Below are 72089 nucleotides of genomic sequence, written 5' to 3'. Positions count from 1 at the left end.
GTCGAGATCATAACCCATTAAGGCAAAGGATTTCAGATGTTTGCATTCTTATTGGCACCAGTCAGAGTTTCATGCTGCCTTAGTATTGTACCATGGAGAAAAACAAATCACAGTATTAAGTTTGGGATGAGTATTGTTTACTTGTCGTTTTTAATACTTTGTCAAATTTGCAGTGTTTATCTTTAAATGCTTGTTGTTGAAGCTAGTAACAGATGAAATGCAGGAGGTTGAGGGGTGACATTACAGAAGTATAAAATCATGATAGGCATGGATAGGGTGAATAACAAAGGGCTTTTCCACGGGGTAGGGGAGTACAGCATAGAGGACATAGCTTTTAGGTGGAAGTGGGAAGATATAAAAGGGACAAAGGAATAACCTTTTCACTGAGAGGGTGGATGTGTGTATGGAATCAGCTGACAGGTGGAGAGTTGTAGATCCATGCACAGCTACAACATTTCAAAGACATTTGAACAAACGTATGAATGGGAAATGTTTTGCTGCATATGAACCAAAATGCAAGCAGATGGGACTAGTTTAGTTTGGAAAAACTGTCCAGCATGGGCAAGTTGGATCAAATGGTCTGTTTTTGCGCTATATGACTATATGAATCTAGAAAGCGAGGGAAAATGAATAAAAGATATGATGTAAGCAAATTGGCAAGAAATTTAAAAAAGCATCTCGAGCTTTCCCATGTATATAAAAAAAAGTTCAAGATGAGTCTGTGATCTTAGGTAGAAATCAAGTCAGGAAAGTATATTGAGGTCATTTGGAGGGTGTGATTGGGGAATTGGCTACAGGGAACAGGTCAGATACACTAGCACCTGACATCGTTCCTCACAGGGAAGATACTGTAAGTATTTCAATGACATAATCACAATGGTACTAGGAGGGAAATTCATGAGCTGTTTTTATCAAAAGAAACGAGATTTTTAACAAACAGGTAAGACTAAGGGTAGACAGGTCAGCAGTAATTCATAGTTGGTTTAAAAGAAGTGGTTACAGAGTGACTGGTGGCACTGTCTGAAATATTCCATAACTCTGTGGTTTGCAGGAATGTTCCAACGAAACTGGAAAACCTCCAATGTGGCGCCTGACTTCAAGAAAGGAGCGAGACAGAAAGCAGGAACCATTTAGCCTAATCATTATTGCTGGGAATGTGCTGGAGTCTGTTATTAAGGAAGGAATTGTATGGTATTTAGAAAAGCTTCAGGCAGAGTCAGCGTGGTTTTGTGAAATGGAAACTATATTTTGTCTTGTAAAATCATACAAAGATTTTTTGGAGATCCCTGAGAATGTCACAATTGGACTTGATTAAGGCGAACTGGTAGACACGAGGCTGTCCAGAAATATTCCACAAGGTATTAAAAAATAAAGGTTTTTACACAAAACAGAGGGTCATACGATGACGGATATTGTATTACCATGGAATGACGATTGGTGAACACATAGAAATCAGAGAGTCAGGATTTATCGATCTTTATGATAAAGACGCATCTACTGGAGTACCACAAATATCAGTCAGATAGCTTCAGTTATTTGCGATCTACACTGATAGCCTAATGGCGGGAGCTCAATGCAACATACATCCGAGTTTGAGGATGACACTGAGAACCAAAACGCAGGTTTTTACTTAAAGAAGAGGACTCACAATCTAAAGAGCAGTATAAAGGGATGTTCCTGTGTATGAAACATAACGTCAGCATGCTGATGCAGGAAGTAACTAGGTTGGATCATTAGGCGGGTTCCTGGGTGGAAGGGTTGAATTGTTGAGTGCATCTAAAATGGTGAGGTGATTATTGATTGTGGTTTTGATTAGATTAGATTAGATTTACAGTGTAGAAACAGGCCCTTCGGCCCAACAAGTCCACACCGACCCGCCGAAGCGCAACCCACCCATACCCCTACATTTACCCCTTACCTAACACTACGGGCAATTTAGCTTGGCCAATTCACCTGACCCACACATCTTTGGACTGTGGGAGGAAACCGGAGCACCCGGAGGAAACCCACGCAGACACGGGGAGAACGTGCAAACTCCACACAGTCAGTCGCCTGAGGCGGGAATTGAACCCGGGTCTACAGGCGCTGTGAGGCAGCAGTGCTAACCACTGTGCCACCGTGCCGCCCTTGTGCCACCGTGCCGCCCTTGTGCCACCGTGCCGCCCTTGAAATGAATGAAGGTGACGTTACTGAACCGTACAAGACACAGAGGGGGTTTTACGAGGCAGATGTTGAGAACGTGGCTCCACACCTGGGCAGAGTCTCGAACTCGGGGACATAGAATAAGGGATATCGATTTCAAATTGGGATGTAAAGAAATGTCCACTCTCCGAAAGTAGTGAATATCTGGAATTCCCTAACCCAGAGAGTTGTGGGGGCTAGGTCACTGAATGGATTTACCAAAGGGATGGATTGGGTTTTGACATATCAGCGAGTTGAAGGATACAAGGGGTTAGCAGGAAAGTGGAGTTGAGCCGTGGAATAGATCAGCCATGTTCTTATTGAATAACAGTGCAGGTTTGAGGGGCTCAATGGCCTAATCCTGTTCCAATTTCTTAGGTTCTTATGCTTTTGGAAAGTCACTGGTTAATTTCCTGGAAGTCATGTTGTACAATGTTGTATCTAGGGAGAGCAGAGGACTTGTTTGAGTTAACCCTGGGTGGGGTAGGTGGTTATGTTCACAGCGAATCTGGGTCTGTAACATGACCCACATCTGGAGCAGAAGTTACAAAGAGGGGAAGCCTGGGAAAGAGGGATTGTGGGTGGGAGTCATTTCCCATGACTCAACCTGGATTTTGCATGTGCATTTCCAAAACTACACCCAACCATCACAATGGCCTCGGTCTGCCCCTGTGTAGCAGGTCCAAAAGGCTGAATGGAGCATCAGAACACAGGGCTGAGGGACACGAGATGGCCATTCGACACTTTGTCACTATTCCACCACTAAATAAGGTCGTAGCTCATCTCATTGTGGTCCCAGCTGCACTTTTCTCTCCTTGCACCATTATCCCTTATTCACCTGTCTGTAGGCAATCAGTTGAAGCCAGCCTAGATAAAATATAAAGGTTAAGCCATCTTAAACTTCTGGGAAGGAGATTTCCCACGTGAATAAATTCCCACTTTGTGAATTTCTTCTCACTCCTGTTCTGACTGAGGTTGGAGACTGTCACTGTTTCATTTTCTAGACCCATTCATCCACTGCTCACAAAAAATTTTAAATGCAACCAGGTTGGTGATTTGGCAGATGATAAAGGTCTCAGACAGGGTCAGGTTCAGTGATAGGAACAAATCAGGCAGATTTCTTTATTCAGACGCAAGTAACTAATATAACTAACGGAGGAGAATAGTGGGTTTGTGGTTAGTACTGTTGCCTTACATCACCAAGGAGCTGGGTTCAATTGCAACCTCGGGTGAACCTCTATGTGGAGTTTGAGCACTTTCCCTGTGTCTGTGTGGGTTTCCTCCCAGTGCCCCAGTTCCCTCCCACAGTACAAAGATGTGCAGCTTAGAGTTGATTGGTCATGCTAGATTGCCCATAATACCCAGGGATATACACTTTAGGTAGGATCGTCATGGGAAATGCAGCATTACATGGGGGCAGGTCTGGGTTCGATGCTGATTGGTGAGTTGGTGTGGACTCGATGGGCAAACTGTCCAGCCTCCACACTGTAGAGGTTCTATGACAATGATAACAAGTTTGGACTATACAAACACCCTGTGGGTATCTACCTGATCCACTCTCCTCAAGATCTTGTATGTTTCAATCAGATCGCCTCTCATTCCAAGAGTAACCTGTTAAAGCCTCCATAATATAAGCCCTTCATCCCTGGAATACTTGAAGTGAAACATCTCTGAACTGCTTCTAACATAATTATAATGTTTCTCAGTTAAGGAGACAAAAACAAATCTCACCCACAGATGACTTTTATGTTTGTTTTCTCAGTGTTGTGAGTCTTTGTAACTCTCTTCCGCGCAGAGCATTGGAGGCTGAGATATTGAATATTTCTGAGGCACAGGCAGAAGATTAATAAATAACAACGGAGTCAAGGATTATCAGGGAATGGACAGGAATTTGCAGTGTTGGGAAACGCTGACAGTCGTACAAAACCACACTGCTCCAGAACATCCAGGTATATAATGCAAAACAGGATTATAACATTTAAATGCTGACACTGATAGAATAGAGTTTCGAAAACCATGGGGCTGCTCTGTTATTACTGGGAGACCACGCATGGTAGTTTACAGTGAGGGTCACCACACCTCGGATGATGGAGTGAGGTTGAGAGAACGTCCCCTTCATGATAACCTATGTTAGTGTGTGGAATAGAACTGCGCTGTTGGCCTCCCTCTGCATCACAAACCAGCTGTCCAGCCAACTGACTGGGAGACTGTGTGACTGTTACAGACAGAAACAGGCATAGAGAAAGAACAAGAGAAACTTTCATAACAAGGAAAAAAGATACAATTCCGTTAAAGGTCAAAATAACGGCTGAGGATAAAAAATGTTCTCTGTTAGAAAGTGTATTTTATAACGAGACAAATGTTTCGAAGCTGTCTTTGCCTGATTGTAATAAGGTGAGACAAGTGAAATAACCAGAATTACTAAAATAAGTGTATATATTGATTGTTCTGTGTAAAATATGCTTATCATTACGTTGAAGTATAAAGCAGATGCTATGTATTGTTTGGTGTGTCCGTCCACGTGGAAAATGCCCTCGAACACGCACTTGAAGAAAACCGAAGTAAAAGTGCCTGAGTGTCGTCCGCTCCGTGACAGGAACCCAGTGGGTTGATTGACTGAAAGTTCCTCTAACATGGAACTGAGAAAACCATAAGTTCATCTCGAGCACGTTTGAAGGGCTGAATGGCTTCATGATGGATTTGAACTGTATGTGATTTGAGAAGTGTACATCTCTACTCCTACCAAGTGTATGTTACCCACAGGAGCATCGACATTTTTCTGAAAATGGGAATTATTTGGAACATTATCTGGAGTATTCCATATTTGGCACTCTTTCAACATGTGGCGGTATTGCAAAGGCAACAGAGAGACAGAGGGAGTGAGAGAGAGGGAGAGAGAGAGAGAAGGTGCTGCCTGCAGTATCGAGAGAGGTGAGCATGAGCCTTGTTCGGGGCTAGGTGCTATAACAGATATACCGTGAGTATGAGGGAGCAGCGAGAATACAGTGACCCTTATCCTGACAGAGAGGGGAAGGTTATTGATGCTTGTCCTGTATTGCTGGACATTTTCTCAGACTGCAGATACTGCACTGAGCTGGGTGGTGAGCTTAGACCATGCTCAGTGGGTCTGGGAAGAGAATGGTCCTTCTCTGTGCTCGCCCATCTACCAGGAGCTCTGTACTCCTGTTGAAGAATCACGGTGTAATTGTGCATTTTCTGCCCTGCTCGGGGTAGCTCCGAACTGACAAAGCTTAACTGTGTGTCCATTGGCCTTTTAAAGATGGCACCAGTGCCAGGGGTCATCACGTATCGGTGGCATCAATGCAATGGTGAGTACCTCCAGCCATGATAGGTGGGAGAATCGGGCTGGTATTGAATGAAGGGGATACCATGGGGTGGGGTGGCTAGTTAATGTGGTGTGTTTGATACGATAGCACCAGGAAACTAGCCCAGCCTCGGCCAGACAATCCCTCTGTCACACTCAATGAAAATGTCACTGAGACAAATTATTGTTAGATTTAGCCCAATGAGTAGAAAACTCTGTTGACCCCACTCCCAGTTACAAAGCTGCAGAACAAATGCTCAGCCAATACTTTCCATCATTTGAAAATACACCAGCATCCCCTTCATCCATCATTCCTGGGAATACTGGCTCATGTTGAAAGATATTGTCAAATTATCTTCATTTCATCATTCTGAAACCTGTGATCTTACATGATTTTTTTTCTCAATCTCCCTATCTCTTTTTTTTTATAAAATCCTTTTCGTTGTTGGTATTTAAACTGATTCCCCCGCCATCTCTCTCTGGCAGGGAATAGGGAATATGGACTATGGAATAAGGACTGTGTATCAGATTGATAAGGATGCTGGAGATCTGAAATAAGGTTCTGCAGCGTCTGAAAGTATTGAGAATCTCAACAGGTATGGCAGGCTCTGTTAGGAGAAACACAGATAATGTTTCGAGTCCAGTGACCCTGCTTCACGACGGAAAGCAACTGGAAAATAATATTACTTATCCTGGATGGTTGAGTTGGAGGGAGAGGTCGGAGCAAGGTTTGAATTGATTGGATGGAGAAATGGCCAGAGAGAGGAAATAAAAGTGAGCAAAGGCATTGCTGATGATGAACTGAAAGGAAAATAAAATGGCAAGTTATTCTCACATGTCCCTTTTCACAAATTCCTGAATGTCATGTCCATTTAAATATCTCTCTGTTAGAAGTGATTCATGTTCCCACTGACTCCGTTCTCTGATTGTGATGATCAGCTCCATCGGGAACACTGGTGCTGCCCTTATAGTTGTTGAGATATGGAGAAACGCAATGTTCCATGGTCAACTGCTTGAGACAGAGGAACTGTTACTGTGGGATGGCGCAGAGATGCAACCGCATTCTCAGTCAGGAAGAGAAAATGAGGAGAGAGAGGCATTTTCAACACTGAATGGGTGCACCATGGGTGTGGGGATTTGACTTGCTCCTGTCATTGTAAAGTCAGCAAGGTTTCTGTGGATGGTGTTACCGGGTTTGTTTTGTCAGCTGCAGGGTTCATTCAGGGAGACCCGAGGGTCTGGTGACACCACTCTGGTTACTGCACTTACAGAGTGTCTGGGTCCATGGTAAACAAATGGATCTGAAACTACACAGAAGGGAATCTCTGAAAATAGGGAGGAGGAGGGCACTGCACTATCCTCCTTGACATTTCCAAGAACATTTGTCTAAGCCGGTCTCATTCCAAGTGTTAAGTGTGAAACCAGTTTGTTTAAAATATGAAGTGGTCTCTGTGTCCCCTTCTTCAGTATAACCTGTAGCCTCACATCATGGACAGGACTGTATTGACACTCACCATGAAGTGAACTGGATTGATTCTGGAACTTTTCAGGCAGGCGTGTGTGACATATCCATTACCTCCGGCGTGCAGTCCACTGATATATCACTCGATGATAGAAGTCATCTGCCCAGCTGAGAGGAATATATTGGTTCTGATCCACAGAGGAAGGTACAGAATCAAACCACTAAACAGAGTGGCTCGTATAAAAGGTGAACTACAGGAAATTAGAAGTAATAAACGTATGTCTTTGAAAGTCTCATTGAACTGTCGGTTTGTAAGGTGATTCATCTGATGAGTTACTTCCAAGAGTTTTGAGGAGGTAGCAACAGAGTTAGTAAAAGAAGTATTGATTATTTTTCAAAGCTGTTTGTATTCTGGAAATGATCCTGCAGACTGGAAAGCAGCTATTGTAAAACGAAATATTTAAAACAGATCGGAGAGAAAAAACAGAAAACTAGATACTGGATAGTTTGATGTCAGCTATGACGGAAAAAAAAGCCTGTTATAACAATGTGACTAATTAACACTTGGAGGATAATTATATGATTTGGTAGAGTCGGCCTAGATTCAGGAAATGGAAATGATCTTTGATCAACCTGCTGGTGTTTGCAGAGATTGTCCGTTGTGACATTAACAGTTGAGAACCAATGGGAGTGGAGTATTCGAATTTTCAGCAGACGCTTGACATGGATAAATACAGGTGAGTGTGGAATGTTAGAGTCCATGGGTAGGTAGGGGTGGAATATATGCCAGATGGATTAAAATTAGGTAATGCAAATACGAGAAGAATAGTGTTTTTCTCTGGACTGATGTCTTGTTGGGTATCAGATGGATCACTGTTTGGACAATAGCTGCTCACATTGTATAAAAATGATTCAGAAATGAACAACAAATATCATTGCTCACATTTATATTTATTAATGCTGTTATTGAAAAGGAACTGGATGTCCTTGATCATAAGTCACAAACAGAATTCTTACAGGGCAGGAAGTAGATCATACGTGGTTCTTCATGCAAAATGATTGAAGTACCAGAGTAAGTACATCTTTCCCAAGGGTAGTGTTTTGTTCAGGGAGTATTTGGTGCATTGTGTACATATTTGTTCTGCTTTATAAATAATGATCACTTTGTCACGGAGACAATGCAAAGGAGTTTCACAAGACTAAACCCTGGCATGATAGTACCAACATGAGAGAGTGCAGTAACTGTTTGTTTACTCTGTAGCGCTGTGAGAGAAAAAGAAGTTGAAACTTGATGGTGATGGACGGACACTCATTATGTCTCAAGCAGCTGAATTGAGTGAAAATTCAATATTTTTCTTTGGATGTTTGATTCCCGATAGTTTACATGCATCTGCAGAGCCCCCATGTCCATTGACAGAGAGGTGCAGGCGGAATAACTTCATTCTGAAAAAGTTAGCTATTCCCCACCAGCTTCTGACCTCCATGGAGACCACGGGTCTGCTTTTTTGGCGATGGAAGACAACTTGGAGAATGGCTGAAAATGTCGACTTCATCCCTACTGTCAGAAAACCATGTTAAAGTAACATTTAAGTGCTATGACTAACTAAGCCACGTAGTTCAATTTGGCCAATCTATCTGTGCAGTTCCTGCACTATTTGTTTGTGATGTTGGAGCATCTTTCAGATTTTCCTGTTCCTGTGGCAGTGGCTTGAGAAACTGAATGATCTCTTCCTGTTCCGTTTTAACTGATTCCAATTATGAAATGGTCTCTTTCTCATCCCGTGTAAGTGACGTGTGGCAGTGAGCGTACCCCTTCTCTTCCTGTGTAACGGCAGGAGGGACTGAATGAGCTATCATACGTCTTGCCGTAACTTTGTTGGGCTGAAAGACTTTTCCCTATTCCTGTGAACCCAGACAGAGGTGCTGAATGAGTTCCTCCTTTTATTGTGGGAATGTACAGCGCAATTATATGAATGCTACCCAGACCTTAACAACACAATATTGAATGTCGTCCAGGTTTTGTTGCATATGAACACAGATTGCTTCAGGAGATGAAGGGGCACTATTTGTTCTGAACATTTTGCAAACTTCAGCGACATCCTCACTTCTGCTCAGCTTGGACTCAATGGGTTAAATGACCTCCTTCCACACTGTAGGGATTATTTGATGATAAATTGGAAGTGCCCGGTCTAAAGGAGCTACCCTGAGGATCTCAAGCAGTGATATCCCACGGCTGAGATGATTAATGCCGTCTGATAATGAACATCTTCACATGCGCTGTGAATGACTCCTGATAGTGTAGCGATCACAATCAATTCTCATTAAGTGCGCTTTTAGTCAGACTCTTTGGTGTCTTCCTCAATATAGTACTGAATTTGTGCATCTTGCATTATTATTCACTTCCTGGGTTATGACGCTACATGTTGGATAGGGCCTTTGAGCAGCTTTGACACATGTCTTTGAAAATCAGAAATTGCTGCTGAAACTCAGCAAGTCTGGCTGCATCTGTGGAGACAGAGAAACAGAGATAATGTTTCAAGTCCAGCATGACCACATTTCAGAACAAAAGTGGACAAAGGATGATGGGAAACAGAGCATGTGGAGATGCAATGCCGCAGAAAAGGGCCTTTTGAATGTGGTGAAAGAGAAACTGACGCAAAATGGGTGTAAATTAAAGTGTGAATTTGGGTTGTTTGTATTGTGTGTAAGATAAGCAAGACACAGACAAGATCATTGGGAAGCCAGGAAGATAGGGAAACCAGGAAGCAGAATGCATGAAGATTGGAGAGCAGCCATAATGGGTCAAACTGTGAGGTTATGGAATTGAGTATTAACTACTATAGGTGGAAACGTATCAAAGTGTAAAGTGAGGTGTTACTCAAACTGGGGTTGTGCTTCATTGGAGCATTGCAGCAGCTCAGGGCCGATACGTTTGCATGAGAGCAAGGTAGGTTATTGAAATGGGAAGCAATGAGATCGTCCTGGTTATTCCTATAGACAGAGTGAGAGTGTTCCTCAATGCAGTCTCTGTTTGGTCTCCCCGTGTAAAGGAGAGTGTATTGTGAGCTGCAATGACAGGAGACCGGATTTAAAGGTTACAAGCGAAATGTTGCTTCACCTGAGGAGTGTGATTGGGGCCTTGGACAGTGAGGAGGGAAGAGGTGAATGAGAATGTATTGCAGCTTCTGCGATTGCATAGGAAGGTGCCATGGAGGGAGTGCAGAAGTGTTCGGGATAAAGGAAGGTATCACAGAGCGAACAGTCCCTGTCAAATACTGACAGTGGACGGGAGGGGAAGATGTGTTTGATGGTGCTGTCCTGCTGGAGGTGGTGGAAGTGTCGGAGGATGATTCAGTGAATGTGGAATCTAGTGCAATAGGAAGTGAGGACAAGGGGAGAGCTATCATTTTTCTGGGAAGGAGGGGATGGAGTGAAGGCAGAATTTGGGGACATGGGACAGTGACAGCTGAAGGCCCTGTGTACCGAAGTTTGGGAGTTTCTGGTTTGAAGGAAAAGGAGGTCACGTCACAGGCAGTTCACTGGAATGTGGCATCGTCAACGAGAAACAACAAAGATGAGAAACGAGGAAAATGGAGTCAGCCTCCCTGTTCATGTGTTCAGCCACATGTGGAAGTTCCCCCTGAATGATTGAAAATAACCAGACATCTAAATTGAGGATTTCTGTCTCACACCTGCTCTGAAGCGGGATATGGAAGTAGACCCAGAGAAAAGTCCGTGGGTGTACATGAGCACACATTTAAGCAAATATTCCATATTACTCAGAAATTATTGTTTATTGTTCAAAAAGAAGGACTCTATAAGAAGATGATCCACCCAGGCATGACAAATTCTGTCAAGGATACTATTCAATCACAATTTGATAATTGTTAGTGTAGGGCCGAGTTTAGGATGTTTATTTTAGGGACCAGACGTAAATGCATTTCAGCTGTGCTTCCTGAATTAATCCCCAGAAATCTCTGTCATTGGTGCTCCATCCTCTTCCCTGCTCGTCTCCCCTTCCTGATCCCAGGTTCTCCCTCCCAAATTACAGAGCACATTCTCTCACATTATGGGCCCTACCACTTCACCTGAAACTCTTTGATCAAGTCTACCTTCCCTGCTCTCACATCAAGCTGCGTTTTGTGCTGCCACTTTGAGTCTGGTCTGTGTGGCTCAGCCTCTCCATTCATGCTGTTTTGCACCTCCCACTCACATCTCACTCCAGAAAATTTTTTTCTTGGAATAAACCTAATTGAAAACACCTCTCCCCTTTGCACTGAATTCACAGTTAATCCAAATTTCCAAAAGTATACTCAGCCTTCATTTTACTTTGCTAAAGGCAACTGTATGCTGACCGCCTGGTATAATAATTCCGTTTCTCACAAAGATCTGGCCAGAGAAACATTTTTTTCTCTGCAGAGATCATCATCCCCTTAGAAAAATGAATTCAGGTGTTTGACTTCTTCTTGGCACTAGTAAGCGTTTCATGCTGCCTTAGTATTGTAACAGAGAAAAAAATAAATCACAATGTAATGTTTGTTTACCTGTCGTTTCGGATATTGTTTCAACTTTGCAGCGCTTATCTTTAAATGCTTGTTCTTGAAGTTAGTAACAGATGGAGTGTAGGAGGTTGAGGGGTGACATTCTAGAAGTGCATAAGAGCATGAGTGTGATGGATAGTGCGATTAGCCAAGGTATTTTCCACAGGGCAGGGGAGTTCAACATAGAGAACATAGGTTTAAGGTGAAAGGGGGAAGATTTAAAAATGACAAAGGGGCAATATTTTCACGCAGAGAACGGTGTGTCTGGAATGAGATGCCAGAGGAAATATGGGAAACGCAAGTACAGCTATAACATTTCAAAGACTTTTGGACAAACATATGAATAGGAAATGTTTGGAGGCATATGGGACCTGTGCAAGCAGATGGGACTAGCTTGTTTTGGAAAACCTTGCCAGCATGGACAAGTTAGAACAAAGGGTCTGTTTGGGTGCCATATGACTGTGTGAATCTAGAAAGCGAGAGAAATGGAAGAAAAGACATGATGTAATTAAATTGGCAAGAAATATAAAAGCAAGCATTTCGAGCATTTCCGTGTATATGAAAACATGTTCAAGGTGAGTGTATGACCATTGGTAGAAATAAAGTCGGGAAAGTACATTGAGGACGTTTGAAGGGTGTGACTGGGGAACTGGCTACTGGGAAGTGACAGAGAGCTTACACCAGTATTTTACATTCATTCCTGACAGGGGAAGGCACTGTAAGCATTTCAATGATATAAACAAAATGGTAATAGGAGGGGAGTTCTTGAACTTTCTCTATCCAATAGGAACAAGGTGTTTTTAACAAATAGATGAGACTAACAGTAGGCAGGTCAGCAGTAATTCATAGCTGGCTTTAATATAAGTGGTTACAGAGTGAATAGTGGCACTGTGTGAAATATTCCATAACTCTCTGGATTGCAAGAATGTTCCAGTGAAACTGGAGAACCTTCAATGTGGCGCCTGTCTTCAAGAAAGGAGCGATACAAGAAGCAGGAACCATTTAGCCTTCCCATTATTTCTGGGAATCTGCGAGAGTCTGTTATGCAGAAAGGAATTGCAGGACATTTAGAAAAGCTTCACGCAGGGTCAGCATGATTTTATGGAAGGAGATCGATAGTTTGTAAAATCAAGCAACGTTTTTCTGGAGATACCTGAGAATGTAACAAGTGGACATGGTGAAGGGACACTTGTCGACACGATGCTTTACAGAGATTTTCCACATGTATCACAAAATTAAGGTTCTTACACAAGACAGAAGCTCATAGCATGCTGGATAATGTATTAGCATTGGATGACGGTTGGTTAACATATAAAAATCGGAGAGTCAGGATTAATCTGACAAAGACGTATCTACTGGAGTACCACAAATGGAGATAGGCTGCCTACTTGCGGACTGTTTCAGAGAATACCTCTGGGACACCCGGACCAGACAGGCCCCCTACTTGAGGAACGTTTCAGAGAACACCTCTGGGACACCCGGACCAACCAACTCAAACACCCCGTGGCTCAACACTTCAACTCCCCCTCCCACTCCACCAAGGATATGCAGGTCCTTGGACTCCTCCATCACCAGATCATAGCAACACGACGGCAGGAGGAAGAGCGCCTCATCTTCCACCTAGGAACCCTCCAACCACAAGGGATAAACTCAGATTTCCCCAGTTTCCTCATTTCCCCTCCTCCTACCTTGTCTCAGTAAAATCCCTCGAACTCATCACCGCCTTCCTAACCTGCAATCTTCTTTCTGACCTCTCCGCCCATCCCCACTGCTGCCTATCACCCTCACCTTGTCCTCCTTCCACCTATCGCATTTCGAATGCCCCTCTTCCAAGTCCCTCCTCCCTAACTTTTATCTTAGCCTGCTGGACACACTTTCCTCATGCCTGAAGAAAGGCTCATGCCCGAAACATCAATTATCCTGCTCCTTGGATGCTACCTGACCTGCTGCGCTTTTGCAGCAACAGATTTTCAGTTACCACAGATATCAGTCCAGTAGCTTCAATTATTTACAATCTACACTGATAGCCTGATGGCAGGAGTTGAGTGCAACATAATTCCGAGTTTGGGGATGACAGTGAGAACCAAAACGCAGGGTTTTGCTCAATGAAGAGGACTCCCGAAGTGAACAGCTGTTTCTGTGAAAGAACCATGAAGTCAGCTTGCTGATGCAGCAAGTATCTAGTTTAATTCATTAGGCGGGTTCCTGGGATAAAAGGGTTCAATTATTGAGTACTGAAAATGTGTTGCTGGAAAAGCGCAGCAGGTCACGCAGCATCCAAGGAACAGGAAATTCGACGTTTCGGGCATCAGCCCTTCAGTCAGAACCGCAGTGAAGAGAAACTCACAAAGTGGGGATTCATTTAAATGGGAATTCTCTAACCCAGAAGTTTGGGATGGCTGAATATCCAGAATTCCCTAACTTAGTGAGTTGTGGGGGCTGGATCACTGAATGTATTTACCAATGGGGTGGATTGGTTTTTGACACATCAGCGAGTTGAGAGATACAAGGGTTTAGCAGGAAAGTGAGGTTGAGCCCTGGAGTAGATCAGCCATGTTCTTAATGACTGACAGTGCAGTTTTGAGGGACCAAATGGCCCACGCATGTTCCCATTTGTTATGTTCTAAAGCTATGCTGTTGGAAAATGGTTATTTTTTCCAGAAGTCGTGTTGTACAATGTTGCATACAGGGAGAACAGAGGATTTGTTTGTGTTAACACTGGGTTGGGTTGGGGGCTGTATTCACAGCGAATCTGGGTTTGTAACATGACCCACATTTCGAGCAGAAATTACAGAGAGGGGAAGCCTGGAAAGTGGGATTGGGGGGCGTGAGGGTCACTTCCTGACCCGGCTTGGATTTTGCAAGAGCATTTCTGAAATTACACCAAACCATCGGAGTGGCCACGATCTGCTCCTGTGTCGCAGGCCCAAAGGGCTGAATGGAACATCAGAACACAGGGCTAAGGGATACGAGGGGGGCATTCGGCCTTTGACACTACTCCACCAGTAAATAAGGTTTGACTCATCTCATTGTGGTCCCAGCTGCACTTATCTTTCCATGTACCAATGTCCCTGATTTACCTGTATATGGAAAATCAGACGAAGTCAGCCTTGATATAATATAAAGATTCAGCCATCCCAAACTTCTGGGTTAGAGAATTCCCATTTAAATGAATCCCCACTTTGTGAGTTTCTCTTCACTGCGGTTCTGACTGAGATTGGAGAGTGTCACTCTTTCCTTTTCTAGTCCCACTCCTTCACTGCTCACAACAAATTTTAAATGTAACCGGATTGATGAAATAGATGATGATGATAAAGGTCTCAGACTGGGTCAGATTTAGTGATAGGAAGAAGTCAGGCAGATTTCTTTAGTCAGACACAAGAAACGTATATATCTAACAAAGGAACATGCTGGATCTGTGGTTAGCACGGCTAGTTTCAATTCCAACGTTTAGGTTAGAGTGGTGCTGGAAACGTACAGGGTCAGGCAGCATCAGAGGTGCAGTAGAATCGTCATTTCGGACAAAAGGTCTTCATCTGGAATGGAAGGGTTCAATTGCAACCTCTAGCGAACCTCTATGTGGAGTTTGAATATTCTCCACGTGTCTGTGGGGGTTTCCTCCCAGTGCCCTAGTTTCCTCCCATAGACCAAAGATATGCAGCATAGAGTGGATTGGCCCTGTTAGATTGCCCATAGTGCCCAGGGATGTGTCGGTTAGGTGGGTTAGTCATGAGAAATATAGGGTTACATGCAGGCAGTTCAGTGCTCGATGCTGCTTCGTTAGTTGATGTGGATTCGATGGGCAGACTGTCCTGCACCCACACTGTCGAGATTCTATGACAAATACAGCAAGTTTTGACTATACAAACACCCAGTGGGCATCTACCTGATCCGCTCTCCACAAGGTTTTGTATGTGTCAATAAGATCAGCTCTCATTCCAAGAGTAACCTGTTAAAGCCTCCATAATATAGGCCCTTCATCGTTGGAATATGTGAAGCGAACCATATCTGATCCGCTCCCAATGTCATTATATCATTACTCAGGTAAGGACACAGAAAATAATCTCAGATGATTTTTATGGTTGATTTCTCAGTGTTGTGAGCCTTTGTAACTCTTCCCCGCAGAGCATTGGAGACAGAGATATTGATTTTTTTTTGAAGCACAGACGGAAGATTTATAAATAACAACGGAGTCAATGATTATTAGGCAGGTATAGGCAGTGTGGGGGAAATGCTGACAGTGGTACAAAATGACACAGATTCAAAACATACAGGAATATAATGCAAAACGAAATTATAACATAGAAAACAAAATTAAAATGTAGCAGTGATAGAGTACAGTTCGAAAGGGTCATGTGACTGCTCTATCATTCGAGAGAGACCACTCGAGCAGGTTTCACCTGAGGGTCACCAGACTTCGGGTGATCGGGTGAGGGTGAGAGAGCGTCCTCTTCATGGTAACCTCTGTCACTGTGGGGAATTGAACCAGCGCTGTTGACCTACCTATGCATCACAAACCAGCCGTCCAGCCAACTGAGTGGGAGACTATGTCACTGCTTCAGACAGAAACAGGCACAGAAAAGGGGCAAGAGAAACTTTTGTAACAAGGTAAAAGGTACAATTTAGATAACGGTAAAGATAACAGCTGAGGTTAAAATCGTTCTCTGCAATAAATAGCACTTTCTAACGAGACAAGTGTTTAGAAGCAGTCTTAAGCTGAATAAAATACGGTGAGACAAGTGAAATAATCAGAATTATTTCTTGGAATTTGATATCGATCTCCACAAATAAGTGTATATTTTTGATTGCTCTATGTAAAATGTGCTTGTCATTACATAAAAGTATGAAGCTGATGGAATATATTGTTTGGAGAGTCCATCCACATGGGAAATTCCCTCGAACAGGTGCTTGAAGAAAGCCCGGGTAAAAGTGCCTGAGTGTCGTCTGGTCAGTGACTGGAATCCAGGAGTCTGAATGACTGAAAGTTCTTGTGACATGTAGTTGCGAAAAGCATCAGATCAACCGCAATCTTATTAAATGGTAGAGCACATTTGAAGGGCTGAATGGCCTTATGATGGATTTGCATAATATGTGATTTACAAAAGCTTACATCTCTACTCCTTCCCCTTATAAGTTTCATACTGGGGCACTGGCATTTTCCTGAAAAATGGAATTATTTGGAGCATTATCTGGAACATCCTATAATCAGCATTCTGTTGCCTTGTGGTGGTATTCAAAAGGCGAGAGAGAGGGGGAGAGGTAGAGGGGGAAGCTGCTGCATGAGGCAGTGAGAGTGGTGGAGCATGAGCCTTGTTTGGGGGTAGGTGCTGTAATAGATATACAGTGAGTGTGAGGTAGCAGAGAGAATATGGTGACCCTTATCCTGACAGAACGGGGAAGGTTATCGATGCTTGTTCTGTGTTGCTGGACATTTCTTCAGACCATAGATGCACTGAGGCGAGCTCAGGCCATGTTCGGTGGGTCTGGTGGTGTGGCCCCCTCTGGGAAGAGAATGGTCCCCCTCTGTACTAGCCCATCCACCAGGCCCTCCATGCTCCTGTCGACAAACCGTGGAGTAATTGCCCCTTATCTGCAATGCTATGAGTAATCTATGCAGGGCAGCTCCGAAGTGAAAAAGCTCAACCGCCTGCCATTGGCCTTTTAAAGATGACACTAGTGCCAGGGATCATGGAATATCCAGGGGCATCCGGGCGATGGTGATAACCACCAGCCATGATGGGTGGGAGAGTCGGGCTGGCATTGAATGAGCAGGACACCATGGCATGGGGTGGGTAGTTAATGAGGTGCGTTCGACAAGATAGCACCAAAAAATTAGCTTGGATTCATGCAGACAATCCCTCAGTCACACTCACTGAAAATGGTACTGGGACAAATGTTTATTAGATTGAGCCCAATGAGTCGAAGACCCACTCGCAGTTACAAATCTGAAGAACAAATCCGTTTCAAAACTTTTTCATCTGTACTCACACCAATATCCCGTTCACCCATCATTCCTGGGAATACTGGTTAACGATGCAAATGCCGTTGAAATATCTTCACTTCAGCATTCTGAAACCTGTGATCGTCCATGAAATTGTCTCTCAATCTCCCTTTCTCCTTTTCCCAAAACTCCTTTGGTTTTTGGAATTTAAACTGATTTCCCTGACATCTCTGTCTGGCAGTGAGTGTCACACCCACAGCACCCCTTGCCATGTTTAAACGGAGATATGGAACTGTAAATGGATGGGGGTTGCACATCCTGTCACTTCCAGCACGGGCTGCAAGTTTCCCCAAGCTCGGCCGCAATCTAACACCATGTTACTGAGCAATGTACTGGGGTGGTGTATACAGCTCTACATACTGGGAGGGTAACTACTCCTGGTTTACAGATCAATGCAATGCTATTCACTGTACAGCTCCCCATACTGAACAGATACCTTGTCAACGTTTATAGAGCAAGACACTGGTGTGGGCTGCATATCACCCCACGCTGGACAGACCATTTCGTCCAGGATTCTGAATGAATGCACTGGTGTGGTCTATACTACTCCCCATATTGGACTGATAGCTAATGGATTAGTGAGAGCTGCATAGTATTCCATCCTGGACAGATTGCTGAGTTGTACTGAGCCTGGTCTGCACAGTTCTCCGTGCTGAACAGATAGCTCATCTGGCCTTATACGTGTCTCGGCTGGATCTGTGAGATGGATATTGAGTATCTGATATAATTCCTGACAGAGTTATCACTGGTCCAGTTCGGCGCATTCAGTCAAACCGCGTGTTTCGCAACTTATTGTCCATTAAGTAATTATTCAATTACAACATGAATACCTGTTTCCTCTGTTATGGAGGAGAGCAAACACTCCTCCAAATATATGCAGAAGGTAGTCTCAACCCGAACATTTTCTTATTTTAAAGGTTATTGTCAAGTGCTGTGTTTCAGATGCAATTCGTTTGGACAAAATATTCGAAATTAAGCAAAATGCAATTTATTCAAACATTGTAGACAAAATACAATAAAAAAGAGGAGCTGGGAATAACTTAATTTACTTGAAAACTTAACGGTTATTTAACTACTAAACAGTAACTGCTCCGACATGGTAACATCCTTGAAACACACAGCTGTCACAAAACAAATGCAGGAAAGATATTGTTTCGCAAACAGTTCTCCAGTCCAGGAGGAATGAACATCAGAAGTCAATTCTGAGAGAAATTTCCGAGTGTGTAGCAGCCGGGAGAGATTTACTGCCTTTCAACTCTGCTGATACCCTACAAATACTAGCGAAAGGGAAAGCTGAAAATCCTGGTTCTGGGAGAGTTTGTCCATCACTCCACTGTACCATGCTGCGGCTGAAAGGACTACAAGTAATGGATTGTATCTACACCCACTTATGCCACTGTAGGAGCCTCTCAAAAATGCCTAACCCCAGCTGAGCCGTGCAATGTTGATAGTATAAATGTCAAAGTTAAATATATATAAATAAAGCCAAAGGATGCACAGGCCTGGTAATCAGACACAGATGGTCTTTGAAGCACAGCAATTCTGACCCTGCCAAAACGCAGGAGAATCATCGAGCTTGTGAAGAGAAAGCGTCATCTCTCTGTCTCACCTCTAAATTTACAATTGGAGATGTGCCATTAGCCCAATAGTCAGCGATGTCAACATCTCAGGAATTCCAAGCATTATTGACATATATCAGGGTTGTTGTGAAAGGGGTTAACTGGAGCTGTTTGTATAGTGACTGTGACTGATTTCAGTCTCCATGGACCTTAACTGTGTCACTGGAGGGTTTCCTCTTCTATTAATAAGGGGATTCCTTCAACCTGTTATCTCACAGTATCAGCGGCAGTGTCATCCTGAAGATGATTGGGATCGGCAGCTACAAAGAGAGGGCGAGGAAGAGAGTCTTAGAACAATAGATTGGAATGTTCCAATAATGGATCATAATCTGAGAACATTAGGCTGATACATTCCAATAATGAATCAGAATCCGATAACAATACACTGGAATGTTCCAACAATGGACAGGAGTTTATCCAATGGTCTTCTCTTTCTTTCACTGGATTGGGCATGGTTAGAGTTGCGGATACAAGCGATATTGATGATTATTCAAACAGGTTACTATCCCATTCTCGCTATTATTGGTGTTCCTGGTAAGCCTGCCTTTGTCATTTCTATAAACTGTGGTGGTAGAATTGCTATTTCAGTTATTAATATTTAACAAATGCATAAACTGTTATCTTCAGTTCAGTCACAAGCTCTACTTCATTTCCACCAATCTCAGACTCCTCTCTCATAAATGCTGCCATTGCTGGTGATGCTGACACCCCGTAACACAACAATATTAAAGGTGAAATAAACCAAGGAACTATGGATGTTAGAGATTTCAAATAAAATTTTCCAGCGTCTGAAAATATTGGATAATCTCATCAATTACGGCAGCCTCTGTCAGGAGAAAGGCAGATAAAGTTGCAAGTTTAGTGATCCTACATCAACACTGAAAGCAACTGAGAAGTAATGTTATTTTATCAGGGATAGCTGGATGAGTGAAGGGGAAGTTAGTTGAATGGATGAACAAATGTCCAGCAAGAGAGAGAAAAAGAGAGAGAGAGAGAGAGACAGAGAGAGACAGGGAAAGAAATGAAAAGCAAAAAAAGGGACTGCTGAGATGTAACGGCTTTTTCAGCCAGGAATAGAAGCATTTTCAACACGGAATAGGTGCACCGTGTGTGAGAGAGTTTTTGACTTGCGCCTGTCATTAGACAGTAAGGGGAGGTTCAGTGGGTGCTTTCCTCGGGTTTGTGTTTTATCAGCTGCTGCATGTATTCAGAGAGACCTGAGGGTCTGGTGACCCCACTCTGGACACTGCATTTATAGGGTGTTTGGGAAACAAATAGAGCCGCGATTATACAGACGGGAAGCTCTGAACCGGGGAAGAGCTGGGTACTGTACTATCCTCCCTGGGATTTCCAGGAATATGTTTCTTAGCTGAACCAATTCCAAACGTAAAATGTGAACATTTCTAAAAGGAGGTGGTCACTGAGCTGTGTCCCCTCCATCAGTATAACCTATAAACTCACAACAGAAACAGGACTATGCTGTCCCTCACCATGAAATTAACTGGATTAATTCTGGAACTTTCCAGGCAGGAGTTGTTAACATATTCATCATCTCCGAAGTGCAGTCCTCGGAAATATTCACTGGCTGTCAGAAGCCATCTGCTGGCTGAGAGGAAGACATTGAGTCACTCTCCTTGAGGAAGGTACAGAAGCAAACTTCCAGATATACAAGGGAACAGGAGGACTGGGGAACATGCGGAACTGCGCACAACTAGAATTAATGAAGAGTATGTTTTTGAAAATCCATTCGAATTAAAGGTTGTTAAGGTACTACATCTGATGAGTTCCATCCCTGAGTATTGAGGAGGTGGCAACAGAACCAGTGAAAGAATTACTAATTATTCTTCAGAGCTTGTTTGAGTCTGCAAAGCATCCTGTAGCCTGGAAAACATAAATATTGTAAACATGAATATTTAAAACAGGACAGAGAGTGAAAACAGAAAACTAAATAGCTTGATGTCAGCTGTGAGAAAGAAATATTGCAGTCTTTTATAATAAATGTGACAACAAGACACCTGGGGAACAATGATATAATTTGATGGATTTGGCCGAGATTCAGGAAAGGGAAATGTTCTCTGCTAAACCTGCTGGAGTTTGTGGACTCTGTCCATTGTATCATTGACAACTGAGAACCAGCGGGAGTGACGTATTTGAATTTTCAGAAGAAGTTTGACATTGTTGAATTCATATGGGTGGAGAATGTTAGAGTCCATGGGTAGGTGAGGGTGGAATACACCGAATGGATTAAAAATTGGATAATAGGTAAAATGAACAGAGTAGTTTTTTTTTCTCTCTGGACGGAAGGCTTGTGGGGTCTCAGAAGGATCAGCTCTTGTGCAATAGCTGTGCACAAGATATAAAAATAATTCAGATGTGAACAACAAATACTTTCATTCATATTTAAGTTGATTAAATGGTGAGAGGTTGGGAAGGGCTGCTGTTGAAAAGGACCTGGATGTCCTTGGTTATAAATCACTAACAGAATTCGTATGAGGCAGTATGTAATTCTAACAGTAAAGGATATGTGGTCCATCATGGAAAATTATTGGAGTACCAGAGTAAATATATTTTACTCAATGGTAGTGTTTTATTGAGCCAATATTTAAGGTATTGCGTACAGAGTCTGCTTTATAAATAATGATCTCCATCTCACCGAGACAGTAAAAAGGAGTTTCACCAGACTGAACCCTGGCATGATGTTAACATAAAGAGAGAGTACAGTTACTATGTGTTTACTCTGCAGCGCTGTGAGAGGATAAGAAGTTGAAATTTGATGATTATGGAAGGGGGAACCTCATTATATCTCAAGCAGCCATTGATAAGGTGAGAAATTCCATATTTTCCATAGGATGCTCGTTTCCTGATAGTTTATGTGCCTGTGCCTCTGTCATTCCGATTGACAGAGAGGTGCAAGTTCTGAATGAATTCTGAACCGTTTTATACACACTTACTGTTTGACCCTGCACTCAATGTTAGATTTTACACAGTCCTGTCAGAAGTCATAATACATTCATTCTGAAACAGTTAGCCATTCCCCACGAGCTGCTTACTTCCAGAGAGAACATGGGTCTACTTTCTCAGAGATGGAAGATGCCTTTGAAACTGGTTAAAAATTGGCTTCATTCCTACTCCCAGGATATCATGTTAAATTAACACGCATGTACTGAGTAATCACGCCACGAGGAACAAGGTGGATCGATCTTATCTGTGCAGAACCTGCTCCATTTGTTTGTGATGTTAGAGCATCTTTGACATCTTCCTGTGCCTAGTTAGTGACTTGAGAATCTGAATAATCTCTTTCTGTTCCTTTTTAAAGATTCCATATGTGAAATGGTCTCTGTCTGATCCTGTGTGAGTGACATGTGGTGTTGGACAGACTGCTTGTCTTCCTGTGTGACAGGTAAGAGAGATTGATGATAGTTTTGATGGGTTGAATGACTTTCCCACATTCTGGTAAATCCAGATTGAGGTACAGAATGAACTCCTTCGTTTACTGTGGAAATGTGCAGTGTCTGGCAGTGCTTTTCCATGAATGTTGCTAACACGTTAACTTGAATGCTGTCCAGGTCTTGTTGCGCATGGACACAGACTACTTTAGGACCTGAGGGAAGTTTTCTGCACATTGTGTAACCTACAATGAATATCCCCAAATTCGTTTGGTGAGACCTCAATGGGCTGAATGGCCTGCTTCCACACAGCATGGATTCCCTGCTGATAAACTAGAGCTGCCTGAACTGGGGGAGCTCCACTGAGGATCTCCTGCAGAGATGTCGCACAGCTGAGATTATTAATGCCAACTGATGATAAACGTCTTCCATTGTACTGTGAATGACTCCAAGCACGGGAGAGTTTGCAATGGATTCTTATGAAGTGCGATTTTGCTCAGGCTCCTTGATGTCATCCTCAGTTAAATACTGCCTTGATATCATGACCAGTCACTCTTAGATAAGCCCTTGTATTCACCCCTATCGCTCATATCAATATAACATGGTGTAAGAGAAGACAATGGCTTCTTCAAACAGAGGGTAGTGAATGTCAGGAATTCTCTATTCAGGAGAGTCAGGGGAGCTAGATCACTGAAAAATCTCTGAATGTTCTTCTCTGTTTCTGTGCTCCAGGTGATACAGTAAGTGGCCTCCAACTGCTCCTGTCTAGCAGGTTAGAGGGGCTGAATGGAACAAAGGATCATCACACTCAGGAGCAGGGTTAATGTCGTTCGACATTATGAACATTCTCCACCAGGCACTAAGATTGTGGCTGATCAGGTTGTGGCCTCAGCCCCACTTTCCTGTCTGTATCCCATTAGCCATGACTCAATCTCTGTAAAATATTTAACGAACTCAGTTTGAATAAATGTGAACAAAGAGGCAACACATACCTCTCGGGAAGAGAGTTCCCATTCAAATGGATCTTGTAGAATTACATGTCATCTCTCTTACAGTGTCGTAAAGCAGGGAACCCTGTCCACATATACCAGACATCCCTATCTGATCTCAACTCATTTGCCAACATTAGGCCCATATCCTTCTATCATTCCTATTAGTATGCACATCCAGATACATTTGAAACGTTGTAACTTTAGCAGCTTGCATCACTTTCTCTGACAGCTCAATCCTTACACACACTACAATCTGCATGAAAATGTTATTCCATTAATGTCTTCCTCCTCTCACCTTAAGCTTTTGTCCGATAGTTTCGGTCTTACCAATCCTGGGAAAAAGACGTTGGGTATTCAGCTTATCCATGTTCTTCATGATTTTATAAACCTCTATAATGTTACGCCTCAGCATTTGATGCTCCAGAGTAAATAATCCCCAGTCTGTCCAGCCTCTCCCTGTAGCTCAATCCGTCCATGCCTGACACATTCCTTGTAAATCTTTTCTGCACCCTCTCAGGTTTAACAACATCTTTCCTATAGCAATGATAGCCAAATTAGACACAATATTCTAAATGTTACCTCACCAACATCCTGCCCAGTTGCAATATGATGTCCTAACTCATATACTCAACGTACTGACCAATAAAGGCAACCATACCAAACCCCTTCTTCACCATGCTGTCGACCTGCGACTCCACTTTTAAGGAACAATGATCCTGCACCCTTTTGCTCAACAATACTTCCCAGGACCTCACTATTAATTGTATATGTCCTGCCATATTTTACTTTTTCAAAATGCAGCACTTCACATTTATCTAAATTTAACTCCATTCTGTCACTCCTTGGCCCTTTCCCCCATCTGATCAAGGTCCCATTGTACTCCAAGGTAAATCTTGCTAGCCACTGCACCTCCAATTTTGATTTCATCTGTAAACATAATAAACAGGCAAATATTCACATCCGATTCATTTATATAAATGACAAAAGCAGTGAACTCGGCACCTTGTATTACACCTTGTATCACAGGGTTCCAGTCTGAAAAGCAGTCGTCTACCACCCTCTGCCTCCTACATTCACTCTAATTTTGTAGTGGAGTGGCGAGCTTGTCTTGGATCCATTTATGATCCAAACTGACTAACTTCTCTGTCATGTGGAATCCTGTCGAATGCCTTGCTGAAGATTGTATGGACAGCGTCTACCACACTGCCTTCATTAAACTTGTGAGTCATCTCTTCAAAAAACTCAATCAATTTTGTTCGAAATGATTTCCCTTCCAAAACACCATGTTAACTGTCGCTAATCAGTAGTTGCATCTGCAATTGCATGTTAATCCTATCCCTCACAAGCCTCTCCAACAACGTGCCCACTAATTACATCAGGCTAACCGATCTATAGTTCAGGTCATTATTCCCTTTCCTCGTCCCATGCTTCCACTGCTGACTGCAAATTCCAATACAAACGGGTTGGTGATTTGACCAATAATATAGTTTGCAGACTGGGTCAGGGTTAGGAACAAATTAGGCAGGATTCTTTAATCAGCTAAAATTAACAAATTTATCACCCAAACAAAGTTACTCAAATGACATTGGAAAGATACATGACAAACACTTTGGATATTACAAATCTGGGCACCAACGTTTCTCTTTCTAAAACTACTGACACATGCACACGTTTGATGACCAACAGAAAAACAACATCTCGGCACAGCGTTAATTTGGAAGAACTGCGCCCAAATATTAATTAAAGTCATGATGAAAAGAAACATTCGAGATTGTTCCAAATATCATTCAGCTTATAAAGTTATTTTGTTCTTACATGCTACTGGTAATGGGATCACTTCCTAGAATAGGTGATTTTGCTGAATTCCCTTTACTTCAGGCTGTGGAGCTATTCTAGTGAATCCTCAACAGGAATCCTCCATGAGTGGCAAAGATGACTGAGGATTTTTCAACTCACGCACATTGCTGGGAAGAGGAACACGGAGAGGGAGGGAGCAACAGGCTGTTCCTTCTCAGGAAGCATACATTTCCTGCCTCAGTGAGTTCAAGCACACAATACCATTATCCATTCCCAAACTGGACCAAATGAGGTCTCTTTGGACAGTGTTTGAAATGTACGACTCCATTGCATTCCCTTCCCCATGTAGGTACACCGTTGCGAATGTGCTATGCAGAGCCAATACTCTCGTAACAAATAGCTCCATTAGATTTGAAGAAGTGTTTACATGTTCCGGTATACTTTTAAAATACAACTTTTAATATCTTCATAATATCTGTATTTAAATGAATACACCTTCGTCTTAAAGTACTTCCCCAGTCTATTATACCATACAAGATGAAACATTCATCAGATATGCACCTTATATAGTCTTATATAGTCAATAAGAACATTTCTCATTCTCAGGCCTAAACATCTAATCGTACATAACATAATGCCTTCATCCCAAGAATGAGTAAAGAGAAACGTCTTTGAAAAGTTTCAAAAACACTTTGCTTTTCACTTCAGTGGAATTACAACCACACACACTACATCAGATGCCGTCTCAGCAACGGCCTGTACAAATGCAGTAAAACATCCTTAAGATAAGACCCAATACTCTTTGCAAGAAAAAAAAATTGCATCTATTTTGCAAATCACGTGCTGCATCTCCAGACTAACATGATGTGATTTATATACCAGGACACAGGAATCTCTTTGTAGCACCGAGTTCTGCATTCTTCCTCCAGTTACATAGTTTATTGTTGTTTTATGGGGTGTAGGTTTGCTCGCTGCGCTGTAGGTTTGATATCCAGACGTTTCATTACCTGGCTAGGTAACATCATCAGTGGCGAACTCCAAGTGAAGCAAAGCTGTTGTCTCTTGATTTTATTTTTTATGTTTGTCCTGGATGGGTTTCCTGGGGTTTTTGGTGATGTCATTTCCACTTCGTTTTGTGAGAGGTTAGAGATGGCATGGAGACCTATGTGTTTGTTTATGGCGTTGTGGTTGGAGTTCCTGGCCTCTAGGAGTTCTCTGGCATGTCTTTGCTTAGCCTGTCCCAGGATAGATGTGTTGTCCCAGTCGAAATGGTGTTTTTTTTTCTCTCCATGTGTAGGGTACGAGAGAGAGAGGATCGTGTCTTTTTGTGGTGTTCATGTATCCTGGTGGCTACCTTTCTTCCTGTTTATCCTACGTAGTGTTTCTAGCAGTCCTTGCATGGAATTTTGTAGACGATGTTGGTTTTGCCCATGAGATGTACTGGGTGTATTAAGTTTGTGAGTTTTTGTTTGAGAGTGTTGATGGGTTTATGGTTCCTCCAAAACACAAACTTCCGGTCACCCACTTTGTGCATTTTGTTTTTTGCTGAAGGTTTACTCACGACCCTCCCCTCTCTACATTCCAATGCAGACACCGTGTCACTACTTGACATCTTATTGAATGACTATTCTGGTGTCTGAGCAAATTGAGCTCCAGTCCATTCAGCCCCTTCATCCAAATCAATCATCTAGATTGCAATCTGTTGATGACCCCACACTGATCCCTGAGTAATTCCAATAGTGACAGCTTTCCAACATGAAAATAATAATTATCTCTATTCTGTATTTGCTGGTAGCTGACTAGGGCTCCCCTGTTCCTGTGTACCTTCCCAGAAAGGTTGCATATCCTCCTGCTGTGCTGTGCAGCTGAGTATCGATTTGTTTCTAATCTCAGTGATCCTCCTTCAGGCCATTTGTTTCAAGTTGATCATGTGTAGTTTGTCCCGTCAATGATCCTGATCCCTGAGAGTTTAAAATATGAGCACAGAATATAGACTAAGTTTTGTGGGGACGGCTACCCGGTCAGAAATGTGGTCTTTCAGATGCAGCAATAGAACCATTCTGCAATATCAGTCATGTGCTCAATTTACACCAGACACTGAGGAAGACGCGAGATTTCCTATTTGCCTGATTAACATGCGTCCCCTTAACAACACAACAAATAATCTTAATCATTAATTTCATTTTTGGCTGTTGGTGATGTGTTGAAAAATTGTTGCAATCACTTCACATTAAAAGTATTGTATTTGAGAGGTAACCTTACACATGTTTTCAAAATCATGAGGGAAATGGAAAGGGTAAATAGGGAAGGTATTTGCCCTGGGGTAAGGGAGCGCAGAACTAGCGGGCATAGGTTTAAGGTGAGATGGGAAAGATAACAAAGGGAGCTAACAGGCAACAGAGTATGGTGTGTGTATGGAATGAGCTGTCAGAGAGAGTGATGGAGGATGGCGTGATTCCAATATTTAATGTCATCCAGATGGGTACATGGAAAGGAATGATTCAGAGGGATATGGGCGAAATGCTGGCTAATGATACTAACTTACTGTAAGACATGTGGTTGGCACGGACGAGTTGAACCAAAGAGTTTGTTTCCCTGATGTATATCTCTAATACACAATGACTGAATCCTTCATCCTATTCCTGTGTATCTCCTTAAAGGGGCAGAATGACTCCCCACCTCATTGCAGTGATGCTGACTGGCTGAATGGGGCATTCCTCTCACTCTGTAACCGGCTTAAGGGGTGCAGTAAGAGAACAACATATGAGATAGAAGCTCCAGCCGGCTGCTCAATTTATGAAGATTATGGCTGGTCTGTTTGCGGCTGAAAACTCTTTTCCTGTCTATTCCCAATAAACACGGACTCCCCTGTCCAACAAAGGTTAGTCAAGGTCAGCCTTGAATTTCTTCAATGACCCAGTCTTCACTGTTAGCTGGGGATGAGAATACCACAGAAAGCACACCCTAAGGAGATAAGAACATCCTTACCTCAATCATCAATGGGAGAACCTCTAAATTTAAAAGTGTATGAACTTTACAGCAAGTCACCTCTTGTTTTAGGTATGAGGGCACAACGAATAGGAAAGAAATGGACCATTCAGCCCCTCAAACCTATCCCACATTCCCATTGACTCTGTTCAGTAAAGTATTTATCAAACTCAGCCGCACTGCTCTCTTGGGTAGCCATTTCTGATAGCGTAAACCACAAAGCGTACGAAATTGGCGCAGAACTAGAGTGTTTGGTCCATCAAGTCTGAATAGCTGTTCGATCATGGCTGACATGTTTCACAACAAAATTCTCCCGCCTTCACACTGTAATGCTTGATCCTCGTATCAATCAAAACATATCTATCGCTGCATTAAAGACAGAACAGTGTCTATGTCATCGTACGTCCGTGTGTGTGTGTTTCTGCTGATTGGCAAGTGACAGAGGGTAGTGGAGGAGGGTTGTATTTTGGATTGGAGGCTTGTGACCAGCGGCGATCCACAGGGATTGGTGCTGGATCCACTTTTGATTGTCATTTATATCAATACTTCAGATGTAAATAATAGAAGGTATCGTTAGCACGTTTATGGATGACACCAAGATTAGTTATATCATAGAAGGTGAAGAATGTCGCATAAGATTATAAAGAGATCATAATTAATTGCATCAATGAATCATAGAGTTATACAGCACACCGTTTGGACCAACTCATTCTGGCCAACCAGATGTCATAAATTAACTTTGTGTCAATTTCCAGCAGTCGTTCCATATCCCTGTAAACCCTTCTAATTCATGTCCCTATCCACATGCCTTTTAAATGTTGTAATTGTACCAACCTCCATCACTTCTTCTGGCATCTCATTGCATGCATGCACCACCCTCTGTCCATCTCACCTTAAACCTACGTCCTCTAGTTGTGGAGTTCGCTACCCTGTGATAAAAACCCTGACTATTCACACTATCCACGGTCTTCATGATTTTATAAACATCTAGAATGTGTAAATGTGACTCCAATCAACGCGAATGGCTGGTTTTTTTTCAGTCCCATTCAATACTGACACCTCTTCCTTCTGCATCAAGTCACTGTTCTAAAATTACTTTAATCAACTTGTTCAGCCACATTTTGAAACACCTCTGTGGGAGTAGAATCTAAATTTTTGGGCTCAGAGGTAGGGACACCACACCCACTTGGCAACAATCCCTGAAGCTATAACATTAGTCCCCTGTGTGTTTGCTCATCAGACTGTTGTTAAATACTGTGACATACCTCCTTGACTGGTAGGACTTGAAACTAGACCTTCTGGTCCAGAGTGAGAGGCACTACCACGCAAGTTCAGGTATGGGAATCTAACCCAGGGCTCTGGCTCAGAGGCATGGGCGTTACCCACTACACAAGACTTAAAACATGCCCAGATTTTGGGTCACATTTTAAATGTCAGCATTCAGCTCGTTGTGGATTCATTAAAATTTGGTTCACTTTTACTGAATTCCACAGTTAAAAGAATTACATTGTTTAAGAGATGAAAGTTATCACCTCAAAAATAGGATGTTGAGTTTATGTGCTTTGCTTTTGAGATAAACTATGAAGATCTTTAATTGTTTACCTATGATTTCCACTTTAAGTGGTATTATATGACATCTGCAATATGAGGGAAAGACATTCTGCAGACACACTCTGCACTATAAAGGATCTGGGAATAGATCCTCATCACTGAAAACCACAGATGTCGAAAGAGCATACTTTCTGGATCAAAAATACCAACCACTCTTTCCCGCCTGTAACTTGTGACTGCCCTCTTCTTAAAACCACAAAATGTTCCAAGGTAGCGAACTACTTGCCAGCCTTTCTACCTCAGTACTATCACTCACTGGGCTGAGGAATGGCAGATGGCGTTTAGTTTCGATAATTGCAAGTTATCAGAATTTGGTAAAAGCAAACAACGAGAGGACATATACTGTTCAAGGTCAGGCCATTGGTAGTGTTGTAGAGCAGAGAGATCTAGGGGTTCTGTTATATTTCGTTGAAGTTTGCATCGTGTGTGGGCAGGGTGGGTATGAAGACGTTTGGGTTGCTGGCCTTCATTGTTCAGACCTTTGAGTACAGGAGGTGGAACATTATCTTCAGGTTGTGCTGGAGATTCATGAGGTCTCTCCTGAAGTTCTCTGTGCAGTTCTGGTCACCCAATCACATTGAGGATATTATTAAACTAGAGACGGTTCAGAAAAGATTTACCAAGATATTGCTGGGAATTCAGTGTTTAAGTTATGAGGATAGCCCTGATAGAATGGGACCTTTCCACTGCAGTGTAGAAGGTTGAGATCTTATCAAACTTATGGAGGTTTATAAAACAATGAGGGGAATAGATAATGTTGAATATCCTTAACGTGATGGATTTCAAGACTGGGGGTAATTTTAAGATGACAGGAGAAAGTTTTACAGAAGACAGAGTGTCATAGGGCTGTTCCAACATGGAAGCATACTTTTCTATCCAACTCGTCCCTACTGACCAGATGCCCTTAATTAAAGATCTTGGCTATTCACGCTATCCATTCCACTTATGACTTTGGAAACTCTAAAATGACCTCTCAATTGTTGGTGCTCCAGGTAAAATGACCCCGGCCTACTCAGCCTCTCCATACATCACAGAACCCGCAACCCTGGCAGTATCTTCGTAAATCTTTTCTGAATCCTTTCAGGTTTCACTCATCCTTCCTCTATGATCGCAACCATAATTGCACGAAGTATTCAAAAGTGGCCGAGCCAATGTTCTGTTCAGCCGCAATATGCCCTCCCAACTCTTATATTCAGTGCACTGACCAACAACGGCAAGCATATCAAACACCTTCTTCACGATCCTAAGATTCCACTTTCCGAATACTATGAACCTGCACCTCAAGTTTTCTTTGTTGAGCAACACTCCCCAAGAACTTAACTTTAAATGTATAAGCCAAGCCTTGATTTTCCATTAAAAATGCAGTATTTCACATTTATCTAAATTAAACTTCATCTGCCACTCCTCAGCCCGTTGATTATACTCCGAGAAAACCTTTTTTTTCCCCCTCTGGCCATTGCACCTCCAACTTTGGTGTCATCTATAAACGTACTAATCATGCCTCCTATGTTCATATCCAAATCATTTATATAAATGAAAAATAGTAGTGGACCCAGCACCCACTTTTGTGGCACTCCAATGGTCACAGGCCTCCTGTATGAAAAGCAACCCACCACCACCACCCTCTGCCTTATACCATTAGCCAGTTCTATATCCAAATGACTAGTTCTCCCTGTAATCCATGAGCTATAACCTTGCTAACTAGTCTCCGATGAGGAACTTTTGAATTCCTTACTGACGTCCATATCGATCACGTGCACTGCTCTGCCCTCATCAATCCTTTTCACTACTTCTTCAAGCAAAAATAATCATGTTTATGAGACATGATTTCCCATGCATATATCCATGTTGACTATCCCTAATCGGTCCTTGCCTTTCCAAATACATGCACGTCCTGTCCCTCAGGATTCTCTCCAATTACTTGCCCACCACGGATGTCAGGATCATTGGTCTATAGCTGTCTGGCTTTTCCTTCCCAGTTTGTTTAATGATGGCACCACGTTAGTTAGCCTCATGTCTTCCAGCGCCTCCCCTTTGGCTATTGATGTTAAGAACTTGTCATTAAGATTCCCAGCACTCATTTCCCGAGCTTCCCACAGAGTTCTCATGTATACCTGATCAGGATCCATGAAGTACATTTTGATTACACACCATTTGGTTCGTGTATGGAATGAACGTCCTGAGAAGTCATGGATGTGGGTAAAGTTACAACTATTAAAAAACAGTTGATTAAGTACAAGTATAAGGGAAGGTTTGTGAAAATATGGTCCAAGCGCATGCAGGTGGGACTAGTTTAGTTTGAGATTATCATCAGCATGGACTGCACGAGCCAATAGGTCTGTTTCCAAACATCCAGTGTAACTCTATGACTCCACGTGTGTTTGAATTTCCAAGCATGTATCTGCACATTTTTTTCCGTGATTGGTTATTTTTGTGTGTCTATATGTGTCTGTGTGTGTCCCATGAGTGTATCTGTCACTCTGTGCATGTTATGTGTCTGTTTGTGTGTGTGTGTCTGTGTCTGTTGATGGTGCTGTGAGCTGCTGCCTTCCCTCGGTCCCTCCTAAACTAAATCCTTGTACAGTAGTGTAGAGAGGGAAGCAGAGGCTGACAGCAATAGAAAGCTCAGCAAGTCCGACCGCATCTGTGGACAGAAATGAAAGTTAAAGTTTCAAGGAGAGTGACCCTTCCTCAGAACTGTGTCGGGGGATATTACATCACTTTAAGCACCAAAGAGACTGCCAGACTCACACCACACCGATACACACAACACTAACACAGAGACATCGAGACTAATACACGGAAACTAATACAGACATGGAGTGTCTGTCAGTAATTCTCTTGTTCCAAATTTTTCTTGTCAATATTTCACTTACACTGTCTGGTGTGTGTCAGTATTTAATTCTGTCCTCAGGGAGATTGTTAGTCTTACACTTGATCACAATAGTAAGTGAGTCGGTATGTCCATGCGGCGTGTGACCATAGGACAATTTCAATGTTTGCAGATACCAAACCTGGAAGAATTATAAAGTTTGTGATGAACCGTGTGGAACTCCAACAGGACAGTGACACATTGGTGTAGTTTTCAGGTTTATGGCAGATGAGGATCAATGCAAGGCAATGTGAGGTGATACACTTCGGTAAGAAAAACATTGAAAGACAATATAAAACAGGCTGCACCGTTATAAAAGGAGTGCTGGAACAGAAGAACTTGGGTGTAAATGAGCAAAGCTTATTGAAGATATCAGGACAAGTGGGGAGAGCAGATAAGTTTCAGTATCTCAGCTGTTTACAGGAGGAGGTGAAGGAGGGAGCCTCCGTGCTCCCTTCCTGGCAGGTGGTGGTGATGATGTGTTATGAGCCCACCCTTCTGCCCACCAAGACAGTGGGAAGTCCATTTGTACCAACTCGACACAAAAGAGAGATGGCATCAGGGCCAAGGTTTCTAAGTTGTGCCGGGGGGAAACGGAGCTGCCAGTGGGTTTAAAGTGCGAATTGCACTTCACTGAACATTGGCCCTTACTCAGTTGGTGGAACGTGGATGTTTCAGATCAGACCACACATGTCGTCCTGATCCACTCCGCGTCGGACGAGGTTCCCCCACCACATGGCGGGGCTGAAGGGGGCATGAGAGAACAGATATCGGGCACTTCCCCAACCAGCTTGGACCTATCTGGCCTATTTCAGGCTGTTTCTCCTGGAATGGGAGGAAGGGAGGGAGGGAACCACGGTGGAAGTTGGTTGCTGTTAGTGCTGGTGCAGGTGGGGAGGGTGGACATGGTGAGGTGTCTGGAGGGAGTCAGTCCACAGTGATGTGTCCATGCAATGTTGTTAGTGTAAGGGGTGTAGTGGAGGGAGAGAGAGAGAGGTGGGGAACAGACAAGGCGATGCAGTGAGAGTGATGGTGCATGAGCCTTGTTCGGGACTTGGTGCTATAATAGGTATGCAGTAAGTGTGAGGGAGCAGAGAGAAAGCGCTGACCCATATCCTGACGGGGAAAGTTATTGATGATTTTCCTGTGTTGCTGGACATTTCGTCAGACTACAGCTACTGCACTGAGCTCAGACCATGTTGAGTGGGTCTGGTGGTGTGGCCCCCTCTGGGAAGAGAATGGTCCGCCACTGTACTAGCACATCCACCACGGCCTCCTTGCCCTTGCCGAAAAACCGTCGTATATTTTGCCCCTCATCTGCCATGGTCGGGGTAAACTGTGCAAAACAGCTCTGAACAGAGAAAGCTGAACTGAGTGCCCATTGGCCTTTTTGAAGATGGCACAAGTGCCAACGATCACCTATTATCCAGGGATATCCGGACGATGGTGAGTACCTCCAACCGTAATAGGTGGGAAAAACAGGTTGGCATTGAATGACAGGGACACCATGGTGTGAGGTGGGCAGTTAATGAGCTGAGTTCAATAAGGTAATACCAGGAAACTAACACAGCCTCGTGCAGACAATCCCTCTGTCACAACCAATGAAAATGTCACTGAGACAAGTTATTGTTAGATTCAGCCCAATGAATCGAAGTCTCTGCTGACCCTTCTCCAAGGTACAAAGCTGCAGAACAAATGCTTATCTCTATCATCTGACCTCACACTTATCCCGTTCACCCATCATTCCTGGAAACACTGGCTTATGTTGCAGGATACTGTTGAAAAATTTACATTTCAACATTCTGGAACCTGGGAACACATCCATCTATGACATTGTCTCTCAATTTCGCCCTCTCTGTCTATACCCCAAAAGCCTCCTATTTGTTGGTATTTAAACTGATTTCCAGGCAATCGCTCTCTGGCAGTCATGTTCACACCTACAGCACTCCTTATCATGGCACAGTGTAGATATGGAGCTGTAAATGGATGGGAGCTGCACATTCTGTCACTGCCAACATGGAAGAGCATGTTGGAACTTTCCCCACGCTGGCCAGTGATCTAAAATAGTGTTACTGAGTAATGTACTGGGGTGACGAACACATTTCCACACCCTGGTCACATATCTTGTGTGGGTTTAGATCAATGCACTGCTGTGGTCTGCAGACCTTTCCACTCTGGGTAGATTGCGGCTTTTATTGTACAGTGCACCAGTCCAGTGTGCACAGTGCTTCATGCTGAAACGATTTCTGATCTGAGTTTATAGACCAATGCACTGCTGTGGTCTGTCCAGTGTTCCACGCTGGAATGATTGCAGGGTTGTGTTCAGCTGTACACTAGCCTCGTCTGCACAGTGCTTCATGCTGAATAAATATCTCCTCCAGCTTTATGGTGTCAGGGATGTTTCTTTGAGGTGGATTGAGAATGTGATATAACTAATCATTTCAGTCGATATGACAATGCCTTTATTTTTGTCCTCATTCTTGTGATTGGATCCTCCAAATTCTGAATCCTCCAGCCAGTCCCATTCTTCAGGCTACTTGCATATTTCGGCAACTTGTCCCATGAGTAATTGTCCAGTTATAATGTGAATAACTGTCCTGTCTATTTCCCTGGTCTTTGACGTTGCCCACACTGGAGCATCAGGATTCAACGCTATTAACCTCAGTAAGGTCACTCCACAGACTCAACGCTCTAGGGAATATAACCTCAACCTATTCATACTCTCAGTGCAGCTCAACATCACCCATTCCCCCAACATCAGCAACATACTTGTAAATCGTTACTGCACCCTTTCAAGTTTAACAACATATTTTCTATCGCAGGGTAAACAGAATTCAAGGCAGCATTACAGAAGTGGCTGAACATAGTGAGTAGGCGAAAGTGAGTACTGCAGAAGCTGGAGATTAGAGTCAAGAGTGTGGTCTGGAACAGCACACCATGTCAGGCATCAGGAAAGCCAATGTTTCGGGCAAAAGTCCGATTCCTGATGAAGGGCTTTTAATCGAAACATCGATTTTCCTGCTCCTCGGATGCTGTCTGATCTAGCCTGCGTTTCCAGCACCACACTCTACACACAGTGTATATCCCAGATGGCTTCCTTCCTCAAAAACCGCAGTTTCCCCTCCCACATAGTCGACAATGCCCCGCAGCACATCTTACCAAATTCCCATACCTCTGCCTTTGAATCCTACCCCTCCAAATGTAACAGGAAAGTAACATCGCTGTTCCTCACCTTCCATCCCACCAAACCTCCAGATACAATGTATTTTCCTCCCCTATTTGTGCCACCTAAAAATAGATCCCACCACCAGAGATATATATCCCTCCCCACCCCTATCTACTTTCAATAAAGACCATCGCCTCCGTGACAACCTCATCAGGTCAACACCCCCCACCAAAACATTCTACCCTCCCAGCTCCTTCCCTTGCCACTGCAGGAATTGCAAAATCTGCGTCCTCACCTTCCCCTTCACCTCCACCCAAGGTCCCAAATGATCCTTCCATATCCATCGTGGCCTTACCTGCACTTCCAGACACACCACCTACACTATCCATTGCTCTCGATGTTGTCTCCTCCACATTCGGGAGACAGAACGTTAACTTGTGGCACACTTCAGAGAACATCTCCCGGACACTCGCACCAATATACACCACTGCCCCAAAACATTTCAGCACACCCTCCTGCTCCACCAATATCCTGGGCCTCCTCCACCACCACTGATGCATGGAAGAAGAAAGCCTCATCTTCCACCTTGGGACCTTGCAACCACACAGGATCAATGTGGATTTCACTAGCTTCCTCGTTTTCCTTTCCCACACGTTAACCTTCCAACTCAGCATCGCCCCCATGACCTGTCCTACCTGCCAATTTTCCTTCCCACCTTTCTGCTCCACCCTCCTCTTTGACATATCACCTCCACCCGCAACTTCATCTACCTGTCACATTCTCAGCTACCTTCCCCCATTCCTATCACCTTCCCTATCAGCATCTTAAAACGACAAGCCTCATTCCTGATGAAGGGCTGACACATGGAATGTGGATTCCTCTGCTCTTCGGATGCTGCCTGAAGGGCTGTGCTTTTCCAGCACCACATTCTCGACTCTGACCTCCAGCATCTGCAACCCTCACTTTCTCCCTTGTGTTAGTGTATTCAGAAATTTCCCCAGCAGACATTTCATGCAGCTGGTCTGTTATTTTCTCTCTGCCTCCTTTCATAAACAGAGTGGGACATATACAACCTTGCACAACTCTGGAAATTTTCCCAGATACAAAGAAATGGTATAAAGAAAGATTGAAAGATTTATAATCGGTCCGGCAGTAACCCTCATCCATTCCATCCAGACTGCGTAAATATTCCCTTTTATTATGATATGAAATGTGATGTAAGGAAGGGGTTAACTGAAACTTTTCGTTGAGTGACTGTGTTTAATGTCAGTTTCTATGGATTGTAATTATTCCAGTGAAGGGCTTCCATCTTTTACTGATAAATGCGCTCCGTCAATGTGTTATTCCACAGTATGAACAGGAACATCACCGACAGCACGAACAGGGATCAGTGGCTCCAGAGAGAGGGGGAAGAGAGATCAGAATCTGAGAAGTTTGGACTGGAATTTTCCAACAATGGATCAGAATGTGAGAACATTAAACTGGAATGTTCCAACAATTGACAGGAGTTTATCCAATTCTGTTTGATATCTTTCTACATTCAAAGTTTGTGTGAAGATTTGTAGCTCGGGTGCTTGTTGTCGTGGTTCTGTTCGCCGAGCTGGAAGTTTTTGTTGCAAACGTTTCGTTCCCTGGCTAGGGAACATCATCAGTGCTATTGGAGCCTCCTGTGAAGCGCTGCTTTGATGTTTCTTCCGGTATTTATAGTGGTTTGTTCTTGCCGCTTGGATCATGGGATCACCAATCTTGGGACTCATAGCAGAGGCAATTATGCAAAGGTTAGAACATACAGCCCTACCACAAATCCAACCCAAACTCTGGATCAGATACGTCGATGACACCTTTGTAATCATCAAAAACACAGAAATAGAAAAAACACACCGAATCATCAACGCCACACTCACAGGAATACGATTCACGAGAGAAGAGGAAAAGGATAGCCAACTCCCATTCCTAGACGTGTTAGTAGAGAGAACACCAAACGGAGAATTCACCACAAGGGTACACAGGAAAACAACACACACAGACCAAGTCCTAAACTATGAAAGTAACCACCCCAACACACACAAACGAAGCTGCATCAGGACACTATTCAAAAGAGCCACAACACACTGCAGTACACCAGAACTGCGAAAAGAGGAAGAGGAACACCTATACAAGGTATTCGCCAAAAACGGATACCCGCGCAACTTTATCACCAGATGCCTAAGAGATAGACCACGGAACGAGGACATGCCACAACCAAAAGGACTAGCCACACTACCATACGTCAGGAGCGTCTCAGAACTGACAGCCAGACTACTGCGACCCTTAGGACTCATAACAGCACACAAGCCAACTTCCACACTCAGACAACAACTCACTAGAACGAAGGACCCAATAGCCAGCACGAGCCAAACTAACGTAGTTTACAAAATACCATGCAAGGACTGCACAAAACACTATATAGGACAAACAGGAAGACAGCTAGCAATCCGCATCCATGAACATCAGCTAGCCACAAAACGACACGGCCAGCTATCCCTAGTAGCCATACACTCAGACAACCAGGAACATGAATTTGACTGGGAAAACACTACCATCATAGGACAAGCCAGACAGAGAACAGCCAGGGAATTCCTAGAGGCATGGCATTCATCCACAAACTCCATTAACAGACACATGGACCTGGACCCCATATACAAACCACTACAGCTGAAACTGACACCCGGAAGCGGCAAGAACATCCATCAACAGACACGTCGACCTGGACCCCACATACAAACTACTACAGCTGAAACTGACACCCGGAAGCGGCAAGAACAAACCACTATAAATACCGGAAGAAACATCAAAGCAGCGCTTCACAGGAGGCTCCAATAGCACTGATGATGTTCCCTATCCAGGGAACGAAACGTTTGCAACAAAAACTTCCAGCTCGGCGAACAGAACCACGACATCTTTCTACATGTTATGAATGGTTCTCGTTATCATGGCGGATGTATCATGCTCTTCGCATTATTCAATATAATTATTATCCTCTCCTGTGTATTGTTGGTGTCCCTAGTAAGTCTCACTGTCCAGATATTTTCTTTCTATAAACCAGTTATGACTGCATTTCTGTTCTTTCATATAGTCTACACTTCTTACCACCAAGAGGTTTCCTGTTGATACATTGAATCCAGTTCAATTCCTGCCTCCCTCCTTTCTTCTGACAGTATTACCCATGGGTCTCTACGTTGACCTACTCAGCTGCAGATGTGAACCATTGTCTCTCTGCCCTTGTTATTTAAATATTCTGGGCGTGCAGTTCATTGTCATCTATTATGTTTACAAACTCCATTTCCTTCCAGGGATTCCAATATATTTTATTTTCATTCATTTGAGGGATTTGTGTGTTGTTAGCTGGCCAGCATTGATAGCCCATCTCTATTTGCCCTTGAGAAGGTGAGGGTGAGCTGCCTTCTTGAATCACTGCAGTCCATTTGCTGTTGGTTGACCCACAATGCCAATAGAGAGGCAATTCCGGGATGTTGAAACAACGACTGTGAAGCAACAGCAATATATTTCCAAATCATGGGGCTTATTGGCTGGGGTGGGGGGTGGGGTTGGGGTGGTGGGAGGTGAAACATATAGGTGTTGTTTGAAACAGACAAACCACAAGTTCGGTGATCCCTTTGGCCATGAGCTGATTCCTGACACCATGTCCTGACCATTATAAACTTTAACTACTCGCTTCTCCAGAATGTACTTCACTGGCTTAACCCATCTGCTGTTTGAACGTTGAGCTGTGAAACAAAAACTTAATGATGACAACAATGCGCTGCTGACACTCTCGGGTTGAAAACTGCAGAAACAAATCTGATTCGAACTCAGACCATAATCCCATCTATCTGACATTTCTGTGCACGCTGATCTAGATCGCTATTGTTTCTGGCAATGCATTTATTTTAATATTCTTAAGCACTTTAACTCATCTGTCTATGAAACTTCCCTCAATTTCTCTGTGTCGATTATCCAAATCCCTGCCAGTTGTTAATATTCAACCTGGTTTCCATCAAGTGCATTTTCTCTTAAGCAATGATTTTCACATTAAACCACACCAAATACATGCCCCGCCTCCCCCCCCCCCCCCCCCCCCCACACACACACACACACACACACACCCCCAAAGGAGATAGAAACCTTCCCCTGCTGTGTATACTTGATGTGTGTATCGTTCCCCTATTATAGTAAAGGTTAGCAATACTCCCCATACTGAGCAGATAATCCAGGTTACTGAGCAATGCACTGCATAGTCTGCACAACTCTCCATGTTGGTTTGTCATCTTGTCCCAGCTTATGCTGCTAGAAGTGTTCTGTGAAGCCAATTCAGAATTCGATGAAACAAAGTATTTCAGCTGATCTGCAAATACCTTTATTTAATGTTCTCATTTTTGTAATTTTGCTCTCTAAGTGTTCAATCCTACAGTTAATCCCACTACCCAGTATTTTTCTATATATTTTCACAACCATCTTCTCAGTTAATAAACTGTCTGTTTCTGTATTTAATGTGAATCTCTCTGTCCCTCTGTATCTTTCTCTGGCCTTGGTTTTTGGCTCCCTAGTGTATTATGTGCTGGCATTGTGAAGCTCAGAAACAGTGAAATGGTGTGTGTCAGGCTTCTGTCCGCTTCCCAGTGTGTCCCATGTGGTGCTCCATCGATGCGGGAGGGTGGTGTGTGTCGAGCTATTGTTCACTTCCCGGTGTGATCCATGTGGTGTTCCATGTTCATAGGAGTGTGTGTCGGGCTTTTGTTCAATTCCCGGTGTGTCCCATGTGGTGCTCCATGTTCGGGAGTGGGTGGGTGTGTTGGGCTTTTGTTCCCTTCCCGGTGTGTCCTATGTGGTGCGCCATGTTGGATGAGGGGAGGGGGTGGCGTGTTTCTGGTTGTTGTTCACTTCCCGGTGTGTGCCATGTGCTGCTCCATGTTGGATCGGGGTTCCAGCAGCTCTGACTCACATCTTTTAAACTTGATCTGTGCCTGTCCATTGAAGGTCTGACTTATGTGACTGTCCCTTTGAGCCGATCGTGTGGTCAGCAACACGAGAAAGCCCCTTGAGTATTATTGGATAAGCGCAGCAGGTCAGTCTGCATCCGAGGAGCAGGAGAATCGACGTTTTGGGAATGAGCCCTTCTTCAGGAAGGTCCATTCCTGAAGAAGGGCTCATTCCCAAAACGTCGATTCTCCTCCTCCTTGGATACTGCCTGATCTGCTGTACTTTTCCAGCAACACATTTTCAGCTCTGATCTCTAGCATCTGCAGTCCTCACTTTCTCCTTGAGAATTATTGTAAAGGACCAGGTACCTAAGATCTCTGACAATGCTGTCACTTCAAAAATTTATTTGCTCCTTTTCTTTAAAGAGGGGTCTTAAAGGCCTAGCTACCTACTGCCAATGGCTGAAGCAAATAACTCAGGAGGCTTTTAGAATTTTTTTAATAAATAGTGACAACAATGGTTAGTTCGTACAGAACAGGCTTTCCAGTTTTTCTGAGCTGTAGCAACCACCAGGTGGGAGAAGGGTTGGATGCTTCAGTAAATGATCCCGAGATGTTATTCTTTCTGAAATCTGCCCTGATGCTGTTTCCTCCTGGATTTGTGGAACTGCATGCATGACTGACTGGCCTTGGGTGTGTCGTTTTGCTAAGGGACGAGCTTATGGGATGATCGTACATTGGAACAATTCATTAGTGGAAGGTACTATGTCTATTATTCTGTTAAGATTTACAGTAGTGAAGTCATTCTACATACCTTTTCTTTTTGCATGTATTTTTATGAGAGTATTTAAATAATTGTGTTTTGCTTTAGGTTGAGTAGTTTGACTAGCTGCATCGCATCTGGAACACCCATTTCACATCTGCCTTTACTATAAGACAAACTTGGCATCCAGGCTGCTACCTTAAAGCATTTTAAGGCAGTCTGGTCTGGTCCTTAGTAAAGTGGGGACTCTTGTCCGTTTCGAAATCGATAATTATAAATTGGGTTCAGTTTCAGAATCCCTACAGTGTGGAATCAGGCCATTTGTCCCAACAAGTCCACACCAATCCACCGAAGAGTAACGCACACAGACCCATTCCCCTATCCTATTATCCCATACTTACCATGACTAATTTACCTAACTTACACATCCCTGAACAGTATAGATAATTTAACATGGCCAATTCACCTAACCTGCACATCTTTGGGCTGCGGGAGGAAAACTGAGCACCGAGAGGAAACCCACGTGGGGAGGGGGAGTATGTGCACAGGAAGATTGTTGGGCTCAAAGGCGGCGTTTGGTAGTTGTTTGTGCCTTTTGTTCCGAGTGTTGAATTAGGTTGGTTTGAACAGTGCTTTGAGTAGTAATGGATCTTTCTGTCTCTAAGAGTTCTCTGGGTGTGGAAAAAGTGAAGTTGGAGATTTTTAAAAAGATGAGCAAGGCAAAGATTTTAGAACTGGCAGACAAGCTGGAGTTGGGTTTGTGTTTGTCTGTGAGAAAAGGTGATAATTACAGCTATAGCTTGGCATTTTAATTTTGGTGGAACACGATCAGAATCTTTGGAAATGGCTGGAATTAAATTGCAGATGAGGCAGCTTGAACACAAAAAGGAATTAAAACAACTTGAAATTTGATTTTAAGTAGAATTCAAAAAAAATGAGAGGAAAGAAGAAAAACGGAAAAAGAAAGAAGAAAAGCAGGAAGAGAGAGAGAGTTTCAACGTCAAAAGTTATCGATTATGAAAGTCGACTTAGCAGGGTGGATATGAAGTTAGATGGTAGGCTGAATGGGGACGATAGTGAGGATGAGCAACTCTATAGTAGCCAAAGGTCTGATGGGGATCTGTTTAAATGCATCTAGGCATTGTCTAAATTTGATGAGAAGAATGCAGAAGCCTTTTTAATTTCATTTGAGAACGTGGCTAAATGGATGCAGTGGCCACTGACCAAGTGGATTCAGTTCAGCAAAACAAAGCGAGTCAGTATAAGGAGTGAGGTATTTGCATCCCTATCGGAGGAGGTATCTGGCCAGTATGAGGGGGTGAAGAAAGCCATCTGAAGTGGGTATGAGTTTGTGCCAGAAGCCTACAGACAGTGTTTCAGGGATCTAAAAAAGCATGCCTGGTTAAATGTACATTGCGTTTGAAAGAATCAAACAAAGTAATTTTGAAATGTGGATTAGGTATTAAAAATAAAGCAACCTATGACATTCTGAGAGAGATTCTTACTTTGGAGGAGTTCAAACATTCACTTCCTGCAGTCATGAGAACTCGTGTGGAAGAGCAGCGTGTTAAAATGGCATGATGAGAAACTGAAATGGCTATTTTTTTTTAGATTAGGTTCCTTACGGTGTGGAAATGATTATCAGTTGGTCCATAAATCAAAGTTTGGCTTTTGTGAGGAATGGAGAAGAATGTGTGAGATCTTAAAACATATAGATGTGAGAGTAAGGTTTACTGGCATAGGCCAGGAGTAGCAGGTAAAGAGGTTTCAGCATTGAGAGGTACATAAGCATGTAAATCTTGTAAGCTGAGACATGAGGAGACACGTCATTGAGAAGGACTATAAGAGAGATGAGATTTGCTCTATTATGTAAGGTGTGGTTGGAGTGTTCGGTGAAACCATCAACAGAAATATTTCACAATTGGGCCTTGAGCTTGGTGTTGGCGTTACAACATTTCAGCATTTAAATAACGTGCCCAAGACAAATCTGCGTATGATCATAACTCCTAAACGTTTTTGGAGAAATTTAGGGAGACAACTTCCGGGCTATTCAGATAAAGGTTATTATTGGTGCCATTCAATTTGGAAGCTATACAGGTGACAGGACGAGAAGCTGTACTTGCTGCCAAGTTGTCAAGACTTGGATGAAGAACGTTAGAGGCATTCTGTGGCTGGAGTAAACTGACTGAAATAAAAGAGAGTTGTGAATGTTTGCATGCTTAGTGTCAATACAAAATATATGTATTGTAGCCGACTGAAACAGTAAGAATAAGGAGTTTAAAATGAAGTCACCTTTACATATTGATTGTTCATTTTTTGTCAAAGGGGGATTTGTGACTTCTATGATCCGGAATTTTCCAGGCAGGACTGGTAACATATCCATCATTTCCCAGTATGTCGACATCAATGTCACCATTCAGAGACGGAGTATATATATGGTGGATGAGGTGAATGCAATGTTTTCTCCATCAGCAGGGATCTGCCGAGTGTATCCTTGTTTTCCCAGTAATTTTCCAAATGATGTACATGGCTCTGTGGGTCCCCATGCCATTAAGGAGATGGAGGGGAACTGCAGGAAATCTCACTCTACTAATGCTAACAGTGCGCCCATTCACAGTACATCATGTTGGTGAATACCCACTGTCCTGACAGCAGCCACAGACTCTTCATTCAGAAGCAGTCAGACCATCCCTTCATCATCGATTTTCCTGCTTCTCTGATGCTGCCCGACCTGCTGTGCTTTTCCAGCACCAATCTGATCTAAATTCTGGTTTCTAGCGTCTGCAGTCCTCATTTTTGCCCTGCGTATCCCTGCGACAGCTGAACCTGCTGTAATCTCGGTGGGAACCTTGCAGCAGGCTGGTGAAGCATTGCTGCTTCTGTACAGGATCTTAGTGAGATCACATCTGGAGTAGTGTGTACAGATTTAATCTCGTCACTGAAGTAAGGATATTGTTACATTGGAAGCAGCTCAGAGACGGTTCCCTTAACGCCTCGTCATGCGCCATAGGACCCTCCAACCATAGAAAATCAATGTGGATTTCACCAGTTTCCCCATTTCCCCTCCTCCCACCTTATCGAAGTCCAATCTTCCAACTTGGCACCGCCCTCTTGAATGTTTCTATACGTCCATTTTCCTTTCCAACTATCCACTCGACCCTCCTCTCCGACCTATCACTTTTACAACCCCCACCCGCCCCACCCCCACCACCATTTACATATTAGATCAAAGGAAGCAGCTTAGAAAAATGCCGAGTATTGTAGTAAGCCAGTGGATTCAGAGTAATGTAGGGCCCAACAAAGGAGGGGAAAAAGACAGAGAAAAAAAATCAAAAAGAGAAAAAGCATGCCAACAAAAAAAATGTAAAATCTGCTAGAAACCTTCTATCAATGTATGAAACAACAATAAAAACAAGGTAAAATGTGTAACAGTGAGTGTGCGGACAGGATAATTTATTGTAGAGATTAGAGACATTACAGGGAAAATAAAGAGTTTCTTTGTGCCTGTCTTCATGGAAGAATATCCAGAAATTCTCCCGGAAAGACCAAGTGACCATGGGACTTGTGTAAGTAAAGTCTATGATCATTCATATCTGTGATGAGGTAATGTTTGAAAAGACAGCTGGATTGAGAGTTGATAAATCTGACAGGCCAGATTTACTTCATGCAAACATTTCAGTGGAAGCAGCAAGAGGCATATTGATTGCATTACGGATTTTCACATTATTTTCCGACACATCCCCGAAAGGCAGGTAGCCACCCGGGATAAGGGACTATTAGAAATATTATCCACCAGTTTAAGTAAGGATGAAGATGGAGACCAGTAACTTGTCATCCGCAGTCGGGTGTCTGATGGACTCGATTTCAGAGAACATGCTACTAGATATATGTAAGGTAATGGTAAAACTGGGGAGTATGATAATGCATCGATGAAAGGAAAACCATAAGTGGCAAACATTTCCTTTGGAATCGTGTGAAGATGATTCATGTCGACATTAGCAATGAGGAACCAATGGATAACGTATAGTTGGATATTCAGGTGTTTCTTTAAGAACTCACACTAATATCATAAGAAAAGTTAAAGCAAAATATATTGTGCAGGTGGGGCAGTAAAAATTAGGTTTATATTCATGTGAATGTAATTGGAATATAGAAGATATCGTGCACCCATTGCATAGCGTGTTTGCTGAGACAAAACTGAGAGTATTGTGTACTGTTGTGCAGTCTCCATCTAAGAAAGAATATACTGACTACAGAGGAACTGTAAAAGACATTCTCCAGATGAATCCCTAAGATGGCAAGATTCTCCGATCGGGAAACTCAGCCTGTGATCTTGAATTTCAAATAATGAGAGCTGATTGCAGTGAATCATAGAAACTTAGAAACGTAGAGGGGACTAAGTAACAGAGGGACATGGAGAAGTGCAAGCAGGCGAGATTAGAGAGAATTCCATGATATTCTATGGACAAGTAGAACATAATAATCAGTGAACAGTTCGTATCCATTAGAAACCTCGAGGGCAATCTGTGTGTGAAGCTGAAGAACATTGAGAGATTGTGACATGAGAGCTTCACATCTGTTTGACTTGGGAGAAGGAGAAGGCAGGTACAGAATTCAAGAAGATGGATGGGGAAGCTCTTGAACAGATTGATGTAAAATGCGAGCAGGAATTTGAGGCTTTGGCTGATAGAAAATTGGACTGATTGCCAGGCCTGACTGAGTTGTATCACAGGCTGTTGTGGGGGACGAAGGAGGAAAGACCCAGCCTGAAAAAAATCATTATAATCTGACCATAGGGGAGGACTGGAGAACAGCTAATTCGATTCCACTTTACAGTAAGAATGGAAGAGATAGGCCGGGAACTATAGACAAACAAATATTAGATCACTGTTCGGGAAACTACTGGAGAAAATAGGGAACGAGAAAATTGAACCCAATCAGAATGGCAAGGCTTGATCAGGGATAATAATCACAACTTTATCAGAGAGAAGTCACACTTACAGAATGTGAGTTAGTTTGAGGAGGTTAGATTAGATTACTTACAGTGTGTAAACAGGCCCTTCAGCCCACAAAGGTCACACCGACCCACCCATTCCCCTACATTTACCCCTTTACCTAACACTACGGGCAATTTAGCATGGCCAATTCACCTGACCTGCACATCTTTGGAGTGTGGGAGGAAACCGGAGCACCCGGAGGAAACCCACGGAGACATGGGGAAAATGTGCCAACTCCACACAGTCAGTCGCCTGAATCGGGAATTGGACCCGGGTCTCTGGTGCTCTGAGGCAGTAGTGCTAACCACTGTGCCACCGTGTCGCTGAATTAGTTGTGCAGCAAGGCCTTTGACAACGCTCCACATGGGAAAATGAAAAATAAAGTTAAATCTCATGGAATCATGGATAACTTGACAAGTTACAACGAAAATTGTCTCAGTGGCAGGAGTCAGAGGGTGGTGGGAGAAGGCTGTTTGTGTGACTGGAGACCAGTGCCCCCTGGTGTACTACAGGAATCAGTGCTGTGTCCCTTATTGTTTATGGTATTCATAAATGGTACCGATGTGAATGGAGGGAGGTGGGTGGATGGGGTGGGAGTTGTGATAAGTAAGTTTGTGTTTGCCTGGTTGGTTGGTAGTGAGGAGGAAGGTCTTATGTTACAGAAAGATATACATAGATTGGTCAGATGGGCAGATCAATGGCAGATGGAACGTAAACCTAATAAATATGATGTGATACACTTTGGAAGAAGGAACCAGACGGGGAGGGCTCAAAGAATCGCAGCATACTGGGAATCTCAGCCGGTGCTTCTCCACAATCCCAGAATGTGACTGGACAGGGTAATAGGTTAGTTAAGTAGTGGACCTTGGGCGTAGCAATAATTAATTGGGACGTAGATTATAAGACCTATACACAGCTTTGGTGAGGCCAATATGGAGTACTGTGTGTAATTCTGGGAGCCACATTACAGCAAGGATGTGATAGTCCTGGACAGTGTACTGAGGAGATTCACCAAGATGTTCCCTGGGATGGAACATATCAGCTATGGAGAGAGGCTGGGTAAGCTCGGGTTGGTTAGGTTGAAGCAGAGGAGGCTGAGGGGGATGTGATTCAGAAGGACAGGATGATGAGTGGCATGGCGAGGGTGGATAGACAGCAGCTGTTCCTTTTCGTCAGAGAGCCAAGAACAAGGGAGCACACTTTTAAAGTGAAGGGTTTGAGTTTTCGTGAGGATTAAAAGATAGTTATCTTTCACACAGAGGGTGTTGGGGTCAGGAATTTTATTCCTGAGAGGAGAGTTATCACGGGTATCCTCACAGCCATTAAATAGTGCTTGGATGAACAATTGGTAGTGTCATAATATTCTAGGCTATGGGCCTGGTGTAGGAAAGTGGGACTACTGTAGGTCGTGCTGTATTTCTGACAGTACAGGATATATACTCCTGTGAGTGTATGGCTGTGCAAGGTCAGTCATTGAGCAGCCTAAGGCAGGAATTGATGTGTTTCTGAAGAGTATATTCACAAGAATTATATGAGTGAACAGTAGTAGTTTGTCAAATTATGTCAATGTGAAAAGCTGCAATGTGAAATTGCAGCTTCCTTACAATCTGAAACCAGAGAATGGAGAATGGTGGACAAAGAAATGTCAGAACTACGAAGCTATTACTTCAGTTCTGTCTTCACAGAACTTTCTATCAATACTAGGAAAACGATGTCTGGTGTGGAAAATAATATAGTACATGGAACGTAGAACATAGTAAGTACATGGTTTTTGAGAAAATTTTGGGAGTGAAAGTAATGGTCATAGACAACACTAATATGGATTTATGAAATGGGAATTATGTTTGAGAAGCAGACTGGGAGACAAATGAAACAGAAGCAATGGATGTAAAACATTTGCATTTTCAGAAGAAAACTTCGTAAAGCTCCAAGCCCAGTTAACAAAATTAAATCTTCCTGTATTGGGGCGAATATATGGCCATGTTTCTAGAATGGGACAGCTGGCAGGAAACGGTGAATAGAAATAAACAGAGTCGTCAAGCAATAGCCTGACATTGTATGAAAGGTATGACTCTGTGAGTCTGACCATGTCCCAGACACCCCATCTCCTTCCCCAGATTTCTTCTGTCTCACGAGCAGGACAGACACAGCAGAAGTGGCGGTACAGTGGGATAAGTTGGAAGGGAATTTCTCTGGGAGTCCTCAACAGTGACTCCGTATCCCATGATGTCTCATGGCGTTAGTTTACACATGGGAAAGGAAACCTCCTGCTGGTTACCATGTAACAGCCTCTCTCAACTGATGAGTCAGTACTCCTCCATGTTGAACAACACTTAGAGGAAGCATTGAGGGTGCGAAGGACGCAAAAAGTACGCTGGGTGGGATTTATTTAATGTCCACCACCAAGGGTAGCTCAGCTGCAGCATTACTGATTGAGATGCCTGGGTCCTAAAGGATATAACTGATAGACTGGCTCTACGGCAGGTGGTGCAGGAACCAACAAGAGGAAAATGCATTCTTGACCACATCCTTACTAATCTGCCAGTTGTAGAAGTATCTGTCCATGACAGTATCGGTAAGAGTGACCAGCGCATAGTCATTGTGGAGACAAAGTCACACCTTAACTTGAAATTAGCATCCATCATTTTGGGTGGCACTATCATTGTGCTAAATGGGACAGACTTCAATCAAATCTAGCAGCTCAAGTCTATGTTTCCATAAGGTGCTGTGGGTCAGCAATAGCAGCAGAATTGTACTCCAGCGGAACCTCATGGCCTGGCAGATCTCCTTCATAACAAATACCGTCAAGCCAGAGGATCAACCTTGGTTCAATGGAGAGTGCAGGAGGGCAGGAACAGCACCAGGCATATCGGAAAATGAGGTGTCAGCCTGGTGGAGCCAACAAACAGGACAACGTATGTGCCAAACAGCATAAGCAGTAAGTGATAGACAGAGCTTAGTGATCCCACAAGCAACGGTTCAAATCTCTGCAGTCCTTCCACTTCTAGTTGAGAATAGTTATGAACAATTAAACAATTCATTGGAAGAGGAGATTCCACAAGTATCCCCTTCCTCCGTGATGGAAGAGCCAGCACTTCAGTGTACAAGATAAGGCTGATGCATTCGCAACAATCTTCAGTAAGAAATGCTGAGTGGATGATCCATCTCGGCCTCCTTCAGTGGACCTCAGTAATTCAGTTACCAGTCATCAACCAATTCCATTCAGTCCAAATGATATCCAGATTCAGTTGGAGACACTGGATACTCCGAAGGGTACATACCCTGACAACACACTGGCAATAGTAGTGAAAACTTGTGCTGCAGAACTTGTCACTGCCCTAACTAAGCTGTTCCAATATTGTTAAAACAGCGACATTTCCCCGATTATGTGGAAATTACAGAATTTATCTATACAGAAAAAGCAGAACAAATCCAATCCGTCCAATTACCAACCCATCAGTAAAGTGATGGAAGGTGTCAGTGCATTCAAGCAGCACCTGCTCAGCAATAACCTGGTCAATTAACTCAATTTGGGCTCCACCAGGGTCACTCAGCTCCTGACCTCATTACCTTGGTTCAAACATGGACAAAAGAACTGAAACCAGAGTTGGAGTGAGAGTGACAGCCCTTTAAAACAAGGCTGCCTTCGACCAAGTCTGGCATCAAGGGGCCTTAGCAAAACTGGACTCAATGAGTAGAATCTACCTGACACATAGTAAGATGGTCATGGTTGATAAAGGTCAGTCAACTCAGCTCCAGGACAAGTCTGTAGGAGTCCCTCGGGCAGTTGCCTTGGCCCAAACATCTTCAGGCTGCTTTATCAATTTTAAGGTCAGAAGTGGGGATGTTCGGCAATGATTGCACAATGTTCAGCAACATTTGTGGCTCCTCAGATACTGAAACAGTCCATGTCCAAATATGACAAGAGCTGGACAGTATCCAGGCTGACGAGTGGCAAGCAATATTCAGGCCACACAAATGCCAGACCGTGACCATCGCCACTAATATTCAATCTAACCACTGCCCCTTGGCATTCAATGGTGTTCCCATCACTGAATCCACAGTGGAATGCAACGGTTCAACAAGGCGTCTCACCACGACCTTGTCAAGGGGCAACCAGGGGCAGGCAATAAATGCTGGCCCAGCCAGTCACACCCAGATTCAGGGCTTTTAAAAAAACTTAAAATAACAAGGTTGCTTAGATATCATAGGCATCGGTGCTCAGGCCCCAGCTGTTCACAGTATCCATTAAACATTTGGTTGCCCGAACCAAATACAATATATCCCAACCTGCAACAGAACTAGAGGATGTTGGATTGTGAGTGTGTGAGGAGGTTGTAACAAAACTTCAAGGTGACTAAGACGAGTGGAGTGAATGGGCAAATAAGTGTCAGATGGAGAGCAATGTGGATAGAGGTGACAGTGTGCCCTTTGGTGGGAACAATAGTTTGTCAGCCTATCATTTGAAAAGGGATTGTTTGAAACATGTTGATCTACAAAGGGACGTATGTTCCTTTTTGCGCATCCCTCCGAGGTCCCTGCAGCACAGTGAGTTCTGAACCCAGAAGTCAATACTGGGAATGGCATTGGCATGCTGACCAGTGTGTACAGACACACCATGTGGGGAGCTGTAACATTGCAAAGGATCTGGATCTCCCTGTACGCCAGTCACTGAAAGAAATATTGCAGGAAAGAAAGCAGTTAGGAAGATACATGGTGTATTGACCTTCATTTCAAGGGGATTTGAATCCGGCAGTAAGGGTGTCTTACTACAGCTGTACAGGACCTTAGTGAGACCCCATCTCGAATATTGTGCAGTATTGTATACAGTTTTGGTCTCGGTAGCTAACAAGGGCAAATCTGACATTGAAGGAGAGCAGTGAAGGATGACCAGACCCATCTTTGTGATGACAGGCTTCTTGTGGGAGCAGAATCTGGGGCACTTGGGCCTGTGTGGCATGGGCTTTAAGAAAATGGGTGGAGATCTCACTGAGATATATAAAATTCTGACAGGGTGAGACAGATTGGAAGCAGGGATGATAATTCCACAGGCTATGGTGTCTGAAACAAGGGGCCACAGTATTAGGTTCAGACAGCCTATTCTGCATTGAGATCACAATAAATGTCTGGACTCAGAGACTGGTGAATCTAGGGAATGCGCTGGAACCTGGAAGCCAACACACTGCATATAAATAGGAATTTAGAGACAGTAAAGTGATAGTGGGAGATCAGGAGAACGGTGTGGAAGTAAAAGACCAACCATCATTATACTGAATTGGGTAGCAAATTCGATGGACGAAAGTGAGTACTGTACTTCCTATTTGTAGCTTTCCAAGGTTAATCACATTAACGGATATATTCATTTTGCGGGATAAGTGCAATGAGGAGATGTTTGAACATGAACTGGAATGGGGGAAGCTCAATGTGTTGTGCGACTTCCTCCTTTACCTGTGTTTATGTGTAGTCTGTGGGAATGTTGTCACAAACTCTCAGATGTTAGGAAGAGGGTCTCTGCAGGATCGACAGGATTGTGTTTACCGTTCACTTTTATGATACCGAGGCTGATGCCGGGTGTTCGGTCCGGTTTTATTCTTTAAGACCTCAGAGCAGTTTGATACAATAGAGTGTCTTGCTTGGCCGATTCAGAGACCATTGAAAAGTTTATCACATGGTTGTGTGTCTGGAGTCACGTTTAGGACAGACCAGAAACGCAAAGGAGATTCACTTCCTGAAAGTCCATTGGAGAAACAAACTGCTGTTGACAATTGACATTGGCTTCATAGTCATATTACAGGCACCAGATTTTGCTTGTTATTATTTTATTAAATGTTTTTAACTACCACCAGCTTCCAGAGCATTAGTCTGGTCTGGATTAGTAATCCAGTGACATTTCCACAGCAGCACCATCTCCACATGGGGACCTATCAGAGCCCACACTGAGCTGATTATTTCTGTGCTGCTTGACAGCTCTGTCGAAAAGATCTCACACCAATTTGACTATCGCGATTGTACTGAGCGAGTGGTAATTGGTCAGATTATAATTATTCTCCTCTTAGCGGACTGGACATAGCTGAGTAGTTTTCCACGTGGCCTGGCAGATGTTGGAGTTGGAGCTGGAATGAAACAGCTTCCCCAAGGACACGGCTTGTTGTGCATCATAAGTCTTCAGTCCTATTGCAGGAATGGTGTTCGGGCCCATTGCCTTTGTCGTATCTACTGTGTTCAGCTGTTTCTCCATGTCACGGGCAGTGAATCGAATTGGTTGAAGACTGGCATCTGTGATTTTGGGGGCATCATGGCGATGGTCAGGTGGATCATCCACTCAACACTTCTGGCTCAGGATGGTACAGATACTACATCCTTGTCTTTTACACTGATGTGTAGGCCTGTTCCATTATCTAGGATGGGGATGTTTGTGGATCCCTTTCCTCCAGTCATTTGTTTAATCGTCCATCACCATTTATGACTGAATGTGGCAGGATTGCGGAGCTTCGATCAGATCTGTTGCTAAAGTGCGGGAACATTAATGGGTTAGCATCAGGTTTAGGTTCACATGGTTCTGACCCTGACATGTTCACCCACAATCATTACTGAAACATAGATCGTGTTGATGGTAATGGTAGACTAAGGAGATTATCCAGGGAAAATGTTGCAGATTGTGGTTGAATGGTGTTCTGCTTCTCTTGCTGCTGTGGTCTACAGCACTACATGAATACGCAGTTTTGAGCTGCAATATCTGAAATGTAATTCTGCTGTCTGTCCCCTAGTTCACATTGAGACCTTTTCACCCATCAACCCTGAACTCAGTGACCTATTCTAGTTTCTGATGTGGTAACACTTGCATTTTCATATTCTCATTCTGCTGAGGTCTTGCTTCCAATCTGACACATTCCATAAAAACATTTAATTGGTTTTAATTCAATTGTTTAATTCATCTGAATCTTTTTTCCTTGAGTAATACCATCTTCTGTGTTTAAATTGAATGTGTTCCCCTCTGTTTCTCTCCCTGACCATGACTAAGAGCTCTGTCGTGTCAGTGATGCCAGCCTTATGTAGTTTCAGAGCCAATGAATTCTCTGGATTCCCAATCATCTTCACTACATTGTATGTTTGCTCTTTTGGTTTGATGCCTTATCACTCATGGCTTCCTTGTCCTCCCATGAGTATGTTTCATCTTTTTTGGGAGAATTCCTGATATCCTCCAAATTATCCAACATAAATTCCTGCCATGGCTGCTCCATCGTCATCTCTGCTCGGCTCCCCTTCCAATTAACTCTGGCCAGCTCCTCCCTCATGTCATTGTAGTATTGCATCAAGAAGACAGCAATAGTTAAAAACCAAAAGAAGGAGTTTTGAGAAATGGGACATAAAGAATAATTGGCAGATTTCTTAACTAGATAAAAAGAGAGAATGGGAGAGATGATATAGATGAGGAAATGTGAAAAATGAGAAAACTAGATTATTGAAAGAAGTAGATGCACATCCCTCAATGTTTTGTCAATGCCTTTTGTGCAGTGGTCCTTTGTACAGTGCATGTACAAGAAAGTAATGTATTCAAATGCTGGGTCTGATGCCAGAATTTTAATCTCCAATAATATGACAGACACTAGCTTTGGAAAGAACCCAGCAGGCAAATATATTGAAGTCCCAGTAGAAAGGGGATTAACTGAAATAAGTTGGGAGACCAGAAGCAAGAATTTATAACACACAACCTGATAAGAATGAGAGGTTAGAGTAGAGAATTCCAGAAAAGGAGGGAACATTGCGAGAAAGGGAACATATCACATTAGATGAGCATCAAATAATGTTTTATACATTTTTTACATCATGTGCATCATTTTTCAATAACTGCGTCTCCGTTCTTTATTTAGAGTATGTTGCGCACATATGAAAAATATCCGCGCACACATATTGATTAAACAATGTATACAAAATCATTTTTCTGCCATTGAAATGGTCCTGTTGCCGTGTTAGCAGGATACATGCACACCAACTGGCCACCAAAAGACATGACCCACTATCACTATATTCCATAATACAGACAGAGAAGGGCATCACTTTGACTGGAACAACACACACACATACTAAGACATGCAAGGACGTTCTCAGAGGAATGGCATTCTAACCAGAAGTCCATCAATAAATGCTTCAACTTGGATCCTATCTACCTTCTCTTGTAATAAAAATGCCGGGAATGACATCACCCAGCTTAAGAAAGAAAAACTCATACATAAAGAGATGGGACATACCACCAGCGCTTCAGCGGAGACTCTCACTGATGATGTCACCTAATCATGGTGATGAAACGCCTGAAAACAAATATTCATGCTCAGTGAGCTAACGTGCATACGTATAAATTGTTATTTTTTGTTCATTAGTGGAATTTAGGATTTCTCTGTCACCCACGTTTTAACAGATTATGATGTGAGGTGAGCTTTTCTGGGTGTTTTCTTTTAATTAACAGAGGGGTTCAACATCGATGTCATAACAGTTTGGGGGCTTGCTGGGGACTTGGACAGACTTGAACAGATTTGTGGTACAAAAGGTCCCAGCAGATTCCAACACATTGAAATGAGTGACCTGGATCTTCAAATAAAACCATTGGGAAAATTCATTTAATTTTGTTAACTTGTGGTTGGTTAAAGTAAAAGTGAAAGAATTGTTTTTTTTTTAACATTACTGAAGAGGTACCTAAATTTGCCAAGGAAGTTTACACAGACAGAAGAAGGGATATTTTTAGAATTGGCAAATAGGTTGGAATGGGTTTAACTAGGAACAAAAGGAAACCTAAAATTGTAATGGAGTTGGTCAAGCACTTTGGTGTGTCAGAGAAACAGGCAACTGCAGTAGAGTTAGAAAAAACTTAAATTGCAAATATGGCAACTGGAGTTAGAAGGTGAAAATAGGACCAGAAACAGAGAGAACAAAGGGAAAGGGAAAGAGAGGAAAAGAGAGAGAATTTGAGATTCGGAAGTTGGTAATTAGACAAGAAAGTTAAATTAACAGGATAGAGATGAAGGGATGTATACAGCTATGATAATACATGGTCATATTTCAGTGAGAAAAATGTCAATATCTATTTTTATTTCATTTAAAAAAACAAAATGGCTCGGCAGATGATGTGTTCAGTGAACTTGTGGATAATGCTCGTTCAGACGACGCTGGTGGACACAGGAGTGAGGTATTTGCAACACTGTCAGATGAGGGGTTAAGAGATTATGCAGATGTCAAACTGACTATTTTGGTTGGTTATGAATTGGTACTAGAAGAATATAGGCAGAGGTTCAGAAATATAGAGACGAAACCAGGTCAGGCTTATGTTGAGTTTGAAAGAATTAAACACAGTTATTTTGATAGATGGGTACTGGCCTTAAAAATGGATAAGACCTGTGAGGCTCGAAGGAAGATTATTCTGCTGTAGGAGTTTAAAGACTCACTTCCAGAGATGGTAAAAATTCACGTGAATGAATAGAAATTTCAAGAATTGAGAAGCACTGCAGAAATGGCAGGTAAATATATATTGGTGCATGAGATGAAATTTAGCTTCTGGGAGGATTTTCATCCTGTGAAGGATAGAAACTGGGAGAAGGGGAGATCACGCACTGTAAAGCGAACAGTAGCACACAATAGTTTACTATAGGTGAAAAAAGAAGCCCAAGGGAGTTGAAAGGAGGTGAAAGGTCGATGATGTTCTCACTATTAGGGAGTGAAACACATAAAATTACAATGCCGATGGTTTAAGAAAAGCACTGGGAAAAGGAGCTTTCACTGCAGTAAGCTGGGACACACCGTGCTGGGGGTTGAAGGAAGACACTTTGGGAAAAGATGTGGTAGAAAAGGGTCAGCCAGTGGCATTAGTGAAACTGGTAAAGAAGACCTCAACTCTTCAAGGAGCTGTCGGAGAGTGCACAGCCTAGGTACAGAGTCAGTACCTGGTCTCTATGAAGAATTCCCCTCTATGGATAAACTTTACTCAGAAGGTGGGGGGGGGGGGGGTGGGGGCGGGCGTGGGGGAGCACGATAAATCATAATTTTCTGAGATATAGGATCTGCTCTGTCGCTAATAGTTGAGAAGTGAAGTGCCAGGAAAGCACAATAGATCAGGCAGCATCTGAAGAGCAGGACAATCGACATATCAGGTATAAACCCATCGTCAGGAATGTGGCAGGGGGACAAGGGGGCTGAAAGATAAATAGGAAGGTAGGAGCTGGACTCGCGGGAGGGTCACTGGGAGGGCGATAGGAAGGTGTCGGTGGGAGTGATAGTGATATGTCAGAGGAGAGGGTGGAGTGAATAGGTGAGAAGAACGATAGGCAATTAAGACCGTTCCAAAGAGCGGTACTAATTTGAACGGTTGGATCTGGAATAAGGTTGGGGGAGGGGAGATATGGAAATTGGTGAAGTCGATGTTGATGCTGTATAGTTTTGAGGGTTCCAGCTTTCCTACCACCTATCCACTTTTCCCTCCTCTCCAACCTATCACCATCACACCCCACCTGCATCTACTTATCGCCTTGCAAGCTACCTTCCACCCAGCTCCACCCCCACCCTCCTATTTATTTCTCAGTCCCCTTCCCCCTCCCTTACTCCCCATTTATCTGATGAAGGACTTGTGCCTGAAACGTCAAATCTCCTGCGTCCCAGGTACTGCCTGATCTGCTGTGCTTTTCCAGCCCCACACTTTTCAACTCTGACCTCCACCATTTACAGTCCTCACTTTCTCTCAGCCCCTAATAGCAAGAGATGGAAAGTTTTCACTCTTTTTGACATGTTACTCAAGAAAATGATAATTTGTGGAATTGGGACAGAAATTAAGGTTGGGGATAGAAACATCACATTGGAGTGCCAAATCAGGATTGGGGAAGTAACAGTGAGAGTGAGTGACAGAGTGTCAGTTCCAGGAATACAGTTTGTTCTTGTGAACGATTTAATAGGATCCAAGGTGGGAGAGACCTCTTATGGTGGAGAAGTCAAATTAAAACGAGGGAACTGAGGAGTTAAAAGAAATATAGCCAGAAATTTTCCATACTGTGTAGTAACAACATCCCACTGTCATAAGTTACAGCAGGAAGGAAAAATGAAAGAAAAAGACAAAGGAGTTGATGTTCAGGTAACTGACACCCTGTGTGATGTCATGGTACAGGAAAAACCTGAATGTGGAGAAAAACGGTAGGTTAGTGCAGAAGGGAAATGGGCCAAAATGCACCAGATCGTTTGACTGGGAGCATACCGTGTTACAGGTAGCACACACACTAACTGCAGGTGGTCACCTAGGTGTACGGAAGGCTCAGGCTAAGGTGCAGAAGCATTTTGAGTAGCCTGGAATGCTCAAGAATGTGGTTAATTTTTGTTTTACATGTCATACATGCCAAATGGTAGGTAAGTCACAGGCAATAAAAACCAGCACCTTTGTTGCCAATTTCTGCATTCGAAGACCCTTTCACATGGGTTCTGATTAATTGTGGAGCTCCCCTTTCTAAAGTAAAAGTGGAAGCCAACATTTGCTGACCATAATGGAAGCGTTTACCAGATTTCCAGAGGCAATTCCATTATGGAGTGTTAAGCCAAAAAGGGAGGTAGAGGAGTTGGTAGCTTTTTTTTACTCGCTGTGGGCTCCGCAGACAGATTCAGTCAGACCAAGGGTCTCCTTTTACACCTCAGCTGTTTAAGGAAGTCATGGATAGCTAAGGCATACAACACTTCAAATCAAGGGCGTCCCATCCTGAATCACAGGGAGCATTGAACAGTTAGTATCAGACACTGAAGACCATGTTAACAGCGTACTGTCAGGATTGGCCAAATGATTGGGATAAAGGTGTCCCATTAAATTACTTATCATCGAAGATGCCCCAAATAAATCTACTCCGTTTATGAGTTAATCTTTGTACTTGAAGTGAAATCCTTTGAATTTAATTAAATCTAAATTGACTGGACCGAAGTCGGAGATCTCACACTTGGATTATGTATGTGAGGTGAGGGAGAGATTAGATGGAGTAGGTGAGTGAACTAGACAGCACCTGAAGAGAACACAGCATAGAGTGAAGCAAGTGGGGATGACGTATTGGTAGTTTAAATAATGCTCAGGATACCAGAAGCCAAATGAATTAGAATACTATTGTTTGGACAGCTGGAAAGCAATCAAATTATGAGAATTATTGTATCATGGGGAGTAAGTAAACTCGGCATTTTGAACACTAGAGAGACAACTACTGCCATCCAACAGCAGAGTAACTGCTGTAGAGCAGGAGTGCTAACTGGCCATCTTTAACACTCTCTATCAAAGATGCATGTTCATGACAAACCTACTTGCAGTAAAACAAAATGTGACCCGGGGGATCAGCAGCTGGAAGAGTGAACACAGTGGGGAAGATAGAGAATGTGTGGTCTTGAGATTGTAATGTTTTATGTGTGGGTTGGTCGAACAGCATATTTTTACAGAGTTGGAAACAGATAGTATGTAGCTAAGAAAAGAGGGGCTTGTATTTGTGAACAGCTGTTATTCAGTGTTCACTATGAAAGTTAAGAAACCAATTTGTGAATTTTTGTTTAAACATTGGAAAGTAGGAGATCTGTGTCGCTCATATTTTAACAGATTACGAGGTGAGGCGAGATTTTCTGGGTGTTTGGTTTGAATTAACAGAGAGGTTCGACTCCACCTTGTAAATGTCCATCCACGCTAACTCCATTTCCCTGCAGTTGGGCCATATCCTTCCAGTACTTTCCTATCCACATATTTATCCAAATGCTTTTGAAATGTTGTTAATGTTCCCCCCTCAACCTCATCTGCTGGGAGCTCATCCACGTACCAGCCTCTGTGTAAAGAAGTGACCCCTTAGGTTCCCTTGTATTCCTTCCCCTTTAACCTTAAACTGATCCCCTCTAATCCTCGATTCTCTACACCTTGGAAAAAGACTGAGAGCATTAACCCTATCCATACCCCTCGTGACTTTATGCAGCTCTATAAGGTCCCCCCCTCAGTCTCCTACATTCTATAGAAAAGGTCCTAGCTTGTCCAACCTCTCCCTATAACTCAGACCATTGGGTCCTGGCAACGTCCATGGGAATTTATCCTGCATTCTTTCTAATTTCATAAAATGATCCCTATAACAAAGTGACAAAAACTGAACAGAATACTCCAAATGCGGCCTTACCAAAGTCCTGTATAACTGCAACATAAATTCCCAACTTCCATATTCAATGTCCAGCCTGATGAGGGTCAGTGTGTCAAATGCCTTCTTCACCGTCCTGTCTACCTGTGACTCCACTTTCAAAGAACCGTGCACCTGAACACCAAGGTCTCTGCCCACTACACCCCTTAAGGCCCTCCCATTTGCCGTGCAACTCCTACCTTGAGTTGAGTTTCCAAAATGCAAGACATCACACATCTATATTAAATTCCATTTGCCATTTCTCGGCCCACTTCCCCAACCGATTAAGGTCCTGCTGCAATTTCTGATAAACTTCCTCACTGATCATGCTCCCACTTATTTTAGTGTCATCTGCAAACTTACAAATCATACCTTGTACATTTTCAATCAAATAATAGATGACAAACAACAATGGACCCAGCCTCCAGTCTGACAAGCATCGTTCCACTAAAACCTCTGCTTCCTACCATCAAGCCAACTGTGCATCCAATTGGCCAGTTCCTCAGCATTCCACGTGGTGTAACTCTCCAGAGCAGCCTGCCATGTGGAACCTTATCAAAGGCCTTACTGATATCCATAGAGATTATATTTACCACCCGGCCCTCATCAACCTTCTTGGTCACTTCATCAACGAACTCTAACAAATTTGGGAAGCATGATCTCCCACTCACAACTCTATGCTGACTGCTCCGAATCAAACCCTGTGTAAGTAATGGGTACAGACAATAGTCGGCTGTCCTTCATTGTAAGATGATTCAAGTACAAGAGTAATGCCATCTTCCTGCTGTTGTAGGGCCTTGCTGAGAGCGTGGTTGGGACACTCTCTACGGGTTTGATCTCCTTTCTAAGAAATGATCTCCTTACCACAGACACGGGTAATGGTATCACGAGGATAGAGTGAAGAAGCTGAGTGCTTAATGAATAGACCTGTGAGAGATGAAGAAATGGTGACGTTACACACGAGGAGTGACAGCGATCACTTACTTCCAAAAGAGACATTGACAGGGTGAGAATTTCCATACTTTACCAAGGATTGGTTAGTTTGATTTATTGTCACATGTACCTCAATACAGGGAAACACTTTATTTATGAGCAGTGGAGGAAGATCATAGTAAACATGGCCAGACAGATCATAGGGTGGAAATAGACTTGGACAGAGTAAGGCATACAGGTTACACTGAACAGGATGTGCACTAGACAAGATCAACATGAACAAGATCAGCATTATTTGAACTTAGAGAGTCCATTCATCAGTCTAACGTGGCTTTCCTAATAGTTTATATACCTAAATTAACTCTCCCTATGTTATTGTGCAGTTGGCGTGTGAACCCGCACTGAACGTCATGTTGCTCACAATCCCCAACAGCTGCCACAATACCTTCCATCTGTAATAGGTAGCCATTCCCACCAGTTTCCACCCTACATAGAGAACACCAGGCTGGCTTCTCAGAGATGGAAGGTGTCTTCTTGTGACTTCACACAAGACATATGCCTTCCCTCCTCACCACTGGAAAACCGTGTTAAAGTCCCACGTGTGTATCATGACAGACGGAGCTAAGAGGAACGACGTGGAGCAGTCTGTCTGTGCAGCCTCTGCTCCACTTGTTCATCATGTTCAAGCGTCAGTTAGGAGACAGCGAGGATTTGTTGATGCTGAAGATCAGAGTAGACAGTGGTTTGCTGGAAAAGCACAGCAGGAGAATCGACGTTTCCAGCATAAGCCATTCATCAGGAATCAGCATCAATTACCTCATTCTGCCCCTGTGTAAGTGCATTGAGGTGGGAATGGCCTCCTCTTGTTCCTGTGTAAGTGACTTAAGGGACTGACTGGCTTCTTCCTTGTCCGATTGGACAGGGCCAAGGGCCTGATTGGGTTACCCCTGGTTCCTGTTTGACAGCTCGATGTGCTGACTAGTGTGATGATGCTGTAGTTTTAAAAGGTTATTTTGTTCTGGTTTCTTTTACGAGAGAGATTGAATGACCGTTACCAAGCTGGCTAGTTAAGACCACTTGAGTAAACAGCTAGTGAGGCCTTAGGTTTATTTTAATGCAGATAGAATGGGTATGGTCAGCTCTTACAGATTAGGATTTCTGCGTTTTGGTTTCTCAGTAACATTAGAAATTATTGGGGTCTCCACCGAGTTGAAAACTTTAGTGAATGTCTCCTGGCAACTACTCTCTATGAATTTTCTCTTGGTACTATTTTTAAATCCGAATTGGAGAAACATTTGTGTCATACAGTGTCTAAATATTCTTTTTCTGCCAAGGGCTTTGTTCATGTGATTTTCCAGTATTGGAACAGTTCATTAGTAATAATTGCTAGATGTATTATTCTGTTAACTTGTCCAATATAATTACATTATTCTAAATTCTTCTTGCTTTGGTTTTATTTCACCTATCGTGTTTAAGTAAATGGTGTTATGCTTCACACCGAGCTGTTTGACCAGCCACATTGCATCTGGAACAGACACTTTACATTTTCTTTAAAATAAGAAAACATTAGAGTCTAGGCTACCGCCTTCAAATATTGTCGAGGGGCTCTGGTGTGGCCCATCACACTAGAATCCTTCTTCTCATGATTAATATGTTGGAGGCACTGAATGGGCTGTCCCTGTTCTTGTCCAATAGTGTCAATGGGCTGAACGACTTCCTCATATTCCTGTGAAACCAGTGTGAGGTGCAGAATCAACTCTTATTTTACTGTGGCAATGTGCAGTGTCAGACAGTCCTTTATATGAATGTTACGGACTCTTTAAAAGCTCAAGTCTCAATGGAGTCCAGGTCTTGCTGCACATGGACACAGTCCAGTTCAGAAGCTGACAGTGGCTTCAAATTATTCTGAACATTGTGTAATTCTCAGTGACCATCCCCACTTCTGATCTTATGGTGGGGAGGGTGAGGGTGGGGAGACATTGATGAAGCAGCTGAAGATGTTTATGAAGAGGAAGCTACCCTGAGGATCTCCCACAGAGGTGACCCAGGACTGAGATGATGAACATCTTCCTTTGTGCCATGTTTGACTCCAAACACTGGAGAGTTTACTCTGATTCCCATTAAGTTCAGATTTGTTAAGCTCCTTGATGTCAACAGAAGTCAACAGAAGCCTTGATATCAGGGCCAGTCATTTTTACCTGACCCCTTATGTCAACCTCTTTTGTTCATATCAATAGGCCATGATATAGGAGCAGCAAGGGCTTTCTTCAAGCAGTGAATGACAGGATTTCTCTTCTCAAGAGTGTTCGGGGAGCCAGATGACCGAAAGTATTTGATGAGGACGTAGTTGGATATTGATCTGTCAGAGAGTTGAGGGTGATGAAGAAATGTGTATGAAAGAGGATTTGAGACCAATAGCAGATCAGTCATGATCTTAGTGAAGGGCAAGGCAGGTTTGGGGAGTGAACGACCTGTCCCTGTGTCTGATGTTCTCGCATTCTGTTATTGGAAAGTTAGTGGGTGTTATTTTCATGAATGTTCTGGTCTTGAATGTTGCCGTCAGGGAGACCAGGTGATTTTGTGAGCCATCGCTGGGTGAGGTATGGGAGCTGTATTCATAGTGAATTTGGTTCTACAACATGACCAACAAATGGATTACAAGTTTCAGAGAGGGGAAGCTCTGTACAGAGAGATGAGGGGCCTCTTTCATACCAAGCCTGGGTTTTACAATTACATTTCTCAAATCATCTCAAAGCGTGTGGGACAGTCTTGAAGGGCCGAATGATCTCCTCTGTTTCTGTACACCAGGTTATAGAAGTAAGTGGCCTCTAAAAGCTCCTGCCTAACAGGTTTAATGGGCTGAATGGAACACAGGGACATGGGATTGAGGGAAAGGAGTGAGTCATTAGACACTTTGAGCCTTCTCCACCAGGCACTAAGAATGTGGCTGATCAGGTTGTGATCTCGGCCCCACTTTCCTGTCTGTGTCCCATTATCCATGACTCAGTTCTCTGTCAAATATTTCACTAACGCAACTTTTAATCAATGTGAACATAGAGGCATGATAAACTTCCAGTGAAGAGGATTCTGATTTGAAAGGTACTTTCAGAATTTTTCATCATCCCTCTTATAGAATCCGTCATGCAGAATTGAAACAGACCCGTTAGTCCAATCTGTTCACTCCGATCAGATATCAAATCTGATCCAGTCCCATTTGCCAGCATTTGACCAATATCCCTCCTCTTTCAGATACCTTTTAAATGTGCGATTGTAACTGCCTTCGCCACTTGCTCTGACAGCACTTTATGTACACACACCACTCTCCGTGTGAAACATTTAACTTCGGGTCCCTTCTAAATCATTCGCCCTCTCCCCTCCAACCTATGCTCTCCTGTTCTGGACTCCCCTACCCTGGGGAGTAGAACATGGCTGTTCAGAATAATACCCCGGGGGAAACACCTCAAACTAATCAATCTCTCCCTAAAGCTCAAGCCTCCAATCCTGGGACATCCGTGTAAACCTTTTCTGCAGTCAACCGAGTTGTATGCAGTATTCTTAAAAAGGCCTCACCAACATCCTGTACAGATACAACATGCCACCACAACTCCTATACTCAATGCTCTGACTGATTAAGGCTGTGGGCGGCATGGTGGCACAGTGGTTAGCACTGCTGTCTCACAGCGCCTGAGACCCGGGTTCAATTCCCGACTCAGGCGACTGACTGTGTGGAGTTTGCACGTTCTCCCTGTGTTTGCGTGGGTTTCCTCCCACAGTCCAAAGATGTGCGGATCAGGTGAATTGGCCGTGATAAATTGCCCGTAGTGTTAGGTAAGGGGTAAATGTAGGGGTATGGGTGGGTTGCGCTTCGGCGGGTTGGTGTGGACTTGTTGGGCCGAAGGGCCTGTTTCCACACTGTAAGTCTAATCTAATCTAAATTTGTAAATGTGTTCTGTACTGCACTGTCTGCATTCTACTCCACTTTCAAGGAACAATGTACCTGCAGCCCTACGTCCATTTGTTTCACAACACTCACCAGACCCTGACCATCAAGTGTATAATTTCTGCCTATATTTGCATTCCCAAAATGCGTAACCTCGTATTTATCTAAATTAAACTTCATCTGTCAGTCCTTGCCCCTTTGTCCCATCTAATTGTGGTCTCGTTGTACTCTGAGATAATCTACTACACCACCATTCTGATGTCGTCTGTAAACTTACTATCTATGGTCCCAATATCCACATCTAAATCCTTTACATAAATGATGAAATGCAGTGAACTCAGCACTGATTCTTACAGCACAGTGCTGCTCACAAGCCTCCAGTCTGAAAAATATCCCTCTTCCTTCTAGCCAATTGTGACGAGCTTCCTCTGTATCCCATGTGACCCAAGCTTATTAATCTGCCTACCAATTGGAATGTTATGATCACCTTGCTGAGGTCTATATAGACAATGTCTACCCAACTGCCTTCATCAATCTTCTTTGTCACCTCTTCATAAAACTCAATCAAATTAATGAGACATGATTTCCCATGCAGAAAGCCACGTTGTCTCCCCCGATCAGCCCTCACCTTCCCAAATGGATATAAATGCTATCCCTCAGAATTCCCTCCAACAACCTATCCACCACCAACATCAGGCTCACCGGTCTATAGTTCCCCGGCTTTTTGGGTCACTGTTACCTTTTCTAGTCCCACTCCTCCACTGCTCACAACAAATGTTAAACATAACCAGGTCAGTGATATGGCTGATGATATCAGTCTCAGACTGTGTTAGGGTCAGTTTTAGCAACAAGTCAGGCTAGTTTCTTTAATCTGCTCAAATAGCACGTTTATGATCCAGAGCAATGTTACTCCAACTATGATGGAATGATGAATGGCAAACTGGATATTGCAAATAAAGAATCAATATTTCCCATTCTAAAATCACTGACACACACAAAGTAGATTAGATTAGATTACTTACAGTGTGGAAACAGACCCTTCGGCCCAACAAGTCCACACCTACCCGCCAAAGCGCAACCCACCCAGAACCATTCCTCTACACTTACCCCAGCACCTAACACTACAGGCAATTTAGCATGGCCAATTCACCTAAGCTGCACATTTTTGGATTGTGGGAGGAAACCGGAGCACCCGGAGGAAACCCACGCAGACACGGGGAGAATGTGCAAACTCCACACAGCCAGTTGCCTGAGGCGGAGAATTGAACCCGGGTCTCTGGCGCTGTGAAGCAGCAGTGCTAACCACTGTGCCACCGTGCTGCCCTTAAAGTAAACAAAATAAACAAAATCTCTGCAATTTCAAGTTGAAAGAACCTTGTCAAAATATTAGTGTAACTAATGGCAAAAGGAAAAATTGAGAGATTGTCCAAAATGTGATTCTGCTTCTGAAGATATTCTACTCACACAGCTGCTAGCAATGGGATTTCATCCTGGGAGAGTTGGATTTGGCTGAATTCCCTGTGCATTATGCAATCAGGAGGTTCCAGGTTAGCACAGTGGCTCAGTAGTTCGCACTGTTCCATCACAGCATCAGGGGCATGAGTTCAATTCCAGCCTCGGGCGACTATCTGCGTGGAGTTTGCATCTTCTCCCCTTGTCTGCGTGAGCTTCTGATGGGTGCTCCCGTTTCCTCCCACAGCCCAAAGCTGTATAATCCAAGTGGATTGGTCAAATAGTCCATAGTGTTCAGCGATTTCTACTTTAGGTGCACTAGTCAGTGGTAACTGTAAGGGCATGGGAAGGTTACTCTTAGGAAGGTTGGTATGGACTTGTTGGGCCGAAGGGCTTGTTTCCACACTGCAGGGATTCTATAAAAATAAGAATGGTAACAATAACAGTAGAGTTTTGTTTTAGCTCGTACACGTTACTGCGATGAGGAATAATGAAGGAGAGAGACTGCAATAGACCATTTCTTCTTGGGCAGATGACATTTTCTCCCTCTCTGAGTTGAATCACACAATAATGTCATTCTCTCCCAAACTGGGCCATGTGAGGTCTCCTTGTACATTGTCCAAACTATGTCTCCATCACATTCCCTGATCCATGTTGGTGCATCATTGCTGCTGTCATACAAAGAGCCATACCCTGAGCAGAAAATGGTCTCAGTCGATTTGAAGATATGTTTATATGGCCCTGCGTCATTAAAAAATAAAACATTTAATGTATTCAGAATATATAGAACATAGAACATGGAACAGTCCAGCACAGAACAGGCCCTTCAGCCCAAGATGTTGTGCCGACCATTGATCCTCATGTATGCACCCTTAAATTTCTGTGACCATATGCATGTCCAGTAGTCTCTTAAATGTCCCCAGTGACCTCGCTTCCACAACTGCTGCTGGCAACGGATTCCATGCTCTCACAACTCTCTGTGTAAAGAACCCACCTCTGACATCCCCTCTATACTTTCCTCCAACCAGCTTAAAACTATGGCCCCTCGTGTTAGCCATTTCTGCCCTGGGAATTAGTCTCTGGCTATCAACTCTATCTTTGCCTCTCATAATCTTGAATACCTCAATTAGGTCCCCTCTCTTCCTCCTTTTCTCCAGTGAAAAAAGTCCAAGATCAGTCAACCTCTCTTCATAAGATAAGCCTTCAATCCAGGCAGCATCCTGGTAAACCTCCTCTGAACCATCTCCAAAGCATCCACATCTTTCCTATAATATGGTGACCAGAACTGGACGCAGTATTCCAAGTGATTTCGAATCAAAGTTTTATAGAGCTGCAAAAAGATCTCATGGCTCTTAAACTCAATCCCCCTGTTAATGAAAGGCAAAACGCCATATGCTTTCTTAACAACCCTGTCCACTTGGGTGGCCACTTTAAGGGATCTATGTACCTGCACACCAAGATCCCTCTGTTCCTCCACACTGCCAAAAATCCTATCCTTAATCCTGTACTCAGCATTCAAATTCGACCTTCCAAAATGCATCACCTCGCATTTATCCAGGTTGAACTCCATCTGCCACCTCTCAGCCCATCTCTGTGTCCTGTCAATGTCCCGCTGCAGCCTACAACAGTCCTCTATACTGTCAACGACACCTCCAACCTTCATGTCATCTGCAAAATTGCTGACTCATTCTTCAATCTTCTCACCCAGGTCATTCATAAAAATTACAAACAGTAGAGGCCCAAGGACAGGGCCCTGTGGAACACCATTCAACACAGAATTCCAGGCAGAATATTGTCCTTCCACTGCCACTCGCTGTCTTCTGTTGGCCAGCCAATTCTGTATCCAAACAGCTAACACAGGTACCGGTGTTAAAATTAATGTTTTTGTTTTAACAAATACAGAAATTGCTGGAAAAGCTCGGCAGGTCTGTCAGCATCCAGATGCCTTTTACATGATGTAGTTGTACCAGCCTCCACCACTTCCTCTGGCAGCTCATTCCATACGCACACCACCCTCTGTGTGAAAAGGTGTCCCTTAGGCCTCTTCAAAACCTTTCCCCTCTCACTTTCCACCAATGTCCTCTAGTTTTGGACGCGCCTAACCTGGGTAAAAACCTTGACTACAAATCCTATCCATGACCGTTCTGATTTTATACACCTTTACTGCTGCAAATTGTGACTTCAATCAACACGAATGGCTGTACTTTCAATATTCCCAGCCTAAATGCTGACATTCAACACCAACACCTGTTCTTTCTCCATCAAGTCACAATTCTAAAACCAGTTTAATCCGTTTGTTCAGATATGTTAGGAGACACTTCTGTGGGATTTACACCTAGACTTTTGTGCCCGGAGGTAGGGACACGAGCACCACTCAGCAATACTCATAAAGCTGTAACATTATTCTCCTGTGTGTTTGTCCATCAACCTGTCCTGACATGCTGTGACATACCTTTGCAACAGGCAGGACATGAATCCACACCTTCTGGTCCAGAGCTAGGAACACTACCAAACAATTTCAGGAATTGGAATCAAACCCAGAGTCATGACTCAGAGGCAGGGACACTACCCACTACACTACTATACCCAGATTTTGGGTCACATTTTAAGGGGCAGTGTTCAGCTCGGTGTGGATTGATTATAATCAGGTTACCATAACTGAACTACACAAAACACTTTGTTTTGTTAAACAAGTGCAAGACCGAAATTAACTATGACCATCTTTAATCACTATTATCTGTAGTCTGCAATATTAGGGAAAGAAATCCTGCAGACACACTCTGCCCAATGAAGGGTCTCAAATAGATATTTATTACTGAACACCAGACACGGAGAAAGACGATAATTTCTGGTCCCAAAACACCGATCAGTATAACCCAACTCTCACGTGTGTCTTCCCTCTGCTTAAAACCATGAAATGATACCAGGCCGCTGATTACTGTCCAGCCTCTCCTCCCCACTGACTGTGTCTGCAATCCATCCCTCCTCCTTCTAACCACACAAGGCAAACCAAGCTCAGGGTCTTTGTGAAAATCAAGGCCGGAGTGTGCAGGCCTCCTGGAGAGGGGAGGGCATTTTAAAAATAAACGGGGAAGGTGAGGAGGTGGTAATATCACTCACTGGCCGAGGCATGGCAGATGGATTTTAGTTTGGATTAATGTGAGGTTTTGGATTTGGTAAATCAAACAAGAGTAGGACTTATACAATTAAATGTCAGGCCTTTGGCAGTGTTGTAGAACAGAGACCTCGGCCATCAGGCATAATTCTTTAAAAGTTGCATCTCATATGAATAATGTGGTTAAGAAGGTGTTTGCACACTTGTCTTCAATGGTCAGACCATTGAGTATCGGAATTGGGACGTCATGTTGAGGTTGTACAGGACACTGGTGAAACCTCTCCTGGAATACTGTGTCCAGTCTGGTCATCCTGCCCGCTCATTCCATAGGCACACAACCCTCTGGGGGAAAAAGCTGTCACTTAGGTCACTTTTAAATGTTTCCCCTCTTACCTTACCACTATATCCTCTAGTTTTGGTCTCCACTACCCTTATAAAATACATTGACTATTCACTTTGATATAATTGACCTTGATATTATTAAGCTGGAGAGGGTTCAGGAGAGTTTAACCTGGGTGTTGCTGGAAATGTAGGGTTTGAGCTACAAGGGGAGGCTGAATAGGCTGGGACATTTTTCACTGGAGAGTATGAGATGGAGGGTTAATTTTGCAGAGGTTTATAAAATAACGAGGAGTACAGATAAGCTGAAGGGCTGATGTCTTTTACATATTGTTGGGGATTCAAAATTGAGTGATATTTTAAGGTGCGAGGAAAAAAGATTTACAAAAGAGATGAAAGATAAATATTTTAGACAGAAGCTGGCTTGTGTGTGGAATGAGCTTGCAGAGCAAGTGGTGAAAGCAGGGACAGTTACAACGTTTAAAGGACGCTTAGATCAGTACGTGGATAAGACTTCAGACTGGATAGTGCTGTGAGCAGCTGCCCTCTCCCTCTCTGAATGAATCCCTGTTGGTTTTCTCCCTCTGCCAATGCCTTTGCAGTGGCGTATGGAAGCCAGTAGAGGGAGGCATTGCATCACTTTAAGCACCACAGAGACAGCCAGTCCTGCCCCACACAGAGACACAGAGATACACACACAGCAATTATTAGGACACGGCATAGATCCCATCTGGTAATTTAAACTAAACATAAATAAATGCTCAATTCACCTCGTAAACCGTTAAAATATGAGTGACAGAGAACTCCCAAATTCCGCTGTTTAAATAAAAATAAAAATGTATTTTTTAACACTGAAAGTGAACTGAAAGACCCTCTATCTCTTAACTGCTTATAACCCAGCTCTAGCTCGAGAGCAATATACTATTTCTGGGTCTGTCATCCTGTCATAACACAGGTACGTCTAAGCTCTCAGTTCAGAGCAGCATTCACTCTTTCTTAAAGGTGCAGTACATACTTTCAACTTCATCCCATTATACCCTGATGAATATAGATAAGTGGAACCTATCCGGATTTCTCTTGCTCCGTGGTTTGTCAAAATTTCATCTACTTTGTCTCGTATGTGTCAGGACTTTTGTTAATCCATTGACAGTATGTCATTATTCGACTCTGTCCATGGGAATATATCAGTATTTCACTTGGTCACACTCCTGTGTGTGGGGCAGGATTTCAGTTGTTTCATGAGGACTGTGACCTTATGACAATCTTAATGTTTGTAAATGGTACCAAACCTGCAAGAATTGTAAAGTCTATGGAGGACAGTTTGGAACTCTAAAAGGACAGTGACATGCTGGTAGACGGGAATCAATGCAGAGCCGTGTGAGGTGATGCACTTTGGTATGAAAGATAAAGAAAGACAGTATAAAACAGGCTGTGCCGTTATAAAGGGGCTGCAAGAACAGAGAGCACTGCGTGCATATGAGCAGGAGCTTTGTTCGGGGGTAGGTGCTATAACAGATATACCGTGAGTGTGAGGGAGCAGAGAGAATTCACTGACCCTTATCCTGGCAGAGCGGTGAAGGTTATTGATGCTTGTCCTGTATTACTGGACATTTCTTCAGACTGCAGTTACTGCACTGAGCTGGGTGGGGAGCTCAGACCATGCTCGGTGGGTCTAGTGGTGTGGCTCTCTCTGGGAAGAGAATGACCCCCCTCTGTACTAGCCCATTCACCAGGACATCCGTACCCCTGTCGACAAACTGTGGTGTAATTGCCCCTTATCTGCCATGCTCGGGGTAAACTGTGCAGGGCAGCTCCAAGCTGAGAAAGCTCAACTGTGTGTCTATTGGCCTTTCAAAGATGTCACCAGTGCCAGGGGTCATGGAATATCCAGGGGCACCCGGGCGACTGCGAGTCCCTCCAGCCATGATGGGTGGGAGAATCGGGCTGGTATTGAATGAGAGGGATACCATGTGGAGGGGGGAGGGGATGTGTGTGTGGATAGTCAATGAGTTGAGTTTGATAAGATAGCACCAGGAATCTAGCTTGGCCTCGTACAGATAATCTCTCTGTCACACTCAATGAAAATGGCACTGACGCAAATTATTGTTAGAATCAACCCAGTAAGTCATAGATTCTGTTGAAACTACTCCCATTTACAAAGCTGTAGAACAAATGCTCATCCAAATCTCTCCATCATCTGACCTCACACCAATATCCCTTTTTCCCATTTTTCCTGGGAAGACAGGCTCATGTTTCAGGATGCTATCGGAGTGTTTATGTTTCAGCATTCTGCAACCTGGGAACACATCCTTCCATGACCTTGTCTCTCAGTCTCCCCCTCTCTGTCTATTTCCTAAAACTCTCCCATGTGGTGTTATTTAAACTGATTTCCCCCGCCATCTCTCTCTGGCAGTGATGTTCACACCCACAGCACCCCATTACCATGGCACAGTGGAGATATGGAGCTGTAAATGGATTAGAGCTGAACATCCTGTCCCTTCCA

The sequence above is a fragment of the Hemiscyllium ocellatum genome, chromosome 19, assembly GCF_020745735.1.
Source record: "Hemiscyllium ocellatum isolate sHemOce1 chromosome 19, sHemOce1.pat.X.cur, whole genome shotgun sequence".
Classification (NCBI taxonomy): domain Eukaryota; kingdom Metazoa; phylum Chordata; class Chondrichthyes; order Orectolobiformes; family Hemiscylliidae; genus Hemiscyllium; species Hemiscyllium ocellatum.
The sequence above is the reverse complement of the archived record's forward strand: the minus strand, read 5'-3'. Positions refer to the sequence as shown.